The sequence below is a fragment of the Sorghum bicolor genome, chromosome 7, assembly GCF_000003195.3.
Source record: "Sorghum bicolor cultivar BTx623 chromosome 7, Sorghum_bicolor_NCBIv3, whole genome shotgun sequence".
Classification (NCBI taxonomy): domain Eukaryota; kingdom Viridiplantae; phylum Streptophyta; class Magnoliopsida; order Poales; family Poaceae; genus Sorghum; species Sorghum bicolor.
In genome coordinates, this window is record NC_012876.2 from 2,532,273 (window position 1) to 2,603,229 (window position 70,957).

The 70,957-nt window shown below is 44.1% G+C and overlaps 5 protein-coding genes, 1 long non-coding RNA gene and 1 pseudogene across 13 annotated transcripts; 4 read left to right on the top strand and 3 right to left on the bottom strand.

The window, feature by feature from the left end:
* On the top strand, positions 10,205-16,712 carry LOC110436952 (WD repeat-containing protein 26). Of its 2 annotated transcripts, none has more exons than XM_021464772.1 (5): positions 10,205-10,495; positions 11,753-12,650; positions 13,325-13,426; positions 14,344-14,970; positions 16,103-16,712. In XM_021464772.1, the coding sequence occupies exons 2-5, from the start codon at positions 11,856-11,858 to the stop codon at positions 16,373-16,375; spliced, it is 1,797 nt and encodes a 598-aa protein (XP_021320447.1). In that variant the 5' UTR covers positions 10,205-10,495; positions 11,753-11,855; the 3' UTR covers positions 16,376-16,712. The 2 variants fall into 2 exon arrangements, with proteins under 2 accessions (XP_021320447.1, XP_021320448.1); XM_021464773.1 differs by having other exon boundaries at positions 10,205-10,606; positions 16,103-16,703.
* On the top strand, positions 21,158-23,794 carry LOC8074071 (UDP-glycosyltransferase 73D1). The gene has a single exon (XM_002443763.2). The coding sequence runs from the start codon at positions 21,518-21,520 to the stop codon at positions 23,084-23,086; it is 1,569 nt and encodes a 522-aa protein (XP_002443808.1). The 5' UTR covers positions 21,158-21,517; the 3' UTR covers positions 23,087-23,794.
* On the bottom strand, positions 24,948-26,344 carry LOC110436989 (annotated as a pseudogene).
* LOC8066142 lies at positions 27,373-29,912 on the top strand. Its single transcript, XM_021464970.1, has 4 exons — positions 27,373-27,740; positions 28,954-29,106; positions 29,194-29,239; positions 29,562-29,912. Exons 1-4 carry the CDS (start codon positions 27,413-27,415, stop codon positions 29,566-29,568), a joined length of 534 nt encoding a protein of 177 aa, XP_021320645.1. The 5' UTR covers positions 27,373-27,412; the 3' UTR covers positions 29,569-29,912.
* Positions 30,425-33,545, bottom strand: LOC8066143. The gene is made up of 4 exons (XM_002444949.2): positions 32,536-33,545; positions 31,784-31,863; positions 31,035-31,299; positions 30,425-30,932 (listed from the first exon to the last, which is right to left on the bottom strand). Exons 1-4 carry the CDS (start codon positions 33,434-33,436, stop codon positions 30,679-30,681), a joined length of 1,500 nt encoding a protein of 499 aa, XP_002444994.2. The 5' UTR covers positions 33,437-33,545; the 3' UTR covers positions 30,425-30,678.
* On the top strand, positions 34,111-40,556 carry LOC110436811. The gene is made up of 2 exons (XR_002454667.1): positions 34,111-35,081; positions 40,381-40,556. It is a non-coding gene; the product is annotated as an uncharacterized LOC110436811 (long non-coding RNA).
* LOC8074072 (protein LOL4) lies at positions 35,683-38,395 on the bottom strand. Of its 7 annotated transcripts, none has more exons than XM_021464324.1 (7): positions 37,929-38,176; positions 37,294-37,407; positions 37,035-37,148; positions 36,808-36,917; positions 36,675-36,713; positions 36,153-36,215; positions 35,683-36,031 (listed from the first exon to the last, which is right to left on the bottom strand). In XM_021464324.1, exons 2-7 carry the CDS (start codon positions 37,403-37,405, stop codon positions 35,990-35,992), a joined length of 480 nt encoding a protein of 159 aa, XP_021319999.1. In that variant the 5' UTR covers positions 37,406-37,407; positions 37,929-38,176; the 3' UTR covers positions 35,683-35,989. The 7 variants fall into 7 exon arrangements, with proteins under 7 accessions (XP_021319999.1, XP_021319997.1, XP_021319998.1 ...); XM_021464322.1 differs by having other exon boundaries at positions 36,808-36,920; XM_021464323.1 differs by lacking the exon at positions 37,929-38,176 and adding an exon at positions 37,507-37,893 and having other exon boundaries at positions 36,808-36,920.

Below are 70,957 nucleotides of genomic sequence, written 5' to 3' on the forward strand. Positions count from 1 at the left end.
ATGTGTTTTGTCCAGTTTTAGAGTTTCGAAGAGGAAAAAGCAAACTTTTGTGAAAGTTGAAGGAGGTAATATAGACTTTTTTCCAACTTAAAAGACTAGGTGGATATCTTAAAAGGATTCGAACTAGTTTAGAATATGTGAAAAATAGAAACTTTTTGCTTTGTGGGCAACCATGGTGAAGTCTTGCTTGATATTCGCCTCTTGCACAATCAACAGACTAGTTAGGGCACTCACAATGCAGACTCTATCATAGAGTCTAAAGTTATTTATTACCTCGAATAATGTGGACTTAGAGTCTAAATAAGACTTGGAGTCTTATTTTTTCTACCTTTTTCTCCAATAAATATGCTGCCACATCAGCAAAATACCATAAACAATATATAATTAATTGTCTTGGACTCTGTGATAGAGTCTTGCATCGTGAGTGCCCTTAGACGCTACAATGGATGGTTCCATTACTTACCTATTTGGATTTGACGCTCGCACTACCCATTAAACTAGGCACTAGTGCTGACAAGGGGGTGGCGCCATAGATAGGGGTGGCAATGAAGCGGATGAAGGCCTTGTTATCCAAAACTTTATAAGATTCTCCATCACATCGAATCTTACACACATGCATGAAACATTAAATATAGATAAAAAAGATAACTAATTGCACAGTTTACCTGCAAATCACGAGACGAATCTTTTAAGCCTAGTTACTCCATGATTGAATAATGCTTGTCAAATAAAAACAAAAGTGCTACAGTGTCAAAATCCAAAAAAATTTTGGATCTAAACAAGGCCGACGTATCCATCGATCTTAACCCGAACTCAAACTTAAAACTTGAAATCGCCCAAACACCAATTCGGATGAAAATCCATCCATCATCAAAATTAGCAGATCCACAAAACCCACCACAATAAGGAATTGTTTGGCAACACATGTATGATATATATTACATATATTCACATGTATAAATAAGAGGCAACAAACAACATACAATTCTACGACTCAACTTAGAACAAACTTTGTAGCTTACGGACACAATTTATTAATACAAGACATGAGTTCTGATTTAGAGTGGTGTATTTGGGGTCACCATTAGGAATCCGTGGGTGAAACCAAAACCAAAGCCGAACTCAAGGCCCTGTTTAGTTTCCCATCCAAAATTTGAGGTGTGCATTCATGTAACCTTTTGGAGCCAAACTTTGTTGGATGGTTCAAACTTTGTGCAAGACAATGTATTGTTATCTATGGATTGAACTCCATGTGATGTATGTGTGTCTATCATTATGTGATGGAACTTCAGTTTGAGTCTGGGTATCATATATGTGCTGGTTTGCAATTGTGTTTTTTTTGTATTTATATTGTCTGTTGGACTGTCTGACGCTGAAATTGCTTGGACTGTTGGATCATCTGTCGCTGTAGGTATGGTAACAGACTATCTGCCGCTGAAAAATATCAATGGACGGTCTGACGTAAAATATATTCAGGACGACAGACTGTGTGACGCTAAAAGTATGGTCTGACGCTGTATGTTTTTAGTGTCAGCACTTACACCGTCTGCAGAAGTCTGACGCTATATGTTTTTAGCGTCAGACCATCTGACGCTGTAGCCACTTTTAGCGTCAGATCATCTGGCACTAATTATGGTGTTGTGGTGTAGTGCGACACATTCGATGTGGCATCCAAAAAATTTTCATCTCTAATCTAAACAGGGCCTAAGTTTTGGGTCTCCAAACTTGAAAATCGAGTTGAAAATTGCTCCCTCACCTGCACCTGTTGGACCTGAAAATCAAAAGGACCTAGCTCGAAACTGCCCCAGTGCAATCCCTAAGTGTAGATGCTTGTCGGTTGTTTTTTTGGATGAAGCAAGTTCGCCTTGCAATGGTAGGGCCAAAGTGTCAAGAGGAAGGACTTGATCGTTCTATTGGTGACGAGGAAGAAAGCGGTGAACATAACCAACTCACCGTAGGACTGGGTGATGATAGTATTGACTTATGCATCATAGATTAGCTGGTTAGGTTATTTGTGATAGAACCTTACCAACTGAGTTCAAGTTCTCGACTTGACACAGGTGTTTGTATTTTTCTTGACTTATTTTAAGATTTAACGGCGCTGGCGACGTGTCCGTCGACAGCGAGGGCCTGTGGTGACTTCGTAAATCTTGAGATTTGCCAGTCCAACTCGATTCTTTGGAGGTGCTCATAGAGGTAGGATGTGCATGCGTACATTTATAGGGGTGAGTGTGTATCTGTGTATGCGAACGTCTGTGTTTGTAAAACTATATTCTTTTGAGATATCATGTATGAGCAGGAGTCAGTATAAGACAACACGAGAAGGGAGACGGAGGTAGGGTGGAGAACTATAGATAACATGCACACAGGAAGATGAGAGAATTCTCTATCGTGATTCCTTGTGAGCCACTTAAAAAGTTCAACAGACTTCAGTGCCACTACTCTAAATTTTTTTTGCCCTCCAGACCACTCAAAACCGTAGGTGTGAAAAGTCAACAATACCCTTAGGTGTAAATATGCTATTATTTTTTTGAGCATCTTAACGACTTCAAATGAAAAAACTCAAAACTAGAAAGTTGTAGATCTTGTCAAAATCTACAATTTTCATATAAAAAATATTTTCATTTAATTTAGCAAAAAAAGATTTGTTTTGATATGGTTAAAATATATCTTAGAAAAACATATCTTTTTTGCTATATTGAATGAAAATAATTTTTATATAAAAAATATAGATTCCAATGAGATTTACAACTTTTTAGTTTTGAGTTTTTCTATTTAAAGTCATTAAGATGCTAAAAAATTAACATCACATTTACATCTATGGTATTTTTGACTTTTCACACCCGTGGTTTGACACCGTTAGAGCCTAATCTAACGGTAGTGGCCTGGAGGCAAAAAAAATTTTTAGAGTAGTGACAGTGAAGTCCATTGAACTTTTTCAGTGGCTCACAAGGAATTGTGATCTTTTACAGTGGCTCACAGGAAATTCTCTCTAATTTTCCTATTTTAATATTATGGATATACTCTCTCTCCGCCAAGAAGAATATAATTTTAGATTTGAGAGTAGTTAAACTTTCTCAAGTTTGACCTAGAGAAAATATCAACATTTATGTCTTTAAATAGTTTTTTGAATTACACAAGTACAAATGTAAACACTCAAACACACGCACACTCGCTCCCTATGAATACACGTACGGAAATCCTATCTTCATGAGCACCTCCAAAAGACTATGTCGGCACATCTCGAGATCGACGAAGTCATCCCAAGCGCCTCGCTGTCAACGGAAACGTTGCCTACCACTGAAAGCACAACACCGTTAAATCCTAAAATAAATTTAGAAAAATACAAGCATACATGCCAAATCGAGAACTTAAATTATAACAACTATTTCATAATAATCAATCTAATGAACTTATTTGATATAAAAAATTTTAGTACTTTTAGTAGAGGTGGTCAAAGTTTAAATAACAACTTTTATGAGAATTCTATCTTTTTTTGATAGAGGAAGTACTAGCAAACATGCATAAGCATTGCAACGGAACATACACTTTGTTGGGCGATTATTTGAATGACTTGTGGCTTGGATATTTATGTAATAGATGTGTCCTCTGTTCCAACATGTATGGGAACTAGAATCCTGTACCATTGTTGGATACACAAACATGTGCGGTTTTAATTTTTATGAGCATGGGTCGTGAGTTTGGATCTCATAGGAGACAATGGAGATACTACTAGAATCCACAAAATCGGTATGGGAATATGTTCCCTAGAATTTTTCGCAGGAGAAGCCTCCTAAGACAATTTCAACCACAGTTTGGAAAGATGGTTCCCCTAGGGTTTCTTTAATTTTCTTAGCAAAAATTTTAAACTCTAGGGAAACCAATAGATTTTATAAAAAATGGATGGAAGAATGACTTGGTTATATAAGGCCAGTCTCAATGGAGTTTCACGAAGGGTGTCATGCACATTAAATAGTCTGCCACATCAGCAAGAGCACACTTTTTGTATGAAACTGGGAGGAGAGAGAATGGAAAAGTTTCACCATGGTGAAACGAACGTCGGAAACGGTGTGAAACCCGCGTTGAGAGTCGTGATTCGTTTCATCCCATCGGTCTTCTTCGACACCAGCCCCGCGGACTCCGCCTCTGACGCGAGCCACCATCCGCAGTCGCAGTCCGCCGATCTGCAGTCGCTGCCTCCATCATGGCCATGAGGGCGCGTGCATCCGCACGCGACCGCGGATGCCTCCCAGCGCGGCGAGCGTGAGCGCCGGGCAGGCTCCACCGCGCCGGCTCCTTCTGGCCTCGAACCAACCGACGATGCGCCGCCAAAGGCCAACTCCTCGACGATGCACAGGGCGGACCGCGGGTGCTGCTCGTCACGGCGACTCGTACCTCCTCGACGACACGCGGGGCGGACTGTCGTCGTGCAGAAGAGGCAACGTGCAACCATGGCGAGCGGGAAGGCCAGGCGAGGGCGAGGGCGAGGGCAAGCTGCTGTCGGGCGCGGACCGGGAGAGCTGCTGTCGGGAGCGGACGCGAGCGAGCTGCCTTCGCTGCTGCCGGTCGTGGCCCCGCTGGCCACGATGCCATGAATGAACAAATAAAGGAAGTGGAGAAAAAAAGAGAAACACGTCAGAAGTTCGGAGAACTTCATCTGATGATGAACACTGAGCTAGTCAGGCGGCGGTGAGTACGGCTCGGGAAGACTAGAAAAAACGGCCGCGAGGCGAGTTCCCCGACGTCGTCCGCTGGGCATGGCTCAGCTGGCCGCGAGAGGGGAAAAGAGAACGATGGGACCCACAAAAGTTTAGAATAATATATGAAACCGTGCTATGAAATTACACACTGTGGAGAAAGATATGTTCCAAGTTAAGTTTCGCATCTTGGAAACTGGAAAGGTGAAACCTTCCATTGAGACTGGCCTAAGAGGAGAAATTAGATGTAAGATATATATATGTTGGATCATGTGGTTATGCTATTGGTCATGTAGGGATTGGATAAGAATCGGCCACCAACCACAGACATATGCATGTTTATATGCAATTGAAGCAACCCATGCCTTCTTTTTCCATCTTGTTTTTTATTGACAAAGTGACATTTGTTGACAGGTGACCACTGAGTGACGACTTGTATATTTTGGTTCGGTAGTGGAAATGGACTATGCATGCTCGACAATGAGTACATTTAACCAATGGGTTACCAGACTTGTACCCCTATACTAGGAGTAGGATTATCATGACTCATGATGAATTGAATGAAAGGTGATTGGCAAGCTTATTGGGTAGAGCTAAGAATTAGTCTGATCCAAATTCGTAATTCACAACTGAATATTTCAAGCAACAGTGATGTAAACAATGTTCTTCCCCAATTATTTTGTGGCATCCCATGGAAGGAACACAGATGCATGGCCAAGATATAGATAGTACTTTTAAAAAATGTTTCTACACTTCGAGATAATGTTTCTCTTATTCTAGTTAGCTCAACTCAGAGAACAAAATGTTTTTTATACTAACTTTGTTGAAATGGGCTCGGGTCCCAGCATGTTAGTGTTCTTTGTACCTTATGTTAAAGTAAATTCTTCTTTTTTGCCTCACAAAGGTTCCTTTCTTCTAGTGAAATTCTTCGAGTATATAGACTAATATAATTTAAGTTTTTTTCTTTTGCGAGTGGTATAATTCTCTGTCTACTTGAGCTTTTTAGCAAATGGAATTATAGTTAGGCCAAGATGTGTCTTTAGAATGAAGTAAGTTCTCAATTTCATGCGGGTCATTGGAAATTTAGAAAAATGCTGTTGCTACTGTAGTGTTATCTTTTGGGCCAGGCCGACTCCATTTGCTAGTTGCAGCCCGAAATGCAAATAAGCACCAGTATAAACTGGGAATATACTCTCAAAAATATCATTAGGAATAAAGGCATAGTTAAAGTTCTAGGACATGATCGAATACAGTAGAGATTAGAATCACACTACAGTTTAATTAGAATTTTATATGAACATAAAAATAAGACTACCAAATTTCATCTGGAGGACTCTTACAAAAAAATCAACAGGAGGCAAATTAATTCCAAGAATAAAAAGGGAACAAAACCTGATGACCTCACAAAATCAAATATCTCATCTTATGTCTATTGGCTTAGATAGACACCTCAGTCTGAACTAACTTATCACGTGCGACGTGGTAATTCTGCTATGATGGTAGAAAATAATTCACTCTGTTTGTTTTAACCTTTTAAAGCCAGAAGATGACCATTTCTAAGAATTTAGGCGACACCAATATAACCTATTACCAACGGAATGATATAATTGGGGGCAACACATAATGGCTGCCTTGGTTTTATCTTACTGTCTTAACATGTCAGAAAGCAAAACATCATGTAATAGCCTACCTATGAGCGAAAAAGAAAGTAACAACAATAAGTAGGCAAAAAGCATCGATCAAGATTCAATACGATATATTTAGATTTACATGTTTTGTCCGGAAGACATGTGTTGTACGTACATTTCTTTCAGTATATATACTAGGATGGATGTGACATATAGAAGCTCTATCTACAAATACCTTACTTAAGCTATGTGAGAAACTACCATAGTAATAAAAATCATGCTCAAAATAGCAAGTGGTTATGTGACTACCATCAAAACAAGCTTATTAACCAAACCTATACTTCAGATAAAGTGGTGATGGAGTTTTAAGCTATGTAAGAAGCTACCATGGTAGTACAGATCATGCTCAAAATAGAAAGTGGTTATGTGACACTACTACATGAAAAAATTTACCGTGGCGGGCTAAAATGCTTAACTGAGGCAGTTTTTCCAACCACCTCGGAGCAAAGGTCATGGTTAATGTGACCTTTTGCGAGGCGGTTGGATGCGCGCCTCGGTTAATCAAATAAAAAGAAAAAAAACCCAGAGGGCTTGGATCTGGGCCTCTTGCCCTACCGCTAGGGGAGCCAACTCTGCGTATGCATCGGCAGCTCGCTGCGTCCATGCCCGCTTTGCCACCACGAAGATCCACCGCCCACTGCAGTACATCCGTCGCGGGTGTGGACGACCTCACGCACTGCCGTGGGTGAAGGCCTCCAAGCCCTGGACTGCGCTGCCATGCCCTCGGCCCCGGATCCGCGCCACCTGAGGACCTTGAGGCAGAGGGAGGAACTCCTTGCTGCCTAGATCCACGCCGCCAGAGGAGACGGAGGAGCTCCTCGCCACGCCGTCGGTGGTGCTTGAGGGAGGACGGAGAAGCGTCGCCGCGATAGGGGGCTCTGCCACCGAATACGAAGGAGAGGAGGAGGGGCGTTAGAGGGAAGGGGTGCGGTCAATGGGGAGGGGCGCTCAGGTGTCAAGTTTTGCGAGGAGGGGAAGTGAAGGGCGTCGGGCGTATGGCGTCGCGAGCAGCCAAGGTGAGAGAGTGCGGGTGCGGCTGAGGAAGTGAAGGTGAAACCCTAGGTCTAGTATATATATGTGACCTTGAAATTGGGCCTCTTGGGCTGGCAGGCTGGGCCAGATTTACTGAGGCGGGTGGAGTTATAATACCCGTCTCGGTTAATGATTTTACCGAGACTGTTATGTTAAGATGTCCGCCTTGATTAATCAATTTTGCGAGGCAGTTTATGTAACCGCCTCGGTTAATAAAAAATGACCGTCTCGGGCGGTTGAAATTTTTGCCCGCCTCGGAGGGTGTTTCAAAAGATCACGGTAAATCTTTTTGTAGTAGTGTGATTACCATCAAAACAAGCTTATCTACCAATCCCATACTTAAGACAAAGTAGCCATGGAGTTTAAGCTATGTGAGAAGCTACCATAATAATACAAAATCACGCTCACAATGGAAAGTGGTATGCGACTATCATCGACAAGCCTATTAACCAATCCTATACTTAAGATAAAGTCCTCCAAATATATTCCATAGTTAGAGCAACTCTAGTGTCATCTAAAAGTGAACTGTGGGAAGCAAAAAGAGATCTAGAACATTGGAGCAATCAAACATTGGGCGTTAGACCAAAAAGCGTAATTTGTAGACGAGCCAAATCAAGAAGAAAAAAAAATCATGCCGGGCATGTCACCCCTCACGATTCTTTTGTCCCCAATATGACTCAAATAGAGATGATTTTTTAGTTCTATTTGTGTGCAGAAGTCGATGTGCACATTGAAGGCAACGAACTTTGCTTTTATTCGATTCCACAGTTCGACACGATGTTTTGCATAATTAAGTTGGTATTTGTTGTTGTTTGCAAACTCTCAGAACAAAATGCAAAGTCTAAAAATAGGCCATCTCTAAGGGTTTTACATAACTGAGTTGGCAATTAGCCAAAGTGGACCCGGTCGTGATTTTTTTCCTTCGCGCGCGCTCGCGATCGTCTTCCCACACGCGACTTTCCTTCGCGTGCATAAAGTCGCCGCCGGTTCTCGTGTTTTCCTCACAGGTCGCGCCACCAGTTCTTCCTGCTCCCCACCGCTCGTTGTAGGTGCCACCGCGACGACTCATATCAGACTCGTTGCAGGTGCCGCTGCGGTGCCAGCCCGATGGATGCAACCTGCCTACGTACCCGGATCATCTTCCTGCTCTGCTCGTACATTACCGTTCTATGGCTTCGATAGATTGCCGATGCACTGGTTCATCAATTTTAAAATTCATTTGATTCAATTCGGTCCTACTCTTCTGGCTTGTAGCAGATGACGGCGATGGTGTTGCTTGCGGTCGCGATATATGGCGCGAAGAAAGTCCAGGTCGCGCGGGGGACCGGGAGACGCGCGGTCGGCCTTTTGCCAAGCCGTGCGCGGCTTGGCATATATGCCAAGCTTGCTCTCTCATTTGCCAAGTTGCTCAAAATGCAAACTCTAAATGCAAAACCATTGGATACCTCTTTTGTGATTTTTGACAAATTACAAGAATGCAAAGTCCAAATGCAAAACCGTTGGAGATGCTCTTAGAGGTGCTCTTAGGCTATCTCCAACAGCCTATGCATCACGCTATCCATATCCAAAATGTCTGATCACAGTGAAAAAGCACTCCCAACAGAGTAGGCAAAGAGAGGACCTATTTTGCGTCATGGTGAGAGGAGACTCAAATATGCATCTCTCTCTCCATGACCCAAATCTGCAGCATCGATCATGGTGGGCCCGCGACAGGGATCTGCCGCACAGCGAGGCGCGGTCGGTCCACCGATGAGGACAGCGAGGCGGGCCCGTGACGAGGAGACGACGGCGAGGCGAGGCGCGGCGGGCCTGCGGACAACGACGGCGAGGTGGGTCCGCGACGGGGAGCCGCCGTCACGACGAGCGTGGTTGTCCCGCAGACGACGACGAGGAGCCGCCGGCGCAGACGACGATGGCGAGGTAGGTCTGCAGAGGGGCGAGACTGTCTCGGCAGGGAGGAAAGGAAGCTCGGCGAGCGCGGCCGTCTCGCGCAGAGAAGGAGGGAAGCTTGGTTCTAGGCACAGTGGAGAGGGAAGAGAGCAGCGCATGCGGTTCTGTTCGATGGGAAGGAATGGGGCGGCACATTCAGTGGATCTGCTCTCCTTTTAGGTCGGCTGTTGGAACACGAAAGATTTGGTGTGTGTGACCCTTTTCTCCTGCGTGACCCAAATAAACCGTATGGATCTCATATATGGGTGAGGACTGTTGGAGACAGTCTTAGATGAAGATCAATTCACAAATCCTATCCCTGGACCTGAACGTCACAGCCCACGACTCACAAACCATGGGCCATGGCCCGCAACTAACATCCTTTTCCCCTAACCCAAGCAACCTCATAGTCGGTCCCTATTAGTCATTGCCCCACCGATCACTTGCTCCCGTCATTTTTTCGAAACACTATTTTACACTCTATTCCTTATACTCAATAGTTGATATATATTACACGCTGTAGTTTATCCCTTATACTCAATGATCAACATATACTACCTTGCATACTCTATCCCTTATACTCAATAGTCGACACGTCGTCGCAACCGTGGTGTCTATATATATGCCATACATAAAGCTATTCTTAACTTTGATGTTTACCTCTTCTCCCAAGCAAGGACCATCATTCTCAAGCATCATCAGACGAAGAGAGGCCAGGAGAAGAGATTAGGAAAAGAACCTGTGAGAATTAGTGGGAGAGATCCACAAGGAAGGTACTGGCGTCGCGTACTCCCCCTCTCTCTCTAGTCGACCCCTTTGTTTTCTCTCTCCTCTCTCCTCTCTCTCTCTCTCCTGGTGCTGCTGCCTGCGCCTGCTGTGTGTGTGTCCCTCCCCCCTGCCAACCCTTTTCTATTCAGTCGGTTCCCCTCTCCTCTTCCCCCAAGCCAAACACCACCACCCCTCCTTCCTCCCCACACCCCCTCTCCCTACGCCTCCTCGCCGCTTTCCCCACCCAATCCGACCGCCGGGCCGCCTCCTCTCCGCCGGGGCGGGCGATTCCCCGGAGATTCCGCGCGATTCGCCGCGGATTCGGGGCTCCTCCGGGGGTTTCTCGGCGAATCGGCGGGGATCGGGACTTCCCGGCTGGAGGTCAGGCCCCCCCTCCTCCTCCCCTCCGATCGCTAACCCTCGCTGCTTCGTGCCCCGCCGCGTGGGGGCGGGGGTTTGCCCGGTTACTGCCCGCGCCGCCCTGTGCCTTAGGTGCGATGAACAGACGAGTGAACTTTTGCTTCTACATACAACTGGGTGCTGGGTGGGGTGGGGGAGAGCGATTCCGTGATCGGGGCGCCTTCTGCTGCGTGTCCTTGCCCGATGTGCGGAGTGGGTTGCCGAGGGGTGCGAGTCGGCTGCGGGTTCTCCTGGTGGTTAATTAAGCAAGTTGCTAGTAATTGCACGAGTAGATTTACCTGTTGCTGTTAATGACTCTGTGCTGCTGATCCATTTGTTAGTTATATATGCTTTGGTGGGCAAGGGATGCGTGTCCCCCAGTGCGTGGAATCTTCGGTGTGCAAGGAATGGAATGGTGTCTGTGGGAAGTAGCATTACAGAGGACAGAAGAGGGCTGATGCTGGTGCTAGGAAGTAGATGTTGCGTGCCTTATCCTGTACTGATATGGACAAAAATAGGTTTGACTGGATTGTTGGAGACTTTGGTTTACCTAAGCATGCCACTCTAGCAGCATACTTCTTGTTTGTACCAAAGTTACAACAGAACTGCAACTTATGCATCCCTATGTCGAATGTGCTTGCAGTACTGATAACTTTACCATCTGTAGGTGTTGCGATTAGAACAGCTGTAGAACTTTTTCGCTGTTTCGAAGGCTGGCTGATACTGATTGGCATATCAGTCATTCAATATGCACATTCCTTTTAGTATGTTCTATTCTATTATTTGATGAAATCAGATCATATCGTCACCTTTGGGTTCAAGTATTAGCAGTAATCACCGCTAACCATTGGTGGTTTCTCCAACTACGTTGGTTGCCAAGCAACGTAGTTGGAATGGCTACATTGTAGCAATGTTCTTTTAGTTTAGTGGTGCCTGGCACAAGATAGTGTTGTCATGGCTTTGCTTTGATGTGAGCATCCTAATTTTTGTCACGCCTTTGATTACACTGTGGGATACGCTGCCAAGCAATCAGACAATTCTAGATTGGCAAGGAATCATATCTTGATACCTTTAGACATGAGGATTAATGACAAGATCTATGGCCCCCTTTGCTTAGTAGCAAATGGGTGTTTTATCCTCTTTGTCAAGTGAGTCCTAAGTCTGAGGCCAGGATGAATTTTGTAGTGGGGCTGGGGCCAATTATTTCATGACTCTCACTTTTTAATTCCTTCTCTGCAGAATCCTCCATCTGTTTCGGTAACTATTTGGAACAATTTACGTGGAGATTGCATACCATCACCTTCCCTGAAGTGAAAAATATATGGGCTGATCGTGGCATTTCATGGGAGGTTTTGAAGATGATGAACCACCCTCAAAACGCGCAAGAGCATCCTCAGTAGAATCTGCAAGTTTACCAGATTATTTCTCGTTTTCGAAATCCGTCAATCCTTTGGGAAGTACAATGGCTAGACCTTTGCCTTCCCAAGGGAAAGAAGTTATGGTTGGTTCCAAGGGTGTTATTAAGAAGGAGGAATTTGTTAGGATAATCACCAAAACTCTGTATAGTCTTGGATATGAAAAAAGTGGAGCAGTTCTGGAGGAGGAATCTGGGATTATTTTACATAAACCTATGGTGAATCTTTTCAGAGAGCAGGTGATTGATGGGAATTGGGATAATGCGGTGGTTACCTTGAATAAGATTGGCCTTCAAGATGAAAACATCGTGAAATCTGCGTCATTTTTGATATTGGAGCAGAAATTCTTTGAACTTCTAAGAAATGACGATGTCATGGGTGCTATGAAGACTTTACGATGTGAGATCACACCCCTTGGTGTTAATAGAAAAAGAGTGCATGAACTGTCGACTTGTATGATTTCTTGTTCTCCACAGCAGTTGTTCCTTGGTTTTTCAAAGCTTGGAATTGATTCTTCTAGTTCTCGGTGGAAGCTTCTAGAGGAATTGCAAAAGGTGCTCCCTCCAACTGTGATGGTGCCTGAGAGGAGGTTAGAAAATTTAGTTGAGCAAGCACTTACTGTACAAAGGGATGCTTGCTATTTCCATAATTCTGTTGATGGGTTGTCCCTCTACACTGACCATCACTGTGGGAAAGACCAGATACCGTCTCGCACGCTACAGGTAAAAAAGACTCTGGTACCTGCTTCGGTGTTTGCTTGGAGCGCTAAAACCCCACATAAGTGCTAGTTCTGTGTCTGCTGGTCAGCCACTTATGTACTGTATTGATTTGTCATTTGTATGTTATTTAAAACACCTCAGTAGTTCTTTTTTTGTTCTGTATTTCACTTCCATTAGCTATATTTGGATTATGATACACAGCAATTTGAATGAAAACAATGGAAGTCCCATTGTTGATGCTGTAATTTGCAAATCTGAAGTCATAATCCAGCTTTACAGCATGTATGTAGACCACTTAAGCTTCCTTCTACCTTCCCCCTTGCTCCATCTCCCTCCTTGTTCTCCCCACTTCTCACCATTTGTTGCCAAATAATAATTTCAGTTTACTGCAGAGGGTTTTTTTTCCTGAAAAAAGGTTGATAAGAGCTGGGAGTGCCACTCATCTTTGCACTTCACAAAAATATTGTATTAGCTATGTTTTCTTTGTTAAGAAATCATTCTTTCACTTGCAGTAAAATGAATAGAAACTTGCGACTTGTATTTTGCCGTACATTGTTGTCACTTTTAGCTGGATGTGAAATGTTAGAGAACTTGGTTATCAAGACTATTTTTTTCCTAGTAGCTGCATATCTTGAAGTTCGATGCTTTGAAGTTCACAAGTAAAAAAATTGTTGCAGGTTTTGCATGCACATCACGATGAAGTGTGGTTTATCCAGTTTTCAAACAACGGAAAGTATTTAGCCTCAGCGTCAAATGATAAATCTGCAATTATATGGGAGGTAAACTTGTGAACCACTGAACTTATGTTTCCAAAGTCTTCTTTTCTCATGGTCTGCGACTCTGCGTACAAACTGGGTGGCCTGTTCCTTAGTTCCTATTTTAAATTTCATGTCAAGAACTGAACTTGTCCAACCTTACTAATGCTTTTCATCACCTGTTCTTTATTTTTTTTACCAAAAGTTGACTTTCAAATCCATTGTTATTTTCAAAACAAAGACAGAAGTCTGCCATTTCATATTACATTTTTTCCACTGAAAGCCTACTGCTTATTACTCCGTCAGTTCCAAATTATAAGACATTTTGGCTTTTCTAGACACATTGCTTTTACTATGTATCCAGACATAGTGGTATATCAACAGTCATTGTACTCCCTCTGGTCCAGTTTATAAGGCACCTTCTAACATGGTCTCCTAAATTACACTTTGACCATTCATTTATTTTATATTATATTATTTGTTATAAACTTATGATCATTGGATAGTACATTTGATTACAAATCTTATCAATTTTGTTTTACAATGGTTAAAAATTCAGTCAAATTATTAGTCAAAAGATTATATAATGACTCTTGACCTACACAAAATGCCTTATAAACTAGACAGGAGGGAGTATCTAGAAAAGTCAAAACATCTTATAATTTGAAATTGATGGAGTACATCTTGTAAGCTCCCTAGCTTGAATACTGGCACTTCTGTATGTTCTTGTTGATCATGAAAGTGTCTGTCCCCACTATCTTACGGTTGCACTGCAGTAAGTTGGGTTGTAATGGTAATACAGGTAGAGACTTCAATCGCGTAATTTGCTACTGATAAATGAAGCTTTAGTTTTTACTTCTGTTTTGTTGTTATTGACCATGCTATGCGGTTTACTTTTCCTCTTTTTTATCCCTTCATGAATTAATCTTTTCATTTCGTAGGTTGATGAAGATGGAGAGCTATTACTGAGGCATACATTGATTGGTCATCAGAAGTCGGTGATGATGGTCGCATGGAGCCCTGATGATTGCCAGCTTCTCACATGTGGGCAGGAAGAAGCCATCAGACGCTGGGATGTTGAATCTGGCAAATGTCTTCATGTTTATGCAAAGCCTGTTGGTTTGATATCATGTGCTTGGTTTCCAGATGGAAAACAAATATTGTCTGGTCTAGCTGATGAAAACTTTTGCATTTGGGATTTAGATGGTAATGAAGTAGATTGCTGGAAAGGGCAGAGATCAACAAGAACATCTGATTTTGCTGTAGCAAAAGATGGAAATCTTATAATAAGCATGAGTAGGGAGAGCACAATTCTTCTATTTGATAGGGAGACAAAACAAGAGAGGTTAATTGAAGAGGGTAGTACAATTACTTCATTTTCTCTATCAGAAGATGGTGATTTCCTGCTTGTAAATCTTATAAGCGAAGAGATTCATTTGTGGAACATAAGAAATGATCCTGTTCGAGTCAACCGGTACAAGGGCCATAAGCGCAACCGGTTTGTGATAAGGTCTTGTTTTGGTGGATCTGAGCAGGCGTTCATTGCTAGTGGGAGTGAAGATTCACAGGTATGGCGATTGCCTTGTGACCCACCTAATGGCTATAGAATCGATATTATGTGTGCACTTACCTTTGTTGTCATTGTTTTTATTAATATGCACTGCTCCCAGACACATGCTGTTTTAGACAATTATATTTATTGTCAGATGAGTCAAATCTAATGGAGAGTGCAGCTAACATGTTTGTCATTTGAACCGTCCTCATTGCATTACATTATTCTTTTATATACGATAAAGCATTCAAACATCCTGTGACACGGAAATCATTGGCTAACTCGGGGACGCTCTTGCAACTGGCGCCTATGTCTAGGCCGGTCTCAGATTTATTATAATTTAATATGCATGCCTAATTGCTTATGGCCTTGTTTAGTTTCGAATTTTTTTTGGGTTTTGGTACTGTAGCACTTTTGTTTTTATTTGGCAATTATTGTCCAATCATGTACTAACTAGACTCAACAGATTCAGGTAAACTGTGTAATTAGTTTTTATTTTTGTCTATATTTAGTGCTTCATGCATGTGTCGTAAGATTTGATGTGATGGGGAATCTTGAAAAGTTTTGGTTTCTAGGGTGAACTAAACAAGGCCTGTCTGCACATGCTAGTTTCCACCACTTTTCTTCTATAGTTTCATACATTCGGCATGCAGCATATTTGTTGACACTTTCTTCCATGTCTTCTGACCAAATCTTGCTGCTGATTTATTTTATGCTAGGAGATGCCACTATAAATACGTTGAAATTATCCTGTGTTTTTCAGCTGATTGTCTTTTCTGATGAACTATTATACTTCCAAGGGGTGTAATGGAGGCATGTAGTTATGGCATCCATATATCTTGTAGGCAGTAGAAAATATGATACTTTGCATTTCATCAGTAATAAAAGAAGTAAAAATGTTACTCCTGCCTTTCAAATTGGAAGTTGTTTTTGTTTTTCTAGATACATTGCTTTTACTAGGAAAGTCAAAACGACTCACGATTTGAAATGGAGGGAGTACTTCTTAAAGTTGCATTGGGAAACATAAGATTTAGCCTTTGCAATGTCTAGAAGGCCTGTGGTTGGTTGGTCCAGCCCACACGGTTCATTGCATATTTTCTTTTGTACCCTGCAAGGTAATAATGTGCAACACCTGGTCATGTTTCCAGGTCTACATATGGCATCGAGCCACTGGTGATCTCATTGAGACTCTTGCTGGTCACTCGGGCACAGTCAACTGCGTAAGTTGGAACCCTACGAATCCCCACATGCTTGCATCAGCTAGTGACGATCACACAGTTCGTATATGGGGGGCAAAGAAGGCCAGTCTTAAGCGCAAGGATGTTGGGAGCAGCAACTGCAACAGTAACGGTTTCCACTCGAATGGCAATGCTCATGGCAACGGTTTCGTTCACCAGTGCAATGGGAACAGCACCAAATGATTGGCCAGGGCAATGTATCTCCATGGATGGTTAACTGGCATCTGTAAATCCCCCTTTCCTTTTACTTCCCTCCTGGAAGAAGAATCGCCACCGCCATAGTGAAAAAAAAAACAAAAAAAGAAAAAAACAAAGCTGCAGCACAAAGTGTGGGGAACCTGCTGGGTTTCGTGCGCCATCTTTCCCTTGTTCCATCATGACTGTCATCACATTTATTTCTTAATTCAAGCTGGGATGGAATTATGATATTGCTTATGCATCTTTCATATCTTGATGTACCCTCCCTGATTGATTGTAACTGTATTTTGGTGGTGATGCTGATGGTGGTCAATTCCTCTGATTGCATTTTGCCTTGAGAAGAAACAAATGTTGGCCTAGGATGCTCCGCCTAAAAAAATGGGATGGAACATCTTATCATAAATTTAAATAGATTCAATTATTTGTTTCAAGGGAACAAGTGGTTTGTTTGCTTGCCATATTATTCCTTGTAAGCAAATATCTAGGGTAAATGGAAATTTTGAATATTTTTCAAACCAAACAACTAACCAGTGTTCTAGCATCATTGAAATAACTTGTGTGTTGTAGGTGAACTTTCTTAAAAAAAAACTGTTGCATTTGAAGATATGAAAGTTGGGTAGGGGCATTTACGGTCTGTTTGGTTAGGCTATGGAGAAGTTGTGAGCTGTGAAAGTGAAAAAGTAGTTGTGAGTTGTGTGAAAAAAGTGGCTCTTTGGTTTAAATAACTGAAAACCAATCATCTCTCTCTCTCTCTCTCCAAACAGCTGTAAAATATCTATTTTCATCCATTTGGAAAAACTAAAAGGGGAGTTCAAGGTATTGTGAAAATTGTACTACGAGAAAGCAGCAACTTCCTTTTGTTCTATCGTTTGGTTGGCTTTCTGCTTTTCTATCGATCAGCAGAAATGTTTTCCAAAAGCTGATTAAACAAAAACTTTACTAAAGATGAACCTTGAGGCAGGTTAGGGCACGGCCAACGCACGCAGTTAAATTTGTTAGCCTCGTGCAAAAGTACCAGTCTACATAGAGACTCAGGGGGTGTTTAGTTAAAAAAATACAAAATGCAGAATGTCAACTATTTTAGAATAGTAGAATGTAAAATGTTGAAATTTTCTGGACATGATACCTTCATATATGACCATTGACTATAAGATGAGTTCATTTCTATATTTGTATAATAATTTTTGGTATAATTCACTTGGTTCCACATGCATATATCATTATTTGCATGTAGGTATGAATGTGTCTCAAAGTGCAAGGTCATCAAAGTTGAATTTTTAGTTCGCTAACGGCCCGATAGTGCTTTATTGGGAAGGTCATAACTCATCCATCTGGAATGAGATTGAGGTCAATGAGCACTTGATGGAAAGCTTGTTTGATAAGCTTTCAAATAGATCTGGTCCTACCTCAATATCACATCGGCAAAGCCTTCAAATAGTTATTATATTCTGTTGTTGTTTGTGCCGAGAGCTACATCATCATTATGGGTATATTTTTTTTCTTGTGACTCTAGTCAAGTGGGAGCACATCTCAAGGAGAAGGAGAAGCCACAAAAGGAGCCCTTGAATGTCCTCCTCTTTGCCCACCACCTTAGAAGGTCAGCAAAGTCGTTCAAGACAAGTCAGAGGCCCAATCCATATCAAGTTTGAGTCCATCTCGGGCTTCGGGACCAGCATGAGGTAAACACAGACGTCCAGGACACATCCGGACTCTGTTTTTGATGATCCATATATGGATGGAAAGATAATTTCATAAGCTAACCAACGGCTTTGGTTTGATGCCTAAATTCCATCGGCGTAAAGGGAAATCGTCGAAACAAGTTGACATTTAGAATCCGTCGGGGCGTTACGTCGCCATCTTTAGGGTTGTTGGGCCTTGTAACGTGTTAGACCACCTTATGGACGTGAAGAGGAGTCCTTAGACGTCCCTTAGGCTATATAATTAGTAGCCTCCACCTATGTTAGGGTTTGGCTTTTGCTTAGATTATTTTGTCAAAAACAGTTTCGCCGTGAGATCCTAACTCGTGAGATTAATCATTCATCTGCAAATTGGTTGCATTCTTCCTTGTTCTTGCTTGTATTATTCGATTCGGAGGCAAGGATTAGCCTTCTTGGTGAGGTCAACCGTGCAGCGCCGGTCGATAACCAGAGGAGATGTGGTGCTAAGGTTGCAGGGTTTGGATCTTTGTGATCTGAAGCCAGATTGTGTGTCGTTCTCTGACCAAATCGTTGTTTATCTTGAATCTGATGGAAGATCGGGACCCATCCCCATTATTTAGTTCCATCCGAAATACAGAATTCGTGCAAAAGTACCAGTCCACGTAGACTTAGGGGGTGTTTAGTTAAAAAAATGCAAAAAGTCAACTATTTTGGAATGATAGAATGTAAAATGTTAAAATTTTTAGAGTCATGTTTAGGTCCATCTAAAATGTAGAATCTATTGTCCCCATGAGAGCCTCTTGAAGTTCTTTTTGGGTTTTTTAAGCCTCCTAAGGCCAAAATCTACAATGGAGAATAACTAATTTTTTACCAAAAAATTTATATACTTCCTCCGCCCACGAAAGAATCAATTTCTAGGATCCGTGCCAGTCAAACTTTTTAAAGTTTGACTAACTTTATAGAAAAGAGTAACAACATTTATAATATAAAATACACATTATATGAAAATATATTCTATGATGAATCTAATAATACTAATTTGATACTATAAATCTTAGCATTTTTTTCTAGAAATTTGGTCAAAGTTTAAAAAGTTTGACTTAGGACAACTCTAGAAATTGACTCTTTCGTAGACGGAGGGAGTAGTATTTAGTTCCATTTTACAAAATGATGGATCAAAATCTAATTTTTTTTAAGAGAAAAGGGAAACTAAAAACCCTCCTAGTAATCTAGTTGTACTATTCACTCAATCCTAACGTACTATAGTTTGTGGTCCCATGAATTACTGTTTTCTTCCATTGTCTTTATACGTTATGTTTCAGCTTCTCAACGCTGGCTGTAGCGGGTGTGTCTCAAACTTTTGTCAGATGGGGATGGGGATATTGTAGCCTCTTCAGGCACATCTGAGGTTCTGCGCGAGGCCATCAATCGCTATAACCTGGATGGCTGACTCCGGTGTTAATCGCTACAATGTGGATGGCATCGTCGGCAACGGCTAGATATCGTTGGGGCACTTCAGTATCTAACGTTGACAAGGCTAGATATATCTTTCTTTCATTCTCCCACAACGTTGCCTTAGAACACTGTGAAGAGCCTTAAAATAGGGATTGTTGGATATCTTGAAGGGCTCAAATCAATCGGGATTCAAAATAGGAAACACAAATCCATGTTGGTTATTAGTGCCTTTTCAGATGCTGATTAGGCAAAATATTCTTTTGAGCAATCTTGTGTCATATGGCGTGCAATGAAACAAGCAACTATCTCTATGTCTAGAGCTCATAAAGCTACAATAAATACAGCTACAAATTAAGATAGTGTGCATTCACAAGCTTCTGCATGAATTGTGAATCTCACATCCGAAAGTAGCCTATTATATTGACCAAATATTTATATTATGTCATTCTGGTCTTTCATGCTAGGACAAACATGTAGAGATTAACTATCGCGCTTTGTGGGAGGATAAGGTCTGGTTGGATGTTGGAGTAAAATTTAGTTCAAGTTTGACTACAATCCATCCCAAACACATGTGGATTGAGATGACTTCGACATTCAAAGAAGAGCTGGATCAGGCAACTTGATATAAGATTCATCGGCTCGACAAATGTGCATGTAAATTGCCATACATCGGTAATTATATTATTACTCTTTTTTAAGGCGCAAGTCTTCCGATGCATAGAAGCTTAGACTTTTGGGGTCTATTTGTACATGTGTAACTAATAATTAGCTGCTAAAATTAGCCAAAAATCTATTTGGATATTTATCTAGTAATAAGGTCCTGTTTGGATCTCCTCTAAACCTAGCTCTAAAAAATTTAGAGTATTTTGGCTTATTTTGAGGTGTAAAGCTCTAGTGTGAGATACTGAGGTGGGATAAAATTTAGAGGTAACTTAAAACTATCTATTTGGAGATTTTAGCTCTGAAGTTTAGAGCAGGAGATCAAAATAAAACCCTAAGTCTAACTAATGTCTTACCTATAACCTAGGTAACCATTATTGGTTTCTTTTATCTAACACTGCTTATAGCTATCTGGATGGATCCAAAAAGAGCCTTAGTAATTGATTTTTTATAATTGCTTGTGTGGGACCCATGCGGTGACACCTATAACTCTTTCTCCTAGTGTTATTAGATTCAAACCACTAAAGTTTTTGAAAATGAGTTATTGGGCTCTGTTTGGATCTATTAGCTGCTGTTAATTAGCTAGGTAAGTATTAGTTGGTTTGCTCCAGTTAATGACATACTCCTTCTGTGCGCCCCCAAAATAAGTGACTTTTTTTTTACTCACAGACAAGATATTTGATCGTTTGTCTTATTTTTTTTTTGTGTGTAAATTATAAAATAAGTAAATTATTATTAATTATCTCTAATAATCAAATAGATCATAATAAAATAGATAATATTTATATAAAAAATTTGAACAAAATGAAACGTCAAACAAAAATGTTAAAGAAAAAAACGTCACTTATTTTGGAGAAGGGGGAGTAGTTGTTAGTTGAAGCTTCAGTTATGTGGATCCAAACGAGCTAACTATTACTAGTACCTAACCTAATATATCACACACAGCTGTGTTCAAAGAACTTACTATGGCTCAAATGTTGCCGTCACTCTGGTTCCTGCCGGCCGGCTCCTACTGGGCCGGCTATACATGCCCATCCGCACGCACTGAAATTTTCGTCCAACAGTAGGGTACACCTAACACAAACAAGATTTTTGACTGCACTTGTGCAAATGAGAACGATGCTGGAGTTTGGACAAATCCAGCCAGTCCTTGTCACTTATCAGTGACAACACAGATGTCGCTACGTACCGCCACCAATCTTGTTGTTTTGCTATCCCTTGTCCAGTGCAATCATACATATACAATCTCTCATATATATCAATGGTCATTATATGTTGGGAATCCTTACAAGCAGATATATAGCAGTGGCACCCCCTTGCAGTCTTGACAAGGTGTCAGGAATTGAGCTTGGAAATGGAGGAGTTCGCCCTGTGCCCAAATCCTCATTTCGTGGTCATCCCATGGCCAGTCACCAGCCACATGATTCCCATGGTGGACATCGCCTGCCTCCTCGCCGCGCACGGCGCCCCGGTCACCATCATCACCCCGCCTTCCTGCTCCCAGCTCGTCCACAGCCGCGTCGACCGCGCCCGCGCCGGGCAAGCTGCCGGCTCGGCGGGCATCGGCATCACGGTGACCGCGCTCCCGTTCCCTTGCGCCGAAGCCGGCCTGCCGGCGGGCTGCGAGAGGCTGGACCACGTCCCCTCGGTCGACCTCGTGCCCAACTTCTTCGACGCCAACGCGCAGTTCGGCGACGCCGTGGCGGACCACTGCCGCCTTCTCATGGCGACGCCGACGCCGACGCGCCGGCCGAGCTGCATCGTCGCCGGGATGTGCAACACGTGGGCGCACGGCGTGGCGCGTGAGCTCGGCGTGCCCTGCTTCATCTTCCATGGCTTCGGCGCGTTCGCTCTGCTGTGCTGCGAGTATCTCAACACGCACAAGCCGCACGAGGGCAAGTCGCTGGACGAGGCCATCGACGTCCCCGTCCTGCCGCCGCCTCTCGAGCTCAAGTTCGCCAGGAGGCAGCTGCCGCTACAGTTCCTGCCTTCGTGCTCCATTCCGGAGAGCCGCCTTCGAGAGCTCCGGGAGTTCGAGATGGCCGTGGACGGCATCGTCGTGAACAGCTTCGAGGAGCTGGAACACGACTCGGCCGCGCGCCTCGCGGCCGCCACGGGCAAGACCGTGCTCGCCGTCGGCCCCGTCTCGCTGTGCGGCGGCGGCGGCGGCGGCGGCGCACGCGCACCTCCTAGCCTCCTCGACGTCCGGGCCGCCACCGACAGCTCGGTGAACGATGACGCCAGACGGTGCATGGCATGGCTAGACGCCAAGAAAGCCGAGTCGTCGTCGTCGTCCGTGCTGTACGTCAGCTTCGGCAGCGCCGGCCGCATGCCGCCGGAGCAGCTGATGGAGCTCGGGCTGGCGCTCGTGTCGTGCTCCTGGCCTGTCCTCTGGGTCATCAAGGGCGCGGACACGTTGCCCGACGACGTCGACGAGTGGCTACAGCACAACACCGGCGGCGACGACGGCCAGTGTCTCGCGGTCCGCGGGTGGGCGCCGCAGGTGGCCATTCTGGAGCACCCGGCCGTCGGCGGGTTTCTGACGCACTGCGGGTGGGGCTCGACGCTGGAGAGCGTCACGGCGGGCGTGCCCATGGCCACCTGGCCGTTCTCCGCCGAGCAGTTCCTGAACGAGAAGGTGATCGTTGGCGTGCTCGGCATCGGAGTGTCTGTCGGCGTGACGAAGCCCACGGAGGGCGTGCTGACCGGCGCCAAAGACGGCGGCGGCGGCGGCGCTAGGGCGAAGGCGGATGTGGGAATGGAGCAGGTGAAGCGAGCGTTGGATATGCTGATGGATGGAGGAGTGGATGGGGAGGCAAGGAGGACGAAAGCTAGGGAGCTCAAGGCCAAAGCGAAGTCGGCTTTGGAGCATGGAGGATCGTCGTATATGAATCTGGAGAAGATGATACAATTTGCAGCTTAATTAGCTTGAAAATGGATTGGTCTAGCTTGGTCAGTTTCAGCAAGCAACTCAGTTTATTTCTGCGTAATAAAGGTTAAGAAACTACTAGGACTGCAAGCAGCTGGGGTATATTACATGTAGGGTTCAGGAACGCTGTCGCTGCAGGCTGGGCAATCTCTGTCCAGGATTGCAACTAGGCAGGAGTAGACGAAAAATGGCAACATCGATCAGAGATACTTTGGATTGAAGATCAGTGACTCATGTGCGTTGTCTAAGATTTACTCCCTAGCTATGTCCTGGATAAATACAGTACATCGTGACTTCTAAAATTTGTACTGCAAGCAGACGGGGGAGAAAGTTATTTTTGCCCTTAAGGGCATGTGCTCCCACTCTCTCTACCACTGGATTCGCATTGAAAAGTGTGCAAACACACATCTCAATGCGAATCTGCTTTGAGATGTGTGTTTGTACACTTCTCAATGCGAATCCAGTGGTGGAGAGAGCGAGAGCATATGCCCTTGAGAGCAAAAAGGTTTCAGGAACACTGTCGCTAGCTGCAGGATGGGCAATCAATTGCAACTGGGCAGGAGTGGCACGGTAGAGGATGATTCAATAATGCTATGTGAATGATGCTTTGATCTATTGAAGAAAATGAAGAACACAATCATGCAAGCGAACAGCATGAGCCACAAATTGCTTTCATGAATCATGATGAGAAGAATTTGCGCATTAGTGTTGTGGTACTTGCATTGATAGTATACAGTCTATAGAGCTTATGGATTGCATGGTGTTTGGAAAAGAAAATTGTCCTGATTTCTGAATGCACGTTCCCGTTCTTAACAGCTACTGCGCATAAAATATGTGGTAGTTAATAACAAGAGAATGAAGCCTACAAAAATAATGAAGATGCAAATGGTTATTCATGGGAATGAGGAATGAATGCAAGAGTTCTAAATTATGAATAAAATGGGAACGTAATATTCTAGGTGTAAGGTAGCTAAAAATGTATTTTTATGTAAGTGTTAGTGAAACTCTCTTGATTACATACCGAGGCCATGATACCGTTCAGAGAGACGGGGACATCTGCACTAACTGGTCTATTAACCGTAATTCCATATCCTTAGAGCAACTCCAACAGTTTACGACTAAAACTCACTTGGCAAATCTATAATTTTGCCAAGTCTCAAAACCAAATGCTAAGTGAAAAAAGAGGTCTTCTCCAACAGTTTGTTATTTAGGCTTGGCAAAAGAACTTGGCATCCTAGGGTTTTTGCCAAAATCACAAAATTGAGCCTCCAACAAGTTGGCAAAACTAGTTGGCAAATTGGGATACACGTGATGCCAAATGATGGAGGACTTGGCATATTTGCCAAGTGAAGGGGGGATTTTGCCAAGCTCACAAAATTGCCAAGTAGTTTTGCCAATTTGTTGGAGGCTGTTTTTTATGATTTTGGCAAAAATCCTAGGATGCCAAGTACTTTTAGCAAACTGTTGGAGTTGCTCTTAGAGTTACATGCCTGGCTCACCATGGTGTCAACCTCAAATAACCTAGTCCATAAAGGAGATCCTAGTTTCTCTAAAATGAAAGGCCAAATGGGCCATAAAAAAAAATATTGTGGTGGACTTGGTGGACGCCAAGACCAGTGGCCCACGTAAGGGCGTAAGGCCCAAGCCCACAACGTTCTCGACGCTACCTGATCACTCCTACTAGGGTTCCGCACCCCTCCCCACCTATATATACCGTCAGCCGCCGCCGTCCTCCCATTCCCCTCCCCTATCGTGAACCCGCCGCCGCCGCCGCCGCAGGAGGAGGAGACGCGCCAAGGAGAGCACGCGAGGAGGCGACCATGAGGGCCAAGGTATCCTCCATCCATCTCCGCGCCTACTCCTCGCGCCTACCATCTCGTCGATTAGATCCGTGTGTGGCGTAGCAACTCGTTGCCACGAGTAGTTCTCAACTCGGTTCGTCCATGTCCCGGGGCTGTGATTACAAAGAGAGAGGCTCGAGTGGCGCAATTCTGGGGTGGAATCTCTTATGGGACGGCGGATCTCGCCGTGCGCTCGTGGACGCCCCCCTCGTCGCGGCGGCCGGGTCTGGATCGGTAGCTTGGGACGCGAGGTGCCGCTCTGCGCGAGGCTGATCCTTAGACCAGTCTCAATGCATAGGGCCTTGTTTAGATGCACATGTTTCGAGCCGAGCTGTGACAAATCGTGTCGCGCAGAGCTTGGTATCTCTGTGTCCCGTGCATCGTTTCCGCATGGTCCAGCCGCTGCGGTCTCGGAGGCGTCGCGTGCTTGTGGCGCCGCCGTCTTCTAGGGTTCTTCCCTGGCCACGGTGAAGGTTTCTTAATCGCATACACTTGATATGAGCCCCGTGGATGATGGCCTTAAGCCTCTGCTTGTGAAATGTTGTTAGGAGATTGAATTGCATTTCTAGCAGCATCTGATGGTGACTGTAGTCCTTGCTCTAAATTTTTAAAGATTTAGATGCTTTGTTACTTATGATTTGTTTGCACTGGAATCTGCCTGGCACCGTAAATAAGCAATTGCACGTTGATGCTTATCAGTGTTTGTCATTACTAATGCTTATCAGTGCAATTGTACTGGAATCTGCCTGGAGAGATTTTTGTTCCGTGTTTACCTTTAATCTGTGGAATTGTCTACTTCCTCCACTTAACCTGCAGCACAAAAAGGTAGTATGTTGCCAGGCACTTAAGATAAGAATTCTGTTTTGTAGTTAATTGAAAATTGTGTGATGGACAGGATAAGGATAGCCCCGTTCTTTTGCATAGTTGTTAGATGTATTCCTTACAGTATGTCTTTAATTGTCTTGTACTCCCTCATTTCAAAACATAAGCTGTTTTGGCTTCTCTAGGTACATTGCTTTTGCTATGTATTTAGATATACACTATATCCAAGGGTATAGTAAAAGCCATGAATCTAGAAAGCCATAAAGTCTTATAAGTTGGAATGGATGGAGTATACAAGAATGGTCCTGTTCTTCTTCATTTTAGTTAGTTGCATTCTTGTCTATGCTGTGCTATTATTTTTCCTCTTATCTAATGCTCACTCAACTAATGCATTCTTATCTGTCAATCTTCAGTGGAAGAAGAAGCGCATGAGGAGGCTGAAGAGGAAGCGCCGAAAGATGAGGCAGAGATCTAAGTAAGCTGGTGGAGATGGATGGTGGACGTGATGGCATGCTTGAGTACATACATTTCTTCGGATGCGTTTGCTCATGGAGAGGCGTGAACCTGGTGTGCAGTCACAGTTTGCCATCTGTCAATTGGCTTGTCTCGGAAACCTGCACTTCAGTAGGCTATCGTGGTTCTAGTTATATCCAGAGTTTTGCACTAAGACAACTCGGTCTGTTTTGTGAACCTATTATGATGGAGCTTTATTTGCTGCTAATATCGACCTACCTATCTACCTACCTGTTAAGTAATTCCTGTGTTTGTTTATGCTGTGCTTGCCTGATCTTTCATTGTGTTATTGTGGTATCTGCTCGTTGGTGCTGGTTTATCTGGCCTGTTTCTGTAAATCATCAGAGAAACAGCGTCCTGCTGTGTTGAAGAGCACACCGATCGCTATGCTTCACATTGAAGCTGATGCTCAACATTGACTCATAGTCTCATACAAGCATTGAAGCTATTGTTCATTCTATGACCGACAGTTTCTCTATAATGGTGCATATGAACATTGAAGCAGACAACATATTTTGCAGCTCGAACCTCTGTTGCCAAGCTGATGCTCTACATCGATTTTAATTGCAGTAACGGTTTGCTGCTGTGGCACGTCTGCGTATCTCTGACGTTAAACGTACCGCGAGGTTGTTTTGGTCTGCGATCCAGTGTTACCGCGAGATGGTTTTGTTTTATCATCAATTTTTTTTCTTTGTGTGTGCAATGCCTCGGTTCGCTGTAGGCCTGAAGCTAAAAACCAAAGTCCCATTCTGACTCTGATACTCGTTCTGAATTTTTTATTTTTTATTTTTTAAAAATATTTTAAAAATCACTTATAAAAGGAAATGGTTTTCGTTTTTATTTTTTAAAAGTCCCATTGTGTTGTTTAAACATTTGCTAGTTTTTTTTTGAGGGGATTAAACATCGTCTTATCATCTAGTTGGACTGGCCAACCAAAGGAAATGCACAATCTACGGTCCATTTCAAAACCGCGAGCGTGGACTAATCAAGCCCACGATAGGACCTTTCGTTTAGGCCCAAGTCCAACCGAAGGCTCACTAACCAAATGCAATGCCCTATTCGGCCCAATTAAGGCCCAACGCCGTCTCGCTCATGTCTCTCTCCACCACTACGCTCGTGGTCTCTCGATGGGACCACCACTCCAATGGACGGCGCGGATCTCCCCTCCTACTCCGCCGCCACGGCCGCCGACGGCGACCGGCCTCCGGAGAGCGCGGTCGACGGAGGCGTGGAGAACGAGCGTGCCGCCGCGCCCACTCCAGAGCGGTGCGAGGCGCCGCCTCCGGAGAGCGCGGTCGACGGCGGCGTGGAGGACGAGCGTGCCGCGGCGCCCACTCCGGAGCGGTGCGAGGCGCTGGCCTCCGCGATCGCGGGGGTGCTGGCCGGCGCGCTGCGGGAGCACGAGGAGCGGGCGGCCGCTACTGCCCGGAGCCAGGACGAGGTCGCCGCTGCCGTCGACCGCCTCAACGGAGGTAGGTGCCTCTCCCCGCTCCCGCCTTCGACTTTGTCTGCTGCTGATGCTGTCGTGTGGTGCGCGCGTTGTGGCTTAGGGTTCTCCAGCTTCGGATGCGGTGTATTGTGGCGTTAATTCAAACCGAAGAGTAGTGGGATTTAAATGACATACTAGCAATTGAGTTGTGAGCTCTGTGTTTTATCTATCTACTTTGCCTCTTTTCTTGAACTATTCAGTACTCTTCCGTAATTTCGTCATCACGATGGCAATGAAATTCAGGGACATCCCAAAAAATGTACTTTGCCTCTTTGAGATTCTAACAGAAGACTAGTGGGATTTAGATGACATACGAACAAATGAGTTGTGAGCTCTGTATTTATTTATCTACTTTGCCTTAAACTACTCCAGCACTCTTTCGTAATTTCCTCACCATGGTAATGAAATTCAGGGACCAAAAATGTACTTTGCCTCTTTGGGATTGCAACCGTGACAGGGCGAAGTTGAAATTATAGCTCGTTGTAACTTGCTTCTGTAGTTTAATTTAATTTAACTAATGCACCATCGTATTTCTTGTGCGAGATTGCATGTTATGTTTCTTGCTATGTTTTCAATATCCTTACCCAGGGACTTGATTGAATCTACTTCTGCTGTTCTAAGTTGCACTTGACATTGTTAGAGTATAACACGACTAGGATAGAGTTACTTGGGATTAGGATCCTTGTGTGCTGGCTTGCCCCAAGTCATGTAAACTCTCTATATACTGTCTGAGAGGCTCAATTTAAATAATCCAAATCCACCCATAAACATAGTTCTTAGTTGCACCTGAATCTACTTTTTATTTAGTCCAATTTCAGTCTCTTCATTGTCTCAAGCGAGTTAACAAATAAATGGATGAACTAGAAAATTCTAGCAGTTAAACAGTATACAATGATTAAAAATATTAAACTGAGATTCATGATTCTGTCATGGGCACATGTGTGAGTGTCCAACTTGCCTGCAGGTGACCAGGTTTCCAATCCGGTAAAAAAAATTGGGCACACCAAATAACACTTGGAGAACCCTAAGCCACTTGGAGAAGTCTCTTACATTTTCCTTTGCTCCAAGGCTCCATGCTTTTATTCAATTTTTTTTCTCACCTAATGTGCTATTGTCTGCGTACACATAATTTTGATGGAAAGTATGTATGTATGTGTATCCAATAACTGTATGAAACTAAGACTGAGTTTTTGCAGAGCTAGACAGGCTATTAGAGAATGCACCCTCAATGATAATAATGCAACATTCAGCAAGGATTTCCAGTATCCGCAAGAGGATTTCAGCAATGAACATGCTACTCAAGTCCATACAGCGACGCATAGATAACATTGATAGAATTATTTCTACTGGTATGTCAAGTGGTTCTGTCTATCATTACTCTCTGTCTGTGGGTCAGCAGAGTGAATCATTATGGACACATTGCTTTGTGTTTGCAGATCATTCATCTCCTGTACAGAAAGCCGGTAATGAACTTGGATCAAGGTGCCCTCCTTTTTTTTCCTACCACTTTTCATCGTTTATCTTTGGGTGGTCATGATAAATGTGAACAAGCAACGTTAAGAGTTATGGCTTTCAATATCTCGAAGCTAGTGCTGAAGATGAAGTCTTAGTAAATTTCTGAACAATAGATGCAATTCTGTATAACTGGAGAGGTGGGCTTTTCTTGCTTTTCAGTGTCGTGGTATGAAATATTTATACAATAAACAACACAATAAGTAAATCTCTGGTTCCCCCAGCCCAATTTGCTACTTTATTTATCTAGTCCTTATTAGTTGCATCCTTACACAGTTCCTCTTAATTACAGGTTTTAGAATAATTCTGGTGGTGTCCCATCAATTGCAACCATTTCTGTTTTGGTAGAGTTACCATCAAGCAATCACACGGGGCTGTCCATAGAAGTGAGACGTCATAATTTCAATTTTTCCCAGAGATGTATGATCAAAATATTCCAATCCTTTTTGTCACATTTTGGAGTGGGAAAAGCCTTTTGTACTGGATGGTCAATTTCTTTTCCTGCGTTCTTTTTGTTGCAGACAATGAAGCGTGTTTTCAGCTTCGGCGTTCACCCTTGTATTCAAATATGAAATTATATTCAGAAATCATATTATCATATTGACACTGTTGAGTGGTTTTGATATATAGTACTTGTTTAAGATGGCAACATCTGGAATTCACATTGTTATACTTTATCAGAAATGTTGGTAGATGCTAGTGTGCCATGGATATAATTCGTTTGAAGGCCTTCTGGCCAGGTTTGTCACCAAATTCCAAACCAAATGTCAACGTTCATATGCAGGTATCGGTCTACTCGATGGATTCGATCAACACACTTGCATAAACAACTTGGCAACTTTCATTGCTCGTGCAGGAGACTCAGTCATGTTCTGCCGACCGCTGGCAATGCAAATTGCCAGGTATGTGCAGTAAGGCTGGCGTGCAGCAAAGCAATAGAAACAAACATATTTCAGAAGAAAAAGCTGGCATGCAGCAAAGCAATAGAAACAACAACATATTTCAGAAGAAAAAACATAGGTGTTATTCCGACTGTTTCAATGTGCCGAAAACAGGCAGGAATTTGCTGCGTACAACTATGACCTTTTTTTTTCGAGAACATGCGTACAACTATGACCTGGAACAACAATGACCAATTGTCGTGGGTGGTCTTCATTGAAGAAATGTTTCATTTTCAGAATCAGAATAAATAAAGGTACAGTGACAGCCATGAATCTACAAGTTACCCCAGGACACCAAGACTACAACAAAATAAACTAAGCAATGAACATGGTATGAACCTCAAATGGAGGTTCTCCTTCAAACCTGTACATGTGTTGACTATCTAGGATCTTTTCTCCGCTAATCTTACAACATCACTGACAATAACCTTACTGCTGAAATGAACACCACAGTTTGCAATAGTATTGTCATAGGCGCATGTAACCTTCTTTGTGACCTTTGAAGAGTTTCAGATGCCTCTTGTTCTGAGAATTGCTCCGGGTCAGTTCACGGCGTGTTCTCCATGACGTCACATGAGAATATAATGAAGGAAATAAGAAACATAGCAACAGAAGTAATAAGATCACAACACATATTAGCATGACATTCATGAAGCCATCCCGGTTTTTAGGGTTCTTGTTCTGCTCGGTCCATGGCACGCCACCAACATTCATCCCGAAAACTGACAAATTTTGCAACATAAATCAGGTAAATAAGAACCCTGAAAAAGAACAGAAATTAATTCAGGAAAGTACACGAGTGAGCACCAGGACAATGAACTTACCTCCAGTGACAATGGAAAGAGGAAGGAATATTATGGAGAGAAATGAAAGGTAGTACAAGCTTTTGTTTATCTGCTCTGATTGCCAACTATCGAGACTAGCCTGAAGTGTGGTAACTCTATTTGTAATGAATCCTAGGTTTTCTTTGAGCCTTCTGAGGCGACCTATCAGATCTTCAAGGGCTGCTATATCTCCAGTTGCGAACCAACTCTTGCTCGCACATTTTTCTTTCACGCGGGGGAATACTTGTTCACCGTGAGAAACAACCTACACAAACAAAAATAGTAGCATTGAGTCTGTGACTTCTGTTCTATAGATTAGGCCTTGTTTAGTTTCCTAAAAATTTTGCAAAATTTTTCAGATTTCCCGTCACATCGAATATTTAGACGTATGCATGAAGTATTAAATAAAAATAAAAATAAAAAGTAATTACACAGTTTGGTCGGAATTGACGAGACGAATCTTTTGAGCCTAGTTAGTCTATAATTGGACAATATTTGTCAAATATAAACGAAAATGCTACTATTCATATTTTGCAAAAATTTTTGGAAGTAAACAAGGCCTTAACTGAATTCATGTAACTGCACTTTTAGAACCTGAAAGCCAAATTATAAGCAACACAGCATGACAACCTCAATGTCATATCAGCACTCACTTCATGCATGTTTGCGATTTTGACTAAAGCAGTGCAAATTATAAAACATTCCAGGTTCCCAATATATTTCCCAGAAACTCGAGAGAAAACTCATACCTGAAGCAACCGCTGTAGATCGAGATGCATTTTTGGGAATCTCCTGCCATCCAGCAAAAGTTTCCTCAGAAAGTGACCACCTGCAACAAGCACAATCCACACAGTTCATAAAATAAAAAGGCTAGTCATTGGAGAGAAAAAGGTGAAAGTTCGAAACCTTGTTTGTTGAATCCTGGAATGCAATAAGCATGGAGAGTACATTTGCCATATGGTACCCCTCTATATTTGCACAATGCTAATAAACCTTTGCTGAAGCATACATCATTTAACTTGGCATAGGTCGCATAGCATTGTTGCAAAATTTATATGGTTTGGAAGAATGATCAGGGTCTACTTTGGAAACTCTACTGCCATTATATAGGATCCTGATTCATGAAATTACATGAATACATGTAACAGAGTCATCCTCGAAGTTACATTCAGGACCTGCATTCAATTCAACCATTCCAAAATGTCTGGAATTTGTCGTTCTGATGGAATGCATACCAACCCCACCCTTTCAAACCTTGCAACCTTTTGTTTATTTTATTTAAAGAAAACCTCGTATGCAATCATGAGTCAAATCTAATTCTATCACATTGATCTGAGTTCATGCAGCAAGAGGTCAGCATTTTCAGCGTCACCAACCAACCAAAGAAGCGTAGGTTAGCAGCAATCGAATATCTTTTATCCAGATGAGGAATGAAAGGGAGCTTTACGCGATGATTGACCAGCAAGAAAGCAACCTCCGACCACGACCTCCGACCGCTCACCTTTGTCGAGCTGCAGCTCGATGGCGTCGAGGTCCATCTCGAGGCGCGTGACAATGTCGTGGACGTGGTCTACGTGCGTGCCGAGGACGTGCACGAGGAGGTTGGACACCGTCCGCGGCACCGGGTTGTCGGTGTGCGCGCCGTCGGCGTGGTTCATGGCCAGCAGCGACTCGAGCAGGCGCTCCTCGATGACGACGCCGCCGTCGACGGCGCATCCCCCGCCGTGTCCCTCGTCGGCGACGACGCCGAGCGGCACCTCGGAGAGCAGCGACGCCTGCTTGGTCCCGAACGCGAGGCGCGGGACCCCGCCGACGGACACGGTGACGACGGAGCTCTCGGTGACGCGCACGGCGAGGCGGAGCGCGCACGCGCTGCCGACGGGGCCCGGCGAGCTGACCCGGAGCAGGAGCGCGCCTCCGCTGTCCCCGGAGGAGGAGCAGCAGTGCGGGCCCGTGGCGACGAACGCGAGGATCTCCTGCAGCGTGAGCGGCGGGCAGAGGAGCTCGATGAGCGCCTGCGCGTGGTGGAGCGGCTTGGCCGCGGAGCGCGGGAGCTCCACGTGGTGCCACGTGAACTCCCCGGGCCTGGGACGCCGCGCCGACCCGCCGGACGCCGACGGCGCCAGGCCCAGGCCCCAGGGCGCCTCGGAGAAGCCGCCATCGCCGTCGAACACGAACGCGTGGCGCGGCACCGCGCCCGACGGGAGCGGCTTCCCGACCGCGGGGGACGGGGACGGGGGCGGCGGGCCCCGCCTCGGACGCAGGTGGTTGGAGCCAGAGCCAGAGCCGAAGCCGGCTGCCTCCGCGCGCGGGGCGGGCTCGCCGGCGCCGGCACCGGCCGCCATTGGCATTAGAATTTGCGCCCACGCCGCGCCACGTGAAGGCGTATTATACCACGGCATCGCACAAGCTCCAGGGACCTCGCGGTGAAATCGCGAAATATCTCTGGACCTTTCTGCAAAAACGATCTCGGCAAGCGTTTTGCTAAGCGCTAAGCTTAACCCGGGAAGGTTAGTTTCAAAAAAACTATAATACTCCGTGTTAGTGCATAGTAGTAGTAATAATAATACCATTTTTATATTAGTGCCAAATACTGCTACATGGATATGTTTTGCAGTAGGATTAATTGTAAAGATATATGTTTAGTTAGGGTTGGTGTCGGTGATTAATAATAAACATTTTCTAGGAGGTGAAGGTGATTTGATTGATCTGGGGGAAGAGGATGAGGAGGGTGGGTGATCTTTGCATGGGTTTGACTAAATTTGGGAATCTCTCTGGTTGTGTGCTTGGAGGCTGGAGGTGCATCACATGTGCACTGCAGCTGCAATTGTTATTAATTAATTCATTAGTATTAGCCAAACTAGAGTTTTTTTTTTGTTTCAATGAAAGATGGTTATTATTACTCCATTTTGGCCTTGTTCAGATGCATGTGAGCCCAGTCAGCTTTTCATGAGATAAAAAATGAAAGAAAATCAGAGAAAACTCTTAGCAAAGGTTTGGAACGTGCCTATTCATTTGGCTGAAAGTACTATTTGCTGATTTATTGTGAGAAAAAATATTGCTGAACGACTGACAGATTCGGCAAATAAGCTCAAGCGAACAGGCTTAGTCCATTGGTTTGAATGCATACGAGTTTTATTTATAGAGGCTCTAAGGGTTTGGTTTGCATGAAATACTAGCCAGGTCACTCTTCTTTGAGAGAAAAAAAATACAAAACTAATCCAACCTTTGTTTTTCCATGGAATATAGTTAACTAACGGTACTACTAGTAGTGTCTTAGTATTTGTTTTCAAGGAAAAAAAATGAATTACTGGGGTCCAGCCAATGCAGTCGTCGCTTGTGATCGAGGCTCAGCCCATTCCTAAAACGGGCCGTGGTCTCGTAGACGAGAATAGAGCTACCACAGCCCAGCCCAGCCCACCGTGGAAATGGGCTCCCCTCATCCTCGCTTTGCGTCACGCGACGTGAACCCCCCGGCGGGCGCCGGCGGCTCCTCGCCGACGTCGTCATCAGTAACGGAAAAGAGCCCACCCGCCACTCGAACGGGCCGGCGAGGCGGCGGCGCCGGCACGTGACGAGTGACAAGGACAAGCTGATGAATCCATCCCGACCGACCATGCGCGCATGGTCCTACATCCTCCGAGCCGCCCGGGGGTGGTGGTGCGGGCAGCCGCGCGCACCACGAAGCACGATCTGCGGTCCTCAGGCGCGGGCGCGCGGCGGCGTTAATGGTCGAGCTTCATGGCGGGGCCGAGGCCGCGCCGCCGCGGGCCAGCACGGTCCCATTCCCATGCGTATGGCGTTCCAAGCTCCATGGGGACGACGGCGCGCGCGCCATGGCGAGGAACATCCATGCACTGCACGGCCTTCGATCGGTGTAGTCCCGTCTCGGTCTCGGCCGCGCCGCCACCGCAGCGCCTCCTTGATTCCGTGCAGTGCATAGCAAAGCTCATTCAGGTGCCGGCTTGGTAGGTGACGCTGACGCAGAAGCAGAAGCAGAAGCAGTCAGTCAGGCCATCGTCGCCCAGTCCGCGGAGGTGAATTCAGGTGAGCTTGCCTTTGCCTGCGCCCCCCCCTTAATTGTTCTCAACCTATCTAGTACTCGCTAACAATGGGCGAAATGGATTTCGCATGAACTGAAAACTGTGCTGGGAATTCGGTCATGACATCTTCCTGTTATCTGAACTTTCAATCTGGTTACTGCTTACATCCCCATCCCTACAAAATGGATTTCGCATGAACTGAAAACTGTGCTGCACAAAGGCACAAACAGCGAAAGAGGCCTGCTTTTTTCTTTTTGTTCGTTTGCCTTCTGGATAATCACATCCAAATCAGCACTTCAATCAGTTCAGCACTGTGAAAAAAGTAAAACTGAAAACGACCGACGCAGTTTCTGCAAAGAAAAAACTCTCTAGAGAGTTTCGGCTGCAGAATCTTCAGCTGGTCAAATCTTATCATGAGGAACGCTCGAATTAGGAGTGCCACTTTTCTGTGCCCAGTAAAAAGAAGCAGGCAGGCATACACCCTGTGGCTGGCTATCACTATCCTTTCTCCACAAACACAAAGTAGCTGTCTCCATTTTTCAACCGGAGAATCCGAATTTGCAAAGCGCTAGAGTGCAGAGTCGACTCAGCGTGTCTAACATTGGTAGGGCAAGAATAAAAATTCCAGGACACGATGCTTGCTTCGCTCCTTTCCATTCCTTTTCGGCTCTCAAAGTACACAGCAGGCTAGCGCACGCACACGGCTGGCTAGCGTATTTACATTTTTCAGATCTTTTGCTGCTCAACAGTTACTTGTTTACTTATATATATATGACATCAAGCTTCAAAACACACTTGATTTTACATTAGCTGCTGTTGTTGTTGTTGTTGACGATGATAGTAGTTATACATGTCCACGAAGGGTTTAGTCTATAGGCAACCCCTGGGACGATTTCCGGAAGGAGTTCTTGGTCATCTTTTCCATGAGGTGACACCAACGGCGACATTGCTCACCTGGAACAGATCAGAAGAAACAAAACAGTCAAGTCTGATTGATTGTTCATAGTTCACTTGGTGACTTTGACAACGAGGGAAAACCAACGAACTATGGTCATAGTGTTTGAGATAAGCTCACCAGTTTGCCCTTTTCATCCAGTGTCTTAGGATTCTCCACCAGAACCGTCTGGGGCCGAGCATCCTGCAAGGAGCATGAAAGTTGAGCGAATAAAGCCTGTTTCATTATCGACGAACATTTGACATCAGTCTGAATTTAGACGGTTTGCTTCAACCCGATGGACCAGTGCTTTCATCGCAGCACTAGATGGTCCAAGGATTTCAAGCGAAAAATCTCTCGGTGGGACGCGTGCGGAATGTGCTAATCATTGGTACTTGCCTACTTGAGGAACTGATTCCCATGCAAACCATGGAGCAACCTGAACCTACCAAAGTTGTGATTTTTATGAAGGACAACCCCACAATTGATGCAACAAAAGGGTGGTTGTGCTGTGGTCATCAACTGCTTAATGGTCCCATCCCATAGGGCCATAGAATTACTTTGGACACCAATAGTACTACCTCCTAATAACTTTTGGTGTTCTATATATGTGTGGAACTGTACTGACTGTGGAGACTAGGCAAAAAAAAAAGAAAGACTAACCGATGGCGCTGGCCGTGCAGAGCCACCGGTGTGGTTGTTCTGTAGGAAGTAGTTTGTAAACGGAATATGAGTTGCGATTGATGACATATGCAACGACGAAGAGAAGACAAATTCAGTTGTGCAGTACACATACCCTGACTGGATTAATGTTGCGGCATGTTGGGCACCCGACTGTCGTCGCTCCCGGTGGGTATGCCAGAGTTGTCCGGCATTGCCCGCATGACAGGTGACCCATTTGGTTTCCTGCTTCAGTTTAGGATCAGGAAACTTGTGTCAGCTGGAGGAAGAAACTTGCATGAGAATGCAGTTGTAGCCTGTTTGTTGCAGGCAGACTAAAGGGAATTGGACATGAGGTTTCACCTGATCTTGTGGAGTTGAGCCTACTACAGTGAGGGCAGCGTATGTTGGTGGCGCTGCGGGAGTGCACCAGCATGGTGAAGCAGCCGCCACAGACGAGTTCAGACATCTCCGGTCCTAGAGGAAACAAAAGCAGAGTTTTTCGCTGAGAAAACTGGACTGAACAGGCAATTGTATCTTTGCTTCTTTAGACTGTAGCATCATCACGATCGGACAAGGGAAAAAAGGCTTTGTGCTTTATGCTGATATGTGTATAGTATACCTGATGGGTTGGCGGCTGTGAAAGTGTTGCAGGTTGGGCAGCAGACGCCGGTGGCTCCCCTGCGGTACTGGAGAAGACGCTTGCAGCCGCCGCAGACCAACTGGCTATGCATGCCTGCAGTTGGAAATTATATTGGTGCGGTTAGAATTCCAAATCCCAGTTCAGGTGCAAGAAGATGCAACACTTTGATCTGACAATGGTAAAACAGGCTACCCTTTCTCTCTGAACTTCAAGAAAAAAAAGAAAAGAAAAGGAGGATGAACTACACAGCATGTATATTTTCTACTGCATTTGCGACCGTGTTTTGCTATATGTATTTGAAGAAAAGGAAAGGATGGTGGCATGAACGTGGACTGGTCACATTTTGCGGCGGGCAAAATTCGACATGCACACAAGGCAGGTGCGCTAGCTGTGTGCTGTGCATGGATGGATCAACCTTGCCTGAGATCTATATATGAACTTGTTCTGTATGCAGGTTGTTGAAGGTGAGGAGGAATTGTAAAGCACGGTACGCACGCAATGCATAACCTGTTTGCTAGCTATAGGCAGGTGAGAAACTCAGAGCTGCTGCTTGCTAAACCCAAGCATGCAAGGTAGGTATACATATCATAGACCAAGAATGGAAGATGTATTACCAAGGCAAGAACACCGGCCGAGCTAGAATGGACGGCGCCTTTGAACTGCAGCTAATTAATGAAGCTAGCTCTGAAGGTGTGCAGCAAGCTAGCAAAGGAGAGAGGGGGAGATGATAACGATGATGGAGAGAGGGGTTTGGGTTGTGGAGCTCCACGGTGGCAGGAGACGGGGGGCAGGGATCATATTTAAGGGCGGGCGGGAGCGCGGGGGATGGCCGGCCGGCCGGCCAGCCGAGGTGGATTCTCTCATCTCTGGGGCAGGGGGAATGGGATGGGGGGATAGATTATTATTCTCGCTGGCCTGGCCTGGCCCTGGCCATGGAGGAATCCCGGAAAGAAACCGACGTCGGCGCCGGGGGAGATGATGCTGAGTGGATGGATGGGCGATGCGTGTGCGTGTGCCTGCCTGGGATGGATGGATGCCTTTCGGATATGGCCGAATTCCCCTGCCCCCGCCATCTCTCAGCTGCCTAGCTAGCTAGCTCTCTTCCCCGACCTCTCCTCCTCCTCCTTGCATAGTTCCATCGAATCTCCACCCCCCGTTGGCGCCAATAATTCCTTCCGCTTGCTCCATGGGGCGGCTTCCCTCAAGAACAATAACCTGCTGGAATTGTTAATCCTCGCTAGAATAGATCGGAGGGGGCGGATTCGGTTCTGACTTGTCAAGCCGGCCGCGACAAGTGTGTGCTAGGCTAGCTTTACACCTCGGTTTGGAATTGCGGTTTGAATTCCGCCTAGGGCCTAGCTTTAGCTTGGCGCGCCTTCCAACTAGAGCTTCAGAGCTAGAGGAGCAAACCTTTCCGTTGGAACTGTAGCTTGGAGGCCGTACGGACACCCACTTTGTAGGCCTTGTTTAGTTCACCCTAAAATTCAAAAACTTTTCAAAATTCTACGTCACATCAAATTTTATGATACATGGAGCACTAAATATAGACGAAAACTGTAATTTACGAGACAAATCTTTTGAGTCTAATTAGGCCTTGTTTAGTTGGCAAAAAATTGAGTTTTTGGCTACTGTAGCACTTTCGTTTTGTCCAATCATAGAGTAACTAGGCTCAAAAGATTCATCTCACAAATTACATGTAAACTATGCAATTAGTTTTTATTTTTGTCTATATTTAAAGCTCCATGCATGCGACCAAAGATTCGATGTGACGGAGAATTTTGAAAATTTTTGCAAACTAAACAAGGCCTTAGCCTATAGTTGGACAATAATTGTCAAATAAAAACAAAAGTATTACAGTGTTAAAATTTAAAAACTTTTCGCAACTAAACAAGGCTTTATTCTGCCCCCTCACTCCATCCACGAAAAACTTTCGGTGGATTGTACTTTGAACTATCTTTTTCTTTTTAATGAAATACATGCCACGTATGTTCTCTAAAAAAAACTCCATTGACAAAAAAAATGTAATTACGGAACCACATCTAATAGTCCCTCACTCCATCCACAGAAGAATGTAACTACGGAACTGCGCTAGTCAAACTAGTTCATGTCTTACCAAGTTTAAAGTAAATAAATTTAACATTTGTGGCTTTAAATATATTTATCATAATTATATATTCTATAACTAATCAAATGGTACTTATTTTGTATACTTTAGTTAAAATTTAAATTGTTTGATTTATCGAAAAAATGAAAATTGCAAATTTTTGTGGACTGGGGAGTACTACCCCCACGTTCCTCTCACTAGATAATGTTTAAGTACTCCGTGCCATAAAAAACACTTGTTAGGTTAAGTCCCTGTTTAGAACATGGGGATTTTTTTTTCTGTATTCCTACATTTTTCTACAAAATCGAACTGATTTTTTTTTGTGAAATTCATGTATGATTCTTAGAAAATTCATGTATATTCCAAACAGATTTTAAACTTTGTATGGTCTTCGATGTGCATTTGTATTTATTGATTTTTTCCTATAATATGTAATCTTGAAATCATTTTCCTTTTGGACTATATATAATACTGCTATTTTCTTCTGAATTGAGGCTGTTTGGATAAGTCCATTTCCTATATCACTATATGTAAATTGAGTGGACTAGAAGAAAATTTTCATTTGCCTCTTCAATCCACTTGTATTGATCTGCATCTATTAGTAATTTAGTATTGATAAATCCCATGGCTATTTCGTTTCAAAAAAATCCCATGGCCATCGAAAATAAGTTCCCGAATTCTCCCTTTGATATCATCTACTCCCTTCGTCCTACAAATAAACGTATTTATTTGACTTCTATGATTCATGTTTGACCGTTTGTCTTATTCAAAAATTTTTAGTAAATATTATTTATTTTTTATGACTTATTTTATTGTTAGATATATTTTTATAATGATTTATTTATTTTATTATTTGCACAAAAAATTTAAATAAGACAAATGGTCAAACATGAATCGTAATAGTCAAAGAAATGTATTTATTTGTGTGGCGGAATGAGTTTGTTGCGCTGTCCTTCATGCAGAAGTGAAGGAAAGTGAAGGAAAGGATCCTACATTGGATGAAGCACTTCAAGCCTGCCGTGCTGGTGTCTACAGACATTCAAGAAATTTAGTTCTTGTTCTAGGCTGTTTAGTGCTTCTTTTGATTTTATGACAAACTGGTATTCCCAGTATGGTATCTGACATTTGCTTTCTTAAATGCTGAGGTAAAACTCTTTATAAAAAGTATTGATAAATCCTAGGAATAATCAAATCCCAGAAATAATCAAAGAATAATAAGGATTTAGGGGGTATTTGGTTTACTCCTCGTCTCCTAAATCTAGTCTCATCTAGTCACTTTTACTCGAACACTATGACTAAATGGGACTAAAAAGTGTATTACCTAACTACTCACCCAAGTGTTGCTAAATAGGACTAAAGCCCACCTTTTAGCCAAGCTGTGAATCCAAACACCCTGACTAAAAGGTCTCTTTTAGTCTCTTTCCGTCCACCAAACTAAGGGGGTATTTGGTTATATAACTAAAGTTTAATAGGTGTCATATCAGATGTTACATATGGTGGTCTATAGGATATTTGGATACTAATAGAAAAATAAATTACAGATTCCATCTGCAAGACGAATTTAGTAAGCCTAATTAATTTATCATTAGCACATGTGTACTGTAGCAATTAGTGTCTAATTATGGAGGCTTTAAAAAATAGTCTCGCAAATTAGTCTCTAGCTATATTTTTAGTCTCGTAAATTATTTATATTTAATACTTCATGTATGTGTCCAAATATCTAATGTGATATGGACTAAAGTTTAGCAACAGTAACCAAACGAGGTCTAAACATGGGCATGACTAAACTTTAGGAGCTGGTTTGGGTGACTAAACTTGAAGTGGTGTGAACCAAACACGTTCTTACTCATGAGCTCGCAGAGGAACTTATTGGGCGCCTAAGTGCATGTCGTGAGGGTCAGCATGGGTCTTTGCCTTTCACTCTCATTGTATAGACTAGACTTGTTTTCTTCTTATGAATGACAGAACTGTACTCCCACTCTCATTTCCTAGAATACATATAGATCAAACAAACCCTGTAGTTACACCATGGCTTAATTACTTTTTGGTGCCAATGCCATCCAAAGCATTTTGTCGTCGTCACCATATCGCGCTGCTCGTTCTCCGACAAGAACTAGATGAGCTATCTACGATGAGCATCTACAAGTCTACATATCATCAAGATGGGCTATGGTTGCACGACTTTTAGTTCCCCTTAGATATTTTGGCATTGCCCATGCGTGCATGCATAGTAGTAGGCGATGCACGCTACCACCAATCTTAGGTTGCAGCAAAGGGCCAAAATACTCTCTCCATTTTATAGGCTTCACTTTAAGCATATACATTTTAAAAGATCCGTGCTCGAGCAAGTTGATACGAACGGCCCCGATCTTTTACCAACGACGATTTGATGAAAACTAGACACTAATCCGGCTTTAGATATATGAAAATATCTAAAACCTTGTAACCTTAGCGCAACATATCCTCTAGTTATCAACCATCTAACTAACTACCCGGTTGACCTCATTGAGAAGGTTAATCCCTTCCTCGAAGAATACAAGTGAAAAATCTCGAAGAACACAATCTAAATCAAAGTGACAACTACCGATGTATGATTAAGCACTCGAAATTAAGGTCTCATAAATTGATAACTGACAACTACTCAAAGACAAATTAATCTAAATCAAAACTCAAAATCTAACATAATCTAACAAATGACCAAGTATACCTATTTGTGTCTCAGAGTCCTAACATATTACAAGCTCAATGGTCCAAAAGATGATGGCATATTACCCTGACAGATTCTGAATGATAACTTTTTAACAATTTCCATTGATTTCAAATGGATTTTAAAGTATGACCAATGCCATTGAAAATATTATCTCTTTAGCTTTCCATGCATAGACAGAACATCCAAAACGGAGTCCATATGTGACCTAGACATCCGTTTTGGCATGGACTGCTCCTAGAATCTAAGATAGACTCAAACATATGTATTAGGCCTTCAACTTGTCTTGGACGTACATTGGCCTTCTAAGGTGGTGTCCAAGGAGAATGATGTCCTTGGACATCCTTGAAGGGTTATCCACATAGTTAGGGTGTGCTCCCACTTCTTCTAGGCTCCCAAGGGCGATTAACAGGCCCACAACGGCATCATAGTACTCGACATAATTAGTGGAAATATTTCTTGATTATTTGGAGACCTTGTCATGTGATATTGAGGTCAGATCAGGTTTATTTGAAGGTTTTCAAATAAGTTTTTCATCAAGTACTCATGGACTGATGGACCTTAATCGCACTCCAATGGAAGATTTATGGCCTTCATAGTAGAGTATTGTGAGTCTGTTGATAAACCAAATGTTTAGCTTCGATGGCCTCGCACTCCGAGGTCGGTCTAATTTTGCATGGTGTATCCACACCCCCATCTGTTGTAGAGAACATAGAAAGAGTCTTCCCCATGTTTGCATCGTCATTATCATCACTCTTACTTATATCATTGTGCAAACATACGCACGAGCTCACTTGTTTTTAACTTTCATGGGCACGTTTGTAGGTGTCTTGTCCTAAGAAAAATAATAAAAAACATGTAATTATGTATCTTCAAAATTTATTTCACTAAAACAATACCATTGCACTACACTAGAAAGAGATAGAAAATCCTATCCAACGATTGATAACACTAGCATATACAAAGATACAATAACTTAGTTGGTTTAATTCCATTATATTATCATGCCTATAGCTAAAACAACTAGAACTTTAATCATAATTTGGTAACTGTACATCCAAAGGAACTACCATTCATAACCCTAACTTTAGCCAATTTATTATAGCTATCTAAATCTAATTTATTATCCATATAATTTTACCCATAACCCTAGATCAAAGAAATGTAAAAAAATAAGGTTTTGATCTACACAATGTGTATTTTTACTAGGTGAAGTACTAAGCCTAGTACTATATGATAACTTGGACTTCCTAGCATATCTGAAAAAAAAACACCCATTAAATTGCAAATTTCCACCCATCAAAGCAAACACAGTTGTAACAAGAGAAGAACTTGATCCTGTATAGGTCTTATCGCGCTAGATGGCGTGGTTCAACACACTGATCCCCAGCCCAGTCGCCCGATAGTGCCAGCATGGCTAACTCTCGTGTCCCAGTCGCCTAATAGTGCCAGCTTGGTGTAATACCTGATTGTAAGAACAAAACTTTTTACACCCAGCCCAATTTAGAATATGGCCCGTGGTGACCTATGTGCATATTATGAGATAACTATGGAGGGTTTAGTCCCACCTTAGTTGTTAAGAGTGGGTTAGACCAACATATAAGAGCATCTCCAGCAGACTATCTAAATGGACTACCTATCTCCAATCTGAGTAGTGGAGTCCTAAAAATCCACTTCAGCAGACTACCTATCCACCCAATAGATTTGTTGGCTACCCAAATCTGAGTAGCTAGTTTTAGAAGTATTGCTGGAGTTGAGAGCAAAATCTAGATAGTATTAAAATAGGTGGCTACCCAAATAGACATTTAGGTAGTTTGATTTAGGTAGCACTGCTGGAGATGCTCTAAGGCTTTTAGAGTCCATCCCATCATCTTCGGGTTAATCCTTTTACGCGAAGTGAGGGCCAAAGCATAAGTGGGATGATAGTAAGTAAGTGGGATGACGGTAAGTGTGGTTCGCTCAGTGTTTAGAGTAGTCCTGTTATGCTAGACACTAAAAGGGTTAGATTAAAAATATTTTTTTAGTCAGATCATTAATAAAATAATAATCATTAATATTTTTTTAAAGAAAAAGATCCTCCAACACAAGTGGTTGTCGAAGATGTCTGTTCTTGGAATGTTGGTGATTAATTCAGTCGATACTAATTATCTGCCCCACCCATATGAATATGACGTGGCAAAGCATATGAAACCACTTGAGAGTAAGAAAAGATCTTACTAATAATGAGCTCAAAGGTGGTTGCATCTCTAGTACTGTAGCGAATAGCAGTAGTTAGTTACAGATTCTCCATTTAGAGGCGTCGCCCTCGATGCCATGCACCTTTCCTAGTCAGACGACCATTGCAGCTGCCATGTGGCAGTGTGATCCTTCATACAGTTATGCCACGTCGGCTTTGTTCTCTGGCGTCAAATCATTAGCAAATGTCAAAGGGAATACCTGTACAGGAGTCCAACGCGTGGATGGCTACCATTGCGTGCCCCTTTTATGGGAATCCCCGCGGGCGGCTCGTCAATAATCGTGCGAGCTCTCCTGGCATTGCAAGTTTAGTTTACCCCAAAATTTAATTTTTTTGTTAAAGATTCTCCTTCACATCGAATCTTACAACACATGTATGAAACATTAAATGTAGATAAAAAAAATAATTAATTATACAGTTTGTCTGTAAATCGTGAGACGAATCTTTTGAGTCAAGTTAGTCTATGATTAAACACTAATTACCAAATATAAACAAAATGCTATAGTAGCGAAATCTAAAAAGTTTTTAGATATAAACAAGGCCTAATAAAATTAAAAAACTATAATTAAAAATGACTAATAATGTTGATTAAAATAGTACTTCCTCTCCGTGGATAAATCAATTCCTAGTATTGTCTTAAATCAAACTTTTCATGTTTAACCATGCTTATAAAAAATACAATAATATTTATGATATCAAATGAACAAATTCTAAAATATATTTCGTAGCATATCAAATGGTTAACTTAGTATCATAAATTCTGGTGCTATTTTTATAAAATCGGTTAAATATTAAAAGATTTTACTTAAGATAACTCAAATTGATTTATCTAAGAACGAGGAGAGTAGTTTTTGTAAGGAAACTGAACCCTTTCTTTTATCCTGAGCGGATAAATTATATTCTTCTTTGGCTATAATGCCCCCACTGATTTTGATTTTTTTTTTGTATCCATGGAAAGATGCCACTGCAAAGTTAGTTTTGCGACATTTGGAAAATGATGTATATCAGATTCACTCGTGTGGGTCATGGAATCATATGTCAAGCTCACTCAACTTGCATATATTATCCTGGGTGCATCATTTTTTGCCACTGTGTTGTATCTATTTCTCAAAATCCGTATAATTTGTCGCCACTCAGACTCATTAAGAGAATCTTTACCCAATTTGGATTAGATTTTCCATATTAACAAAAGGTACAACTAAATCATGTTTGCCTTTTTTCACAATAAAAAAAATGTTAGGAGAAAATCTCATCCTCATGTCTAGTTATTAGATCATACATGTATATGAGGCCTTCCCAATTTTTTTGAGGCCTTCCCAAATTATTTTTAACCTCTTGTTCAAATTTGGGGGTATTTAAACTTTTTTTAGTATATTTCATTAGTTTTTTTTGTTTCATTGATTTTTTTTGCAAACTTCAAATTTGAACTGTAGGTGCATTAAATAATGGAATTTCTTTACCCAATTTGAACATCGGATGCTTAAAACCTAGACATCTCCATATGGGGTCATAAGTGATCACATGTAAAGATGTCTAGGTTTTACACATCCAACATCGCAACTTGTTCTAAACCTTCCCAATTTTTTATCATAGTCTCTACATGTGATAAAATGACCCCCAGACAAGTTTCTTGATTTTTGGACTTTTTATGGATTTTATATAATTTAAAAACATTTTTTCCGCAAGTTGTTTCTAATGTTACAGCAGGAAGATGTTTCACATTTCATTGAGCTTGTGGATATGGTCTTAAAATACACCAAATATCGTGAATATCATTTTTTGAATAAAGAAATTTCATTATTTAATGCACCTGCAGTTCAAATTTGAAGTTTGCAAAAAAATCAATGAAACGAAAAAAACAAATGAAATATACTTAAAGAAGTTTAAATATCCCCAAATTTGAACAAGAAGTTTGAAATAATGTGGGAAGGCATCAGAAAAAAATTAGGAAAAAAAACTAAAAAAAATCTTCCACGAGTGCCTTTGAGTGCCTTTCTTAGCTCTACAACACTCGGGGAAGCCAACATTTTCCCCGAGTGTCATGCATTAGCACTTGGGAAAAGGCGCCTTCTCCGAGAGTTTTTTTGGCACTCAGGGAAGATTTTTTTTTTATTTTAAGCTCCGACGGCGTCGTTTGTTTGGGACGTCAAGAAACACTTTTCTTCCCCGAGTGCGGCTCTTCCCCGAGTGTTGCGCTCAGGGAAGAGGACTTTTTACGAGTGTCATTCTTCCCTGAGTGCCAGGTAGGCTACGACACTCGGGGAAGCCTCTCTTCCTCGAGTGCAATTCTTCTCCGAATACAACACTCGGGGAAGATTGGCTCCGAGTGCTCGATTTTTAGCACTCGAAAAAGCTTGTGACACTCGAGAAATTTCGATTCTCCCGTAGTGTATATATGGGCCACCTCATGCACCGGTTCATCGAGGAGAGAGACAAAAATGTTGTCAGAAAGGATGAGTCGACTCAAAGAGCACAAATCCATGGTGAGCCCCATATAGAAATAAAAAACATATATCTCTCTTCGTAGCCTGGCCTGATGGTGTTCGTTTGGGCTTATCAGTCGAATCTGCTAGCCATTCAACAGTGTTTTTCTCTCACAATAAATCAGTCAACAGTACTTTCTGCCTCCGCCTGGCTGAGAGGAAGGTTCATTCTTCCCTCCTCCAAAACCTTTGTTTATTCATCATGAATCGACTCATGATCTTGCATCGGTTCAATTTCTCTCCTTCATGAGTCGCCTCGTATAGTGATTAAGTTGATTCATCGGAACACCATATTGGACGATGAATGGGTTTCAAAAAAGCCACTGGAAAAAGGCCTATTTCTTCTGTTACCTCCTAGAAGATAATTATATATGATAATTGTTATTTAGTTCAGTTCAATGGTTCATAATTATTTCGAAGGTAATTATTTCGAAGTACCATACCTGTTTGACTTAGTATAAAACTAAATTGAGCTACATTTTGGAGCCTATAGAGCAAAAAACATGCAAATGCTTATGTACGTACGCCCTCCACATACATGCTCTCCATTACTCCTTCCGGTGACAAAAAAGTGATATTTGACTTTTGAGGTTGATCTTCGAAGCTTTGACTACAAAATACTACTTTTTACGTGTTGAGTTCAAATGCTTGGAGTGGTATGAGTAGATTTGTGTTATTCTCTCTGTACAAAAGGATTTAATATGAGATTTGTACCGGTTAAATTAGTTTAAGCTTGTAATAAATAGCATTCATAACATTCATGCATCCAATGAAGTTTACTATAAAAATATATTCTATAACTAATTTTGATACTTACTTTGTATTATGAATGTTAATACTTTCTTATATAATTCAAAGTTCAAATTGTTTAACTCATCAAAAAGTGAAAATTGCAACTTTTTGTGGACAAAGGGAGTAAAAAAGAGCTTCATAAAAGTATATGATTTATTTGTTAGTTATAGGTACAAACAATAGCAAAATCCAATGTATAGAATATATCTTCTCAGAATATATAATCCAAATACATACACGTACACCATCGTCATTTGAGTATGTTTGGTACATGCCACATTTGTCACGCCAAATCTTCTACAAATGTGGTTGCCATAAAAAGTTTGGTGAGAAAAATTAAAGCCACACTTATGACAAAGATTGGCAATAAAATGAGTCTATGACGTGTGGCTTAGTGTGCTAAGAAAGTACGCGGCATGTCATAGTTGTGGCAGCGAACCAAACAAGGGTTAGAAAAATTATGACATGACTAACGACGTGTGTCATGGCATGTTATGGTCACGAACCAAACAGGCATATTGACTGGAGAGTATATTATATTGATGCTATATGCATATCCTTGTGTGTAAAGTTGCATGGATGCATGTCTGGAGGATAAGCTAGCCGTCGACGTGTCTTTATTGGAAGCTGGAACACCACGTAGCAATTCTTATCGCCAATGTTATCCTCCTCTCCGGCTTGTAGTAGCCCAGTCTTTCGACAATTATTCTCTCTACTATCACGCTGTCCCTACATTCATGCACACGGCCATATATTATCAGCAAGCTATAACTACCTAGAGTTCCGATACTTCATCTTATCACGCGCCATGCATGAACCTAACTAGCATAGGTAGGGTGATTTGTACGAGACAAATGGAACGTTCGATGAATTCATGTACCAAAATATTAGTCCCTTTTGATCCATAGAGCTAACAAGTAATAACTGCTAACGATTAGTGCTGGAACTCTGGATCCAAACGAATACTATGGCCCCGTTTGGCGCGGCTTCTCCAGCGGCTTCAAGAGCCGTTTGGAGCCGTTTTGTGCCAAACGGGGTAAAATAGAATGGCTCCACCAATGAAGCCCCCTAAAAACATGTTCTCACAGAGCTCTGGGGTGTGAAGGAGCCAAAAATAGTGGCTTCTTCCGGCTTCACCTCATCCTACATGGCGTTATGTGAGAGCATATTTTAAGGAAAGAGTTGTTTTGCCAAACGATTTATCAAAATAGCTTAAACTCCACCGATAGAGCCATTCATGGAGCTGAAGCCCCAAAAAACAGCTTCACTAATGAAGTGGAGAAGGGCCTATAGATAACTAACAGGGTCGCTAGTTGTAAGTAGGGCACCTATACTTCATTCTTCCAACGAGTACATACATTATTGAGGATGGCCCTACGAGAAAAGCAAATACGACCGAATGTGGTATATATATTGATCATTATATCTCTACTTATTTTCTTCAGAAAAGATACTGCATTTCATCGATTTCTGAAGAATTATTCATGACAAATTTTGTTAATAATGCTCAATTTTTTTATGGTGTTTCGGCCCATGCATACATTATCTACAAACTAAAATGAGATTAGCAATTTAATGCAATCAGCTGTTCATTCTAATAGCCTAGGGAGAGCCATTACTGGAACAACGCTCATGCACCCAAGTGGAAGGAGAAATATGTCTAAGGTTTTGCTAGTGGAATATGCACTTGTGCCACAAATTTCTTTATGAGGCAACAGCATATTCTGTCTACTAGGATAGCATAGCATACTAATGCCTAAAGTAGAAAAGTGCGCACATAGATTGCCCAATAAAAGAACATAGAATTTTAAGGGATGCGAATGCGAATGATTGAATTTTTAAAATTTCATGCATAGCACCCCCAGTTTTCGGCCTATTGCACTTCAGAATAGCTCCTTAGTTTGTTTTTCAAATAAAGGAAAAAAGTTTCAGCTTGCATCGTATAATGCATACAACCACCCTCACTTATTATACCATCCAAAACTTAAAACAAAATAAAATACAAAGTATGTGCAACATTCACTGCTAAAAAAACTTTTTTTAGAGATGGCTAGAATGAGTTTTGAGAGGCGAGTGCTTCATCCGCCTCTATCGTCTTTGTATATTTTTTACATAGGTGGCTATCCAGAAATCCCTAAAATCAATTTTAGAGATGGGTTGAAATTACCAAATCACCCTTAAAGTTTGATTTCTAGATGGGGACCGAAGTTGAGACATCTCTAAAAGTTGCTCTCTGGAATTTGAAAATCCAGCCAAAAATTAGCAAAAAAAGGTTTACCTCGGGAGAAGCTCACTACACAGCCCCCACGATCACATGTGTGGCCCATAGGGGATCAAATTTAGAGAGCCTTTGACCTTGCATTTTCCTTACCACGTACTCTAAGCTACTTGCAATGGCGGATCTAGAAAAATAAGTCAGAAGGAGCTTATCTTATAATATTCCATCCTTAGCCTCTCTTTGTAAACTTGAATAGGTCTAAATTAGTAGGAGGGGCTTAGGAAGGGCTTCAAGGTCCACTCTCTGCCCCGGTGCTGGATCCGCCCTTGGCTACTTGTGACCAAGTGGCTAATACAATCCTTTTGTATTTACTTTAACAAATACTGTAATAAATAAAATATTTGACATCCTAAACAAATTTAAATGAAAAAGATTAAACTGAAAAATTAGTGCATCCTTTCTCCGTTTAAGTTGTTTGAAAAAAATTAAAAGAATTTGAAAAATTGAAAACATAGAATTTTTTGGCCTTAAATTTTTTCAAGTGAAAAAGGTCATTAGATACAAAATTATAGTCTCATCGAGATGTATAACTTTGGTATAAAGTTTATCTTTATTTGTCTGGATTTTAAAAGTTATGAATTTTATCGTGCTGCACATATTTTCAAATGCGAGCCAAATTGCGAACTGCCTCTAGAAATCCATTTCTATAGACATGGATGTTGTAGAATTTATTGTTCTAGTAATTGTGTATCATGGTAGCAAATTAGATGGGGGTAGCACATCAGACACAGATTTATACTGGTTTAGGTATGAAGTACCTAAGTCCATTGTAGATGATGATCTTTATTGTTTGTGCGCCAATTGGGCTGAGTTGCGAGTAGGGGATCACAACATTGTGGCCATGGGTGGAGCTATCTTGAGGATGAGCTCGATCTATACTGGATCTAAGTTGGGGTGATCTTGGGGTGACCGATCAAGGGTTCCCTGCCCCTCCTTACATAGTCCAAGTGTAGGGTTAGAGGTAGAGTCCTAATCAGTTGATATGTATGTTTCCTAGTTTATTACAAGAAAATCTAATAGTGGAGAGTTGGTTTAATTTCTAAGTACATTTTGGTATGACTTGTCCATCAAGTAGTCGAGGTAGCCTCATCCAATTTGTGTAACGAGTCAAAGTCTTTCCAATTAAAACTTTTAATAGAACCTTCTTGATCACCTTGCACAGTCCCTCAAACTCCCAAGAACCATCTTGTGAATCTCTTTAAGGATTCCTGGTATTCTCTACAAGGACAAGGACTCCAAATTCGCAACTCAATCCCATTGTGGGGGTATAAACCCTCATACCCTTACGGCTAGACTTGGGCCAGGAGGCTTGGTCCATTACGAGATGAGTTCGAGGCTTGATCCGACTGCTCGGAGTTTCGCGCAAGGAAACAAGACGTGGAGATCAAGCAGGATTGTAGCCGGTTAGAATAGGAATTGATATTGAGCTATCTATGGCAATTGTAACCGACTAGGATTAGTTTCCAGATCTGTAACCCTGCCCTCCAGACTATATAAGGAGGGGAAAGGGACCCCCCTTAAGACACATTATTCTCAATCCAATACAATCAGACGCAGGACGTAGGTATTACGCCCACACGGCGGCCGAACCTGGATAAAAAGCTTGTCCGTGTCTTGCGTCACCATTGAGTTCATAGTTTGCGCACCGTCTACTGATAAACTATTACCGTGGTTATACCCCAAGGTAGACTGCCGACTAGCTTTCGTCGACAGTGGCGCGCCAGGTAGGGGGTGTGCGTACAACTTTTCCAGCGAACAAGATGGTCATCGTTCCAGCTTCTGCAGCCGTGCCTGAAGGCCTCACATTCACCGTCGGCCAGATTACGTGGACAACCCGCGGCGGTGGCCCCACGGTCACGGTTTCGGAAGAAACCCAGATCCGATCTGGGATGACGGCGACATCGGCTCCGACCACGCGGACACCGGCACCGAGCACGCGACCACCGCTTCCGCGCTACAGGGGAAAGAAGATCGATGGCTCGGACCTTTTCCGAGCCCTTGATCGCGTCGATCTCAAGCTTCTCGAAGCTTCCCGACCAATAGATGGGATCTCGCGCCAGCCTGACCAAGCCACGTCAACGGATTTTTACAACTCCCACCGGCCAACTCGTGTCGTCACACACGAACAGCTGGGAACATCTCTGACGATAACCTCGACCGCCTCAGGACAGTCCGTCAAACTCGAGGCTGGTCCACATCAAGGCTCTCCTTACGGGCTGAACAATTCGGCCGTTCACTACTCACGGCACATCTAATCCCTCTTCAACGGGGCTGGTTGGTCGCCAAAGCGGAGCAATCGACCAGCTCGTCACTACGTCAACATGGTGACGATCCGAGAACTACGGGACGGCCAGGCTTCCAGCACAAACTCTAGCACTAGCTCCGTTCCTACCGAAGTCATAAATTCCAAGGACGAAGACTACGACCTGGATTTACCACCGTATCCTCCGGGTTTCTCTTGCTTCCCGGTCTTTCCACCTCGGCGTGGAGACCTCGTTTTCAATGTCAGCGCCAACGAGCCGGTCGTTGACGGAGAAACAGACGAGCAGAGGCAGCTCCGTGAGCAGCGCAATGCTGACCGTGCCCGACGACGCGCGGACGAGGAGCGCCAACTCCTGCCACATAACCTCACCGACGCTTTCGACATGGTCGGGGATCAGCCAGTCTACAAAACTCCAAGCGCCAACGTGGCTGTCGCCATGGCCAACTTAGATCGACTCCCTGATACTCCCGAATGCCAGGGCGTCCGATCCAGCGTTCGAGCACACCTGATCGCCACGATGGGACAGACAGCCACTCTGCTCAAAAGAGTCCAAGCTATCTCCTATACAGAGGTCTCCTCCGACCAGACTCATCGCAGCCGGACCTCACCACAACCCAGCAGGCACCACCGCAGCCGTTCTCCCAACAATCATCGAAAAGATTCACGGCGTGACGATGGCGGCCATCGCGAGCAGAATCGCGGGCGTGGTCAGGAAGTAAACCAGCACAGGGATCTTCGATACAACATCCCTCCCAAAGACGCCTGGGACCGCATCAACAGGCGCGCCACGGAGAGAGCAGTCCACGAAAACCTACGTCGTATTGAGTACGATGCAACTCACGGCCCCCCGGGCCTGAGACAGTTCTTCTCACACCCCCGCCAGGTCGTGTGGCCCAGAAACTTCAAACTTGAGAAACTCAAAAAATACGACGGTAAGGAAAACCCAGAAAACTGGATCACTCTATACGAGATCGCCGTCCGGTCAGCAGCAGGAGATGAGCACGTCATGGCCAACTACTTCCCAGTCGTCCTCGACCAGGCCGGTCACCAGTGGCTCCTAGGTCTGCCCGAGGACTCTTTCGACTCCTGGGAAGAGTTACGACAAGCATTCATCGACAATTTCATCGCTACATGCGAACAGCCGGGGAACAAATACGACCTCGAAAGAATATGGAACAAGAAGAACGAGCCTCTGCACGATTACATCCGACGATTCTCGGATATGCGCCTTAAGATCCTAAAAATTTCCCATGACGAGGCCATATATGCTTTCATCAAGGGGCTGCGCTTCCACGAAGCACTGAGGAACAAGCTACTGCGCAAAAGGCCAACAACGATGGCCGAGCTTCTTGCCACGGCCAAAAACTACGCCGACGCCGACGACGCAGAAAAACTCATCCGGGACGATGCGAGAGGTCCCGACCAGCCCCCTCGACGAGATGACAGTCGAGGTCGTTTCGACAACAGGAACCATCGTCGCCCCGACAATCGGACCACAGAGAAGGCTGGGACAGGCGGCGTGACAACCGCGATGACTTCAGAGGCAAGCGCCCTCGTGATCACGACCACGAGGTGAATATGGTCAAGCGTCCCAATGGGCGGCGAGACTACCAGGAAGACTACAACAAGACGTTGAAGGGACCATGCCAGCTGCATCCAAAGTCCAACCACACGATGGAAGAATGTCGCGTCCTAAAAAGCATCTACACACGGCGGGCTGCTCAAGACGACACAGCCAAGAAAAATGGGAAACAGGACGGGCGCGATCATGAAGATGAGGACGAGGACCAGGATAGGGACCCACGACACCAGTATGTCAGTCCCACCGACGTGGTCCACTCCATCTTTAGGGGCAAGGTCTCCACCGAGTCTAAGCGAGAAAGGAAGCTCTTAAAAAGAGCCTGCCTCAATATAGACACCACGGATGGACTAATCGCTGACCCGAAATTCCCTCCGTGGTCGCATAGGGAAATCTCCTTCAGCAGGAAGGACCAGTGGGCCACCATCCCAGAACCAGGACGTTTCCCTCTAATACTGGATCCTTGCATCAACACCATCAGATTCGAGCGCGTGCTCGTCGACGGGGGAAGCTCCATTGATATCCTTTTTCGCAACAGCTTGCCTGCTCTCAAGTTAACCCCGGCACAGCTAAAGTCCTACGATGCTCAATTCTGGGGAGTCTTGCCAGGTCAAAGTTTAGTGCCCCTTGGACAGATAACACTGCCTGTCCAATTCGACACGTCCGACCACTTTCGAACAGATTTCGTCAACTTCGTGGTCGCCGACTTCGACGGAACCTATCACGCCATACTGGGCTGACCATCGCTGACAAAGTTCATGGCAGTCCCACATTACTCATATCTGGTCCTCAAAATGCCTACAGAGAAGGGCGTCCTAATTGTCAGAGGCAATGTCTACACCGCATATACTTGCGAGGAGGAGAGCTTCAAGATCACTGAAGCAATTGATCTTTCAATTCTCATGGCAGAAACAGCAACCCAAACCGCACAACTCCATCCCGACCAGCTCCGACTACCCGAGCAGGAGACCCCCAGGAAGAATTCAAAATCCAAGGAGTACAAGGAAGTACAGCTGGTCGAAGGCAGCCCCGAGAAGACGGCCCTCATCGGGGCCAACCTGGACCCTAAATAGGAAGACGCGCTCGTCACGTTTCTAAGGGACAACGTGAACGTTTTCGCATGGAAACCCGCAGACATGCCCGGCGTCCCACGGAACCTGATCGAGCACTCCTTAAATGTCTCGAAGACCGCAAGACCCATCAAGCAAAAGCTGCGACGGTTTTCTCGTGACAAAAAGGAGGCTATTAGGACAGAAATAACACGGCTTCTAGCAGCCGGATTCATAAAAGAAGTGTATCATCCCGATTGGCTCGCCAATCCGGTTCTTGTACGCAAAAAGAATAATGAATGGAGAATGTGCGTTAATTACACTGATCTCAATAAACACTATCCTAAAGATCCTTTTGGTCTCCCTCGCATTGACGAGGTAGTCGACTCAACAGCCGGATGCGAACTCCTCTCTTTTCTAGACTGCTACTCTGGTTATCACCAGATCTCGCTAAAGGAAGATGATCAAATCAAAACGTCTTTCATTACTCCTTTCGGCGCATACTGCTACACGACCATATCCTTTGGACTCAAAAACGCCGGAGCCACCTATCAACGGGCCATCCAGCAATGCCTCCATGACGAGATTCGTGATGACCTCATCGAGGCTTATGTAGACGACGTCGTCATCAAAACAAGGGACGCAAGCACCCTAATCGACAACTTAGACCGAACCTTCAAGGCACTAAACAAGTACAAGTGGAAGCTTAACCCCAAAAAGTGCATCTTTGGGGTCCCTTCTGGTCTACTGCTCGGCAACGTCGTCAGCCGCGACGGCATACGACCAAATTCTTCAAAAGTAAAAGCAGTGCTCGACATGCGACCACCTAAGAACGTCAAGGATATTCAGAAGCTCACCGGATGTATGGCCGCCCTCAGCCGCTTCATCTCAAGACTAGGAGAAAAAGGCCTTCCCTTCTTCAAACTCTTGAAGGCGTCGGAAAAATTCTCCTCGATAGAGGAAGCTGACGCTGTGTTCACCCAGCTCAAGACTTTCCTCACCCTACCGCCTGTTCTCACAGTGCCTCAGCCCAATGAAGACCTACTTCTTTACATTGCAGCAACCGACAGGGTCGTCTCCACGGCAATAGTGGTCGAGCGAGACGAGCCAGGCCACGTCTACAAGGTCCAGAGACCCGTTTATTTCATAAGCAAAGTCTTAAATGAGTCCAAGGCCAGATACCCACAAATACAGAAGCTCATATACGCCATTTTAATAACGTCGAGGAAGCTAAAGCACTACTTCGACGGCCATCGGGTCTTGGTAACCACCAGTTTCCCTCTTGGGGATATTCTGCGCAATAAAGACGCCAACGACAGAATTGTAAAATAGGCAATGGAGTTATGCCCATTCTACCTAGATTTCCAGAGTCGCACCACAGTCAAGTCTCAGGCCCTGGTCGATTTCATCGTAGAGTGGACGGATCTTAACGAGCCTCCCGTTTCCGACGTCTCCGATCACTGGTCAATGTTCTTCGACGGGTCCTTGAACATCAACGGCGCCGGCGCTGGGATACTTTTCGTGTCGCCTAACAAGGACAAATTGCGTTACGTCCTTAGGATCCTTTTTCCGGCATCAAACAATGTTGCTGAGTACGAAGCATGCCTACATGGCATACAACTATCCGTTGAGTTGGGAGTCAAACGCCTCTACGTCCACGGCGACTCCGCTTTAGTTATCAACCAACTCAACAAGGAATGGGACGCAACCCACGAGAAGATGGATCTCTACTGCAAAGAAATCCACAAATGGGAATCCAACTTCTATGGCATAGAGTACATCCACGTGGTCCGGGACAAGAACCAGGCAGCGGATGCGCTGTCCAAGTTAGGGTCATCTCGGGCCCAGATCCCGCGAGGTGTTTTCGTCTAGGACATCCATGAGCCAAGTGTGGGCACAGACCTGGTCGAAAAGCAACCTATTGAGGCAATGCTCATAGATGACGCTACTCCGACAACCGGCATCCGAGATTGGCGCACTCCGTTCATCAGGTATATATCGGACGGGTCAGGCTTTCAGGATAAAACGGAGAACGAGCGCCTCATTCGACGATCAAAGAATTACATACTGGTGGACGACAAACTTATGCGAAAAAATGCAAGTTCCGAAGTGCTGCTCAAATGCATATCCCAAGAGGATGGCATCAAGCTCCTAGACGACATACAGGCCGGATCCTGCGGCAACCACGCAGCCTCCAGAACACTGGTCGGGAAGGCTTTCCGAGCAGGTTTTTACTGGCCAACCGCGGTCACCGACGCAGAAAAACTGGTCCGACATTGCGAAGGATGCCAGTTCTTCGCCAAAAGGACCCACGTACCTACTCATGAGATTCAAACTATTCTGTCATCCTGGCCTTTCGCCTGCTGGGGCCTCGACATGATCGGGCCATTTAAACCGGCTCCCGGCAACTTCAAGTTCGTCTTCGTGTTAATCGACAAATTCTCGAAGTGGATCGAATACATGCCACTGGTCAAAGCAACCTCCGAGAAGGCTGTGGAGTTCCTCAATCAAATCATACACAGATTCGGGATCCCCAACAGTATAATCACCGACCTGGGCACTCAGTTCACTGGCACTACGTTCTGGGACTTCTGCGATGACAGAGGCATAGTCGTAAAATACGTGTCAGTAGCACACCCACGAGCAAACGGTCAAGTCGAACGCGCGAACGGAATGATCATCGATGCCTTAAAGAAAAGGTTGTACACCGAGAACGACAGAGCGCCTGGTCAATGGATGAAAGAATTACCGGCCGTGGTCTGGGGTCTCCGAACACAGGCCAGTCGCAATACAGGTGTATCATCCTACTTTATGGTTTATGGCTCCGAGGCAGTACTTCCATCAGATATAACCTTCAGATCTCCAAGAGTTGAAAACTTCGACCAATCAACGGCTGACAACGCCAGGGAGCTCGAAATCAACTGCATGGAGGAAAAGCGTCTAATTTCATGTCTTCGAACAGCAAAGTATCTCGAAGCCATCAGGCGGTACCACAACAGGAACGTCAAAGACCGTTCTTTCATGGTCGGTGACCTGGTACTCAAGTGGAAAACAAGCCAGGAAGGAACGCACAAGTTATCCACGCCTTGGGAAGGACCCTTTGTGGTCGCCGAAGTTACACGCCCTACATCCTACAGACTGGCGTATCAAGATGGAACACGCGTGCCTAATTCTTGGCACATAGACAAACTGTGCCATTTTTATCCATAAGTTCCAGTACCTTTTGCTTGTAAGTTTCTTATAATTAGCAATAATAAAAGTTTTTCTTTTTTGCTATGTATACACGCAGAGCTTCCGACGAGTACAACAGTCTTCCTCTGCGCCAAAGATTCTTAACGACTATCAATCAAACACAGTGATACGTCACTCAGATAACATTACAGCGCTCAAATTCATGGTCATGACAAAATTCAAACTTTATTACAAACTTTACATACAGAGTTTACAATAAACACTCCATCGGGTGGCTACTAGTCTACTCCTACAGACTATCCTACAGGCCTACTGCTCGGGCTGATCACCCGCTTGGCCTTGCTGCCCAGACGAAGGGGTCGGGGCCACCGGCGCCTGGCTGGTCGAGACCGCAGGCGTCGACCGCCCATCTCCAGCAATAGACGCCCCCGACAACTCCCTGGCCAATCTGTCAGACCCCGACTGGTCGGGGGGAGTGGCCGTCCCGCACAGGTTAATGTCGCCGATCACCGTCGATGACAAGTCTAGCAGGCCAGCTCGAAGGTCGTCTGCCTCCTGCGGGCCAACTTCCTTGGGGTACCCCCTCTCCCGCCTGGACAGGTCGACCAGGGGATAGTGGGCGCGCACCATGCTAAGGACATGCGCGCCGGCGAACTCCCCGGCGTCCTTGACGAACTGCTGGAGCCAGTCCCACGTCCGTTGCGCTTTCTCGACTGGCGTCAGTTTCGGTGTGCGGGGCTGGTCTTCAGGAAGCTCGGGGCTGATCAAGTCCAGAACTGGGGCTACTCCTTTCCAAAGCCTAATGCAGTTAGTCTTCCAGGAGTCCTGATCCTTGACCAGCTCGTCTAAGTGCTTCTTGGTATTCACCTTGAGCACTACAAACCAAGCAGGAGGTCAGTTCAAGAACAAGGAAAGAAACGTTGATCAACCAAATAAAAAAGGGGTGCCACGCTTATTACCAGACAGCTCCCGATTCCTGTGGCTTAGCTCCTCGCGTGCTCGGCGCCCGGCCTCCAGCGCCCCGGCAAGCTATTGGCCGAGCTGCTCTTTATCTTGTCGGAGGCGCGCAACCTCTTCCTCCAATTCTACAAGAACAATCCCCTGGTCAACAAAACTAACCACGCGGCTATATACAACTGCTCGGAGTGCGCGACTGACTTGTCCTCTGCCGATACTGGTCGGCTAAACGCCGAGTAAGCTCGAGACGGCGCTCTTCCTGAGCACTCATCTCGGCCACCTTCTCCCCAACTTCTGACCGAAGCCGGTCCACCTCCGCGGACAGGGCCTTGTTCTCGGCCGCAATCCCCTCGATTTGGTCGAAGCACCTCTTCCGATACTTCGCCCTTTTCATCACGCCCTGCAAGAAGAACATATGTCGAACCCAGGAACACAGCATATAAGTGTCGAGCAGCACAAAGGACCACTTACCTTAACCTCATCCACGAGACGCTTGGCCGCGCGCTCCACCCTTGCGGCCTCTTCCGTCTCCGCGAGCTCCTCGTGTCCAATGAAGTGGTCCCCGTGTTGGCGCCACACGTAGACGTGCTGGCGGCCGTCACGGGGACGATTCTGGATCTCCTCCACGTCATCGTCAGAGGCCGCCCGGGGCTCCTCGTTCGCCGCACTGCCGCCGGCCGCGGTCGCAGGCATCACTGGCCCATGGTCCAGGCCAGGGGAGCCTACGGGTGAAGAGGCCTCTGCTCGGGGCGGTGTTGGGACCCCCCTTTCTCCGGCTGGAGGAGTCGGGACTCTGTCTTCCTCCCCCACAACATTACTCGGGGGAGGGGTTCTCGCTGCCTCTTCATCCCTCGTCGGGGTGCTCGCCGCGGCACTCGCCGGGGCCGGTTGTTCCTCGGCACTCGTAGCAGCGGTTGTCACCGCAGGCTGCTCCGTGGCTTGCGGCGCGGCGTCTCCAACGGCGGCTACAGGCTCAGTTGTCCTCTGTTCAGCGACCTGGTCGGGGTTGACATCTGACGCTATGCTAGACAACGAAACAACATTTAAACAATGTCAGAAATAGCAACAAAAAGCAGAACGTCGCAGTACGAAAGTAAGATTAAGCACTTACAGGTCAGATCGCCTGTGTGTTGCGGTGAACCTCCTCCTGGTCCTACCGGATGGTGCCTGCGCCCCCGTCTCTACGACGCGCGGTGCAGGAGGGTCGCTGGTCACCCGATCAGTAGTGGCGGGCGCTATGTCTGGACGATTGCGCGGCCTCCGGACCAGGGAAGGCGCGGCCTCCTCCTCCTCCTCGTCGTCGTCGGTGATCCGGACGAGTCGACGGCACTTTGGCGCCTGACTGCTCTCCGCCGGCAGCGCTTCCGCAGGGGAGGGGTCTGCTGCTAGCGGCCTTTTCCCCACCACTCTGTCTTCGGTGGTCGGGGCGGGATGGTTCTACTCCTCCTCACTGCTGGTGTACCGAGCACACCGAGCAGCGTCCTCTTCCGACGGGTCTACCCCCCCGGGGTTCTCCATGCCGGGCGCCAGTGATACGAATACCGCGCACCGGTCAACGTCTCCAATCTACAGCAAAAATAAAAGACAAATCAACAACGATGGCGAACTAGTACTCGAAAAGCAAAATCAGTTCGCAACATTACCTTGGGAGCTGGTCGCCCCAGCTTGAAGGCCTGCGCCCGATCACTACTGCGAACGAAGCTGCCGTCCGCAAAGTTGAACAGCTGGTTTAGCAGCTGTTGCACTTCCGCCTTCTCCAGGACCTCAGGGCTCATCCTGGTCGGGTCCTGGCTTCCAGCATACTCGTATGCCGAGTGGACCCTCTTCTGGTAGGGCATCACTCGACGACAGATGAAGTTGCCGACCACCCCTAGTCCGTCTAAACGCGACCAGTCGATCAGCTTCATCAGGTCTTCTACCTGGCCGGTGAACTCTGGGCGGTCTGTCCAACTGACCCTCTTCTCGGGAATGTACCCCACGTCGCAGAACGTGGAGCTGCCCGGCTCCTCCCTGACGTAGAACCACTTCTTGTACCATTCGGTGAGAGAAGTGTTCCACGGGCAGCTGAGATACCGATTCTTCATCCCGTCGCGAAGATTGAGGTATACTCCACCTGCAATCTTGGAGCCTCCAACCGCTCCCTTCTTCCTCAAACAGAAAAGGTAGCGGAAAAGATCGAAGTGCGGCTCTATCCCAACATAGGCCTCGCACAGATGGATAAAAGTGGAAATAAGAAGAATCGAGTTCGGGTGCAGATTGCAGATCCCGATCTCATAGTAAAGAAGAAGCCCCTGAAGAAAAGGATGGACGGGAACCCCAAAACCCCTCTTGAAAAAATCTTCGAAAACCACTATCTCACCGGCACGGGGGTCGGGGTAGCTCTCCCCATCTGGTGCCCTCCAGCCGCCGAGCTCTTGGCTGTGCAGTAGCCCCATGCCGACGAGGTCGTTGAGGGACCTCACGCTGCTCCGGGACTTTTTCCACTCCTTGGCCATCAGTTCGGCCCTCTTCTTGGAGTCGCTCTTCGCCATTGACGCTGTGGAAATGGATGCGAGCTGGGCGGACTGATGGAGGTTGCGGAAGGCAAGAGTGGAAAGCTTGAAGGCAATGGCAGGGTAAGCAATACGGAGGGCGAGGTCAAGCTTTTATAACCAACAACTCCATCCCTCCCACTTCCCGCATTCTTGGGAAATGGGAGGACCCAACAGTGGATGCGGCGTTTCGGTTTTCAATAATTACCGGCAGTTAATACGGCGGCCTTTTTTGCTTAATTAATGTTTTCCTTATCTTGAACCGCGCAAAGAGCGGCTGTACAGTTACCGGGCGCAACTTTTCATGCAGCCATCTGACAGTGCGCCAGGAGGTCTCGTCACATCACCCATTTCCGTGATAAGATTCCTTTTTCAAAATAACAGACACAAATTGGTGGATGACCAACGCCCCTAGGGACTGCACCGACCACCGAGCACCGTACGCTCGAGGACTGGTCGACCAGTCTGCCAGTTTGGAGATCTGGGGACTGCACCGACCACCGAGTACCGTATGCTCGGGGACTGGTCGACCAGTCTGCCAGTTTGGAGATCTAGGGACTGCACCGACCACCGAGTACCATATGCTCGGGGACTGGTCGACCAGTCTGCCAGTTTGGAGATCTGGGGACTGCACCGACCACCGAGTACCGTATGCTCGGGGACTGGTCGACCAGTCTGCCAGTTTGGAGATCTGGGGACTGCACTGACCAGCTAGCACCGTATGCTCGGAGACTGGTCGACCAGTCTGCCAGTTTAGAAATCTAGGTATGCATCAATTACCAAGCACTACACGCTCGGGGACTGGATAATTTTAATTTTTTAGACCTTGCTACAAGGCTCATACTTCACCTTCCAGCAAGCTCGGGGACTACATCGGTACGATGCATCTGGCGATGCATCTCAGTTTCAGAATTTCTTTGAGGATTTTTCTTTTGACCCTGGCACCACGTGCCTACGTCACCTACTACTAGGCTCGGGGACTAAGTGGGCACACTTCACCTTGCGGTGAATACGCTTGCTTTTTGAAAGGCTATACTTTTCAGAAAAGTAAAGTGGACACACTTCACCTGGAAAGAAATCTTTTTTAATTTAGAGCACCATGCATTCTTTGAACAACCTGCTTCTTCGATGTCAATGTTGATCAACTGTCTTTTGAGTTGGTCAAAATACCGTTGCAACTGTTTGGGCGACTTTCCTACTTATTGAAGACGTCAAGCCTCACTGATCGAAGAAGCTCAAGACGGCGTGTTACATCACAATACATGGTGCTCGGGGACTAGCTGTGGGGGTATAAACCCCTATACCCTTACGGCTAGACTTGGGCCAGGAGGCTTGGTCCATTACGAGATGAGTTCGAGGCTTGATCCGACTGCTTGGAGTTTCGCGTAAGGAAACAAGACGTGGAGATCAAGCAGGATTCTAGTCGGTTAGAATAGGAATTGATATTGAGCTATCTATGGCAATTGTAACCGACTAGGATTAGTTTCCAGATCTGTAACCCTGCCCTTCGGACTATATAAGGAGGGGCAAGGGACCCCCTTAAGACATATTATTCTCAATCCAATACAATCAGACGCAGGACGTAGGTATTACGCCCACACGACAGCCGAACTTGGATAAAAAGCTTGTCCGTGTCTTGCGTCACCATTGAGTTCGTAGTTTGCGCACCGTCTACCGATAAACTACTACCGTCGGTATACCTCAAGGTAGACTGCCGACTAGCTTTCGTCGACACTCATCAATTCTCTCAAGTCAACCAAAGTCAACAGAGAGTCAACCATGGTCAACTTGAAGTTAACATCGTAAGAATACTCTCCAAAAGATGCTAACCAACAACCCTATCTCTAGGACATGAAGATTGGCCTCAATACCAAAAAAAAACTCTCTTTATCTAAATCATTTGGTAAAAATAAGTGATTTTACAGAGTGTCCAATAAGATTGACGGACTATCCGACAAATCTCTTATTCAGCTGGTTGAGTGGAGAATGAGCTGCCCTCAACTCATCCAAGTGACCCCATGTGTCAGCGTGCACCGGCATATGTAACATCAAAATACTTTTATTGAATCACTAGGAAATATGTCGTAGATATAAATATATTTTTCTATAAACTTGATTAAAGTTATAGAATATTGATTTGGGATAAAACAAAAATGATCTATATTTTAGAACGGAGAGAATGGATATAGCTTGAAGTGGTGGGTTACAATCTGTGCATGCAAAGAAGAGCACATGCGGTGCACCTACCCACAAAACTTTCAAAGAAAAATTTGAGTAGTGGTGCTTGCAAGCAAGGGAACGATTGAGAAGCAGAGAATATGAACTGTACACTGCTGCAACCCAATCAACAGCAATATCTGATAAAAATATGATATAGATCCAAAGCGGCCGAAAGGCTAAACATCGAGGGCCATTCCATCTCCATTGCCAAAACAATTCCTTCCTTCCTTTCGCTCTTAGGAATCCAATCAACTCGATCAATCAAGCTCAAAGTTCTATCATCATCACACAAGCTCCGCATTGCTTTTTATTTCATTTTCTATGGTCTATAGAGGTAGCGTCGTAGCTAGGTACTTAGGAAGAGAACGAGAAGAGATTAGTGATGCCTTACTTTGACAAATGAGTAGATAGATAGACAAGCTACAAGTGAGCATCGAACAAGACTACAAGAGTATACAATACCTTGGGCGATGGAGGTTTCAACTTCCAAATTAAGCATGTGAAACACGATCCCAACTGTAGAAATTGCGACTTGTTTCATGACAAATGGGTATCTACTAGCTAGGAGAAAGCTACATTTTGATTCACTCGAGTGCTTTAAAATTTCAGTCTAATTTGAAACGGAATCTAATTATAGCTAGGCTCCTAAGTCTAGGTTCATTTTTTTAATAAAGGATAGATATAGTCTATCTGGCTTCATTCACCCAAGCCGGATGAACTCAAGCGAAATTATTATAAGATCTTACAAAGTGTTACATCGAAAGCCAAAGACTAACACGACCAGGGTCGTAAGTAAACAAAGAAATACCTAGTAACTGCAAAAAGTCCAACACACGAAGATCAATGTAAAGCAATCCTAAAAACAGACGACCACACAAAGGATGAAAACATCCGGAGACATGAAGTTTCAAGAGCCCGACAAGCGTCGACTAACTGTTGTTGACGGTCTTCAAGATGCTGTAACATTGTCGGTCCAGTATGTCTCTCTGAATAGCACCTACAAAAAATATTTAGGTCTACATTTGTCAAAAAAAATTATTTCTTGATATCCACAGTGACCAACATAATGTAGCGGTGGCAGTCAATAAGTTTATATTGTGATTAGTTCCCCCTCCTTTTGACCAATGAATAAAAAGATCATTAGCATCCGTGGGTTGGGCAATGCCCAGAACCATGTGTACTGCTGTCTACAGAAACTTAGCATAGGCACAATTAATAAACAAGTGTTGGATTGATTGGAGTACTACAGAAAGAACAACCTGTATCTGTATGTCCCCTCTAATTTCTTTTTGCTAAGCTGTCCTTTGTTAAAATAACCCCTTTTTTAAGTACCACATAAAGATTTTTATTTTCATGGGTAACTTGGCGCGCTAAATTTCCTGTGAGACATGCACACCATTATTGACTAAATACGCATACATTGATCGAACTGTAAATAACCCATTCGAGTTTAGAGACCAAACAAAGACGTCATTTTCTTCTTGTAACTGCAAAGTTGCTACTGTTCCAATCCCTCAAAAGTTATTTCCCACTAATGTCCTTCGAAAAGAAACATTAAGTGGAATAGACGACAACACATTTGACATAGTGTCGTGTTTTCTATGCACTATGTTGAACAACCTTAGAATTTTAGTTCGGAGAGAATAACTCTCAATCCAAATATCTTCCCACATAACCTCGTTTGTTTTCTCTAGGTTGATGGCGTCGGTTGTGTAAATGCATGCATGTGTTTCACATTCTTGAAAAAAAAGAAAGCTACAGCTGATCTATCCAAATTAACTTGACGGTGAAGACACAGAAGAGTATCGCCACCGCCACCCCCTTTTTCTCTCACCGTCGCCCCGTCTAGGCCCCCTTCTTCCATCCGGGTTTATTTGGATTAATAGGATTAGCTGTTGGATGAAGCTAAAAAGTACTTCAAATTATTTAGTGTTAGGGAGTAATTGGCAACAACCTAGTTAAAAAATTTCTTAAAAAAATTAGCCTATCTGTTAGCTCCCTGTTATAGATGGACTAAGACTTAAAATTACCGCCTCCATCCTGAATTATAGTGTATTTTCATTTGTTCTAAGTCAACCCACCTTATGGTTGACTAAAATTATAGAAAAAAATTAACCTCTACCACATAAAAAAGGTAAGTTATAAAAATACATTCCATCATGTTCTTAATGGAGCTTATACGATGTCAAAAATATTATTATTTTTAAAAGACGGTCAAACTTAAGATGAGTTAACTTAGAGCAAATAAAAATACATTATATTATTGTAGGAAGAAAATTAATATGTCTTTCTATAATTTTAGTCAAGCATGAGATGGGTTAACTTAGAACATATGAAAATATGTTGTATTTTAGAACGGATGGAATAACAGTTAACCTTCTATATCCAATTAGACCCATAGAGTTAGTTGTATTCAAGGAAGAAAAGCCCCCCCCCCCCCCCCCCCCGACTTCATCAAGAGATTGACTCTCCATGATAAATATGAACCCGAATTGTAAAGTGGTACTAGTGCAACCCGCGCGCCATCGCGCGGCGGTGTTAGTAAAGCACACTTGAGTTTATATGCATGTCTCGTATGTTACATATGTTGCTGATGTGTATAGTAAGTCTATGATGATGGGAGGTATACGTAGAGTTAGTAGCTGGCAAAGGGTGTGCATAAACACATGTTAACCTATGGGTTGTAACATAACGGATAATAGTATAGATAGTATATATGGCACAAATTTATGGACTGGTACATGGTAGAGAGCATTGCATAAATATATATTACATATGTTCTAGTATTTTTTTGTGAAAATGCTGCACATAGATAATTCATGTGAGCAAACAGGTTACTCTGCAACAAATATTTCTAGATAACAACCGAAGGGAAATCAAGCTGTCAAAGATGCCAATCACTGCATACCAAATTCATCGATGGGGGCATCAAAGTTATAGGTGGCTGCAATGAAGGGACTACCGGCTTGGCGCACGAAGGTTCTCCCTACATGGAACTGCATCAGATTCAGAACATGCAATGTGGTCACAACAACAACAAAAAGTAGCAGACTGCAACGGGAATAATGGTCTGGCCCACATGGGTTACTTAGTTTTCTTACCATGTCCTTGACAACCTTAAGGAGTACACGGGGCCTAGATTAAAAATGGTCCAAACATCTATATAAAAGGAGGATATGTCATCTTAATAACATATAGGTGGTTGTTGTTTCTATACGAACCACATACAATTTTAGTATTCTAGAAACCAGAGTGCAACCAGATGAATGTTGACATGGAGGCACATGTATTGTTTCCTGAACAATACAAGCACAAAGAACATAAGATAAATATATATTTTTGGCCTCAAACCAGGAAATGGACAAACATCTACATGACTAAAATAGACAACACACTAACAATCAACATTAGGTACCACGTAGCTTAAAACTGCATGTTATATAAGCTGTTTGTGTGATAAACCTACAGAGAAGCAAATAATACTTTTGAAATAAATGCATCAATTCACAAGATGAATCAATGATACAATCTTAACTAATTGCAAGATGAGAAGTCACTACCGTGAAAACTATGTATGAAAGGAAAGTGCTATAATATTCTTAAATTATGGATGACAAAAGAGTAGTCATCAAACTGTGTAACTGTTGTTGCTAGGTAAGCAGACAGGCAAATTAAACCTGCAAATATATGAACATGCATGACCCACACATGGTTGTACATGTTCCTTCAACTTGGAGCCAATTATAGACACTATGGTATGGAAAAAATAACATAACTTAAACTCTGAAAGACTGTAGGCGTAGGCATACACTCTATTATGTATGAGTGACCACAAGGCTGCCTGCCAGAAATGTGTAAGGTGTGAAGAAGCATCGTAAATAGATCACAGTAATGTTGACATCAATTACCAATTGTGCATGAAGAAAATTATAACAATGAAAGCCAAACTGATGTCTATGGCAAGCGAATAGCCATAGTGTCATTGAGCAATGGGCATGAAATTTTCATCATAGGCTAAACAAAGGGAAAATAATAGATGGTAAACACTGACAACATCAGATCATAACCAATGAGAAATGCATCATATGATTTGGCAAACGCCAAGAACAGCCTTTCGAAACCAAAGAGGCTTTCAACATAATTTTAGTGATCCAAAACACACCGACACCATCAACATACAATGGGCATGTGTTTTAGATAGCAAACAGTGGGCATGTTTTTAGAGGGAAAAACCTAATAAAAAACAATTAGAGCTTTTTGAAGGCCTTAGTAAATTGCCAACCATCATTTGTTTATGAACTTGGAGCTTAAAGATATGTTCAGAAATGGTTACTTTTAGAAATTTCATAATATAAGTAACAGGTCATGCCTAGTACTCACAAGCGAATGAACATCATATCGTATCAGTGAGCAATGGATATGGACTTTGCATCATATGCTAAATAAGAGGGGGGTGAAAATGGCAAATGCTGACAACATCAGATAAAAATAAATGAGCAATGTATCACATGAATCCACAAATGGCTACAAACAACCATTTATAAGCAAAGAGGCTTCTAGCATAATTTCAGCGATCCACAGCACACCAACACCACATATAATGGGCATGGGTTTCAAATAGTAAACAGTGGCATGGTTTTAGAGAAAAACATTTTTGTCATAAAACATGAATTAGACTCACCGGGGAGGCACTGTGCCGCACACACGAGGGGAGCCTGTAATACCCGATTTTAAGGACAAAACCAGATATACACCATATGTGAGTTTTAAAAGCCAAATCTCACATATAGCTACAAAATAAGGGGTAATATCAAAAGACAATGCATAAATTATATAACGAACGTAGTATAAAAGATATAACCTTTGATAGCAAACAGCGGATAGACAACATCAAACTTCGGGTATTAACTTCTCTCCACAGGATCCAACTGACTGGTTGAGCACAAGCCTAACATCTCCTGAAGTGTGGGGGAAATTGCAAGAGTGAGCACATATCGTACTCAACAAGTATAACCAGGGGTTCATGAGGCTCAAATGGCTGACACTGGTTTAACTGCATTTAGCTTTTAATAGTAGATAACATATTTAATCATTGGATAGCAATATCAAGGTAGCATACTAAATCCCATAACCACATGATCAATGTGTACAAGAATTAAGAATAACACATATAAACAACATAATAAACCATCATTTATCATCATTAGTCATGTTCATCAGAGTCCGCCTATTCCGTCAGTTTTCCGGGCCGCCCGTATCCGTGGGCACGGCTAGTATACCAGATTTAACACTCTGCAGAGGTTGTACATCTTTACCCATGAGTCGTGATTTACCCTTTCGCCCGAGGTCATGAGTCTCTTAACCCCCTTCCTAGGGAGGTCGGCAGGGATCACTATGAAGCCTTTCAAAGATTTCGTCTAACAAGTTAGGGCCATTAGATTCACTCGGCAGGCAGATATAGAGCCCCCCTTCCATGGCACATAACTCGCAGCCTATACACATGGACAGAGGCCACACTATACCCAACGTGTCTAGCCATTCTTACGCCATTTAAGGTAACCGCTAACAAGCTAGAAAAAGGTCCTCATACTGAGCTAAAACCAGAGCCATGTAGCCCTCATGGTTGTACGAGTTGTCCCAACTTTTGCCAAGGGATAAGTCCTTACGGAGGGTCAAGATCAATCTAGCAAAAGCTAGAGTTCTTTCCACCCTTTATGTTCAAGTTGCTGAAAAGCTTATTTTATTGTTTATTGCATATTCAATATTCATGTTACAAGATCATGGATTAATAATCAAGCACTAGCAAGAACTACCCAAATGCATATCCAAATAGGTAACAAGGAATTCAGGATAACAATCATCTATGATTTTGCTAAGGTTATCAAGGTGAAAGCATGCATATGATATATAACGTATTAATTGTGTATAGGTAACAAGGATGATCCCAAGTTATACTTGCCTTGCTCAAAGCTCTCCTGAGCCTGCTGGTCTTTAAAAGCTTGGTCTTGATCAACAACGCACGGCTCACCGTCTATTCCCAAACATCAATCAACAGCACGCAAACAATCGGAGACAAACATACACGAAGCAAACAAGCTATAATTAGAACAATACACCAAACAGTAGTAAAACAAATATAAAAGTTTATCAAAATATTCTATGCAGCGCTACGATCACACAAACGTAAAGTTCACGAAAATCGGAATTAAAACGTGAAAGATATGAATTTTCTAAGATTTCCTATAGATAATTAATTAATTAAATAGGACCACGAAATTAAAAAGTTTCAAACTGAGTAAACAATTTTACTAACATGTAGAGCTCATTAATATGAATTCAACGCAATTTGAATGGACAAAAACGGAATTAAGATGAATATTTTATGAGCTAGATAAAATCAGTGGCAGTTTTGTAAATACAAGAAAACGTATTCTCGGAGTCAATCTGGTTGTTTTCCGTTTTCTAAAAGAGAAAGCGTATTTTTGAAATCCGCTTTGGACTGCGGGTTTATTCTTAAAAAGAGCAGGGGTTCTTTAGCAAGAGTTACACCGAACCGTTACCTTCTAATCTCGTTCGCTGGTGCTTGATCGGACGGTCCGCAGCGTCCCAAGGAGGTCACGGCAGGGGTCGGCCGCCGGGTGGAGCTCCAGCGCGGCGGCGCCATTGGAGGCTCGCCGGAGTTCTCGGTTTGAGCGATTCCGGCCACTAGAACGCAAAAAGAATACACCGGGCGGAGGAGAATCTCGTGCCGAACTCATCTAGGGCCTAATCTGGAGCCGAGGGAGAGCGAAGAGGGCTTGCCGCGGTCGAGAACAAGGTCGGCCTCGCCGAGATCCAACTCAAGAGAACACGGCGACCTAGGGCTTGGTTTCGCAACATGGATGCAAAGGGGTGTTGCGGGGTGGATTTGGGAGTTTTATAGGGCTCGGTTCACCGTGGATGGCAAGGAATCCCGTGCGTATCGGGTTTTGACACCCGGTCGAGAGTCCAGCACGACTCCGACTTGGGGTTGAAGAAGGCTGGCTGTCGGGTGGGGTCCACTGGTTAGAGAAAGAGAGGAGAGGGCGCGGGGTAGGCCAGGAGCTGGGCCGGTTGCGCGTACTGGGCCAAAGAGGGGAGCGGGCCGCGGGGGAGGGGAAGCAGGCCAGAGGGAAAAGGGAAGCGGGCCTCGGCCAGACCCAGGGAGCTGTCTCCTTTTTTTTCTTTTTATTTTCTTTTGTTTCAAGGCCATTTCAAAAACAAGTTTGAAAAA

Coding starts and splice junctions, on each gene's coding strand:
- LOC110436952 (XM_021464772.1), top strand. CDS start 11,856: ATGGGAGGTTTTGAAGATGATGAACCACCCTCAAAACGCGCAAGAGCA. Junction 12,651..13,324: donor TACCGTCTCGCACGCTACAG/GTAAAAAAGACT, acceptor AAATTGTTGCAG/GTTTTGCATGCACATCACGA. Junction 13,427..14,343: donor AATCTGCAATTATATGGGAG/GTAAACTTGTGA, acceptor TTCATTTCGTAG/GTTGATGAAGATGGAGAGCT.
- LOC8074071 (XM_002443763.2), top strand. CDS start 21,518: ATGGAGGAGTTCGCCCTGTGCCCAAATCCTCATTTCGTGGTCATCCCA.
- LOC8066142 (XM_021464970.1), top strand. CDS start 27,413: ATGGACGGCGCGGATCTCCCCTCCTACTCCGCCGCCACGGCCGCCGAC. Junction 27,741..28,953: donor CGTCGACCGCCTCAACGGAG/GTAGGTGCCTCT, acceptor GAGTTTTTGCAG/AGCTAGACAGGCTATTAGAG. Junction 29,107..29,193: donor TGATAGAATTATTTCTACTG/GTATGTCAAGTG, acceptor TTGTGTTTGCAG/ATCATTCATCTCCTGTACAG.
- LOC8066143 (XM_002444949.2), bottom strand. CDS start 33,436: ATGCCGTGGTATAATACGCCTTCACGTGGCGCGGCGTGGGCGCAAATT. Junction 31,864..32,535: donor CGAGCTGCAGCTCGACAAAG/GTGAGCGGTCGG, acceptor TGCTTGTTGCAG/GTGGTCACTTTCTGAGGAAA. Junction 31,300..31,783: donor ATCTACAGCGGTTGCTTCAG/GTATGAGTTTTC, acceptor TTGTTTGTGTAG/GTTGTTTCTCACGGTGAACA.
- LOC8074072 (XM_021464322.1), bottom strand. CDS start 37,405: ATGCATAGCCAGTTGGTCTGCGGCGGCTGCAAGCGTCTTCTCCAGTAC. Junction 37,149..37,293: donor CACAGCCGCCAACCCATCAG/GTATACTATACA, acceptor TGTTTCCTCTAG/GACCGGAGATGTCTGAACTC. Junction 36,032..36,152: donor TGGATGAAAAGGGCAAACTG/GTGAGCTTATCT, acceptor GATCTGTTCCAG/GTGAGCAATGTCGCCGTTGG.